Raw genomic sequence first — 72,089 nt, 5'->3', positions numbered from 1 at the left:
GCGACCTTCACGGAGCCTGGACCGACGATGCACCTCTCCTCGCCCAACGGTAGAGGAAACATGGCGAACGCATCAGCGACACGTCGGACAGAGCTCGACACCGGAGAAGTGGCCGACGAAAGCTTCTGCCTCCCGATGACGTCCTGATGGCGATGACAAAACCCCCTTCTATCCGACGGTGGATCGGACAGGGGAATGGGTAAAAACCTGAAAACCCCTTGTTTTTTTTTGTCTGTCTGCCGCCTAACGACGACAGTCGTCGGTGTTGGTGACTAGCTACAGTGTCGCCCCATGGCGACCTGCATTGTTGGACGACCAGAAACACACCCCATGCAGCAGATGCGGAGTGTGGGCCCATAACCCAATGTTAGGATCGTTCGGCGTTGCCTCCTCTGTGACAGGGCAAAACCAAAGAACTGTTATGTAAAACAGTAAAACACAGGGGGTGTTGTTGCGTACCTGAGGCAGCCATTGCTGGTCTGCAGTTGCCGGAGGGCGGAGGTCGCTGGAGCAGAGGAAAGGTGGTTGCCGAAGGGTGATCATCGTTCAGGACAAAGGGGATTCTCTGCTCAGTCGGGCTGCAGCCACCACGAGCGCAGACTTCCTTAGGCAGCCAGTGAGTAGACCTCTTCCCTCTTGATGGAAATCGACTATATAGAGAGGTAAGAACTTGAAAGAAAAGCCTCTTTCTCGATTTCCTTGTATTTTCCTTAATGAGGGTTGCTCATGATACCCTCTTATATAGGGCATAGGGTGGGGAACAATTTGCGTAACCATTCTCCCTTGATCCTATGCAGGTTTATCGGAAAAGATCATCCCTGATGTGGGGATGAATTCACATCGTGAATAACCACCACGTAAATCATGGTGGTTAATCCAACACTAAAATCATAAATATTCTATTTATTCATATATACTTGACAAATTTGCATAAATATATGTGTGAGCACTGAAACCATTAAAATCACAAACATTCTACTTATTCGTATATACTTCACGAATTCACATAAATATATGTATGACTCTAGTTAAACTGAAGCTACTAAAATCATAAATATCCTACCTATACGCATATACTTCACCAATTCGCATAAATATTGTGTGAACCTCCATTTTAATTTAACTTAATATCGAATTATCGTAAATATCAAACTTAAATATTTGCAAATTTATTACATATATACCATATTTATTATTTTTTGCGGAGTTCATGAATCATATATAAACATGTTTCACACCCTAGGGTTATTTTCACATAAACTAAGGTTTTTTTGTGGTTCCAAACCTGTTTTCCTTAGACGACTTGTTCTGACAACTATTCATAGTTGGCATTCCAACAAACTATTCTTTGTGGGCCATTTTAGTATAAAATATTTGCAAAACTTGACATTATGCATAAAATAGTTGCAAAAAGTGGACAAATATTTGTCTCTTTTACATTTGCCCTGTCTCTTCGGTTGCAATGAATCCAACCTGTTGGTGAGTCCTTTGCACCATTGGCGGGAGTTCTTCTAGAACTCTATTTTCTGGGTTAATCTGGTTTGCACTAAACATGCTATATCCCACCGTAAGAAAGTGGCCAATGCTATTCCTCATAGCAAAGGCTATTCTAGCCTGACCCTCCCTTTGATCCATAGCTACTTGTATGTCAGTGATGTTGTCCAGAAGGGGATCCCATTGACATGGTATGATGCTAAATTTGTCCCAACTTAATGTCATCTCATGCCCTTCCTCCTTCCATGGCAGCTTCATGTAGTTCTCTTTACAGGAGGACCATGCTCTATGAAACTCTTTGTTCTCTACAATGTTTTCATCTTCATGGACAACACGACTTCTCATCTTCCAAACATGCCACACGACTATGTGAAAAGTTTGTTTCCAAAAGGTTGACAGCCATTTCTGCTTGAACTTGAACTTGAACCACCACTGCAACATGTGGATCAGTGATGGGGCACTTCGCTTAGATCTCCCAAATTTGCATATGATATTATCCCACAACTTGGCTGTGAAAGAGTACTGAAGAACTATGTGGGTGTTGCTCTCCTCTTGGTTACCACATAGAGATGGCATCTGTTGTCAAGGTGGATGCCCATCTTCTTTAAGCCTGTCTAAAGTTAGGAGCCTATTTTCGCAAGCTAAATACGAGATCCATACTGCTCGTGGAAGGTGTTTGTGTAGGGATGGCAGTGGACAGAGGCAGGGCAGGGGACAAGGTCTCCACCCCCGCCCCATCTCAAAATCCTGCCCTCCATCCCTGCACGGGTTTTGATTTTAACCTTCATCCTTGTTTCATGTCCTCTATCCCCGATCCAAACGGGATGAGGCGGGGCAGGGCCCGTTTCCCCTCAGTCCACTGCCATCCTTAAAGAAGGATCAAGGACGAGACGTGATGGGGCAATGCAAAGATTGGAGACGGGGACAGGGTGGGGCAAGGAAAAGTATAAGTTCATCCCCGGGTTTTGATTTTAGCCTTCATCTCTGCCTCTATCCCCATTTCATATCCTCTATACTAGATCCAAACGGGGTGAGGCGAGGCAGGCTCAGTTTCCCCCCGGTCCACTGCCATCTCTAATTTGTGCCAAATGTGATGCTTCTATTCCTCTCTATTAAATTTAACTTGTGGCCCTTGCCATATGCTCTTCCCAGAAATCTGAGAGCATTAATTTTCGTGGAAAATATAGATGGGGTTGCCTGGGAACCCACGGTGGTAACCAACTACAAATATCCTCACAGTTCAGATAAATGGATGACACTTTAAAAACTGAAAGATGTAAGTCAGAGAATACCTTATCATATTGCTTTGGAGTGATGTGTTACACAATGCGATGTTGGAGCCTAGGGCTCCTCCAGAATTTCGCATAAGCCCCATTTCCAATATGCCATTTCATTTCTGATTCAATAGATTTCCAGCCATAGTGATAAAACGTTAAAAACCACAAAATCTCATTTTTCAAAAAACTTGTGAGAATTTGAAAAAAAAATTATAAATCTTCTCTTATTTTGGCAAAATCTTGGCAATAAAAAATAAATAAAAAAATAAAAAAATTTATTTTTCATAAAAAAAATATTAAGAAAATTATTTAAAAATAAAAATACATGGTTTTTCATAATAAATAACAGTTTAAAATGTAAATATCACATTTAAATCTCAGTATTTATGTTTTTTCATAAATCTCACGATATTTGTAAAATCTAGCAAGAAATTGCCATTTTACACTTTCGAGCAATTTTTTGCAATCTTATCGCTTGATTTTTCATAAATCTCGCAATATTTGCCACTATGTTTCCAACCCCCCTTATGCCTTTCCAGGTGTGGGACCCTCTGCTACTTACTTTAAAGCACTACATACTCTTTTATTTGCGATACTTATTGTGCATGAACCGGGCCCATCTAGATTTAGAAATTATGCATTGTATCCCCAAGAAGGCTAGGTTTGCCTGGTTCACTTCTTTGATTTTTCTGAGGCTTATTCCTCCTAATTTTGGTCGACATATCCGGTTCCACTTCAGGAGATGAAGCTTAGGCATGGGGCTGGTGCCCGACCATAATAAATTGCTGAAAATTCACTCCAGGCCTTTGATAATGGATGAGAGGAGTTTGATGCCAGCAACCAACGAAGAGGGACGCTGGGCGACACATGTTTGATGAGACACTCTTACGCATCCTGCGTAAGAGAGGTTTCTAGATTGCCACCCATCTTTCTAGATTGCCACCCATCTAGCTTTTTGTTTACTTCGATCAAAAGATTTGTGCACCATTCAACTTGGAGATTTCCTGCAAAGAGAGGGAGACCACTATATTTGAAAGGAAGATCACTGGGACTCCATGTCATACTAGCACGCAATTGTTCTCCCGTAGCCTGATCCACATTAAGATAGATGAATTGAGATTTGTTTGGATTCACTTTCATGTCTGCAACCTGCTTAAATTCTGATAGAATGTCTCTGAAGTGGCTCACAAAAGATGTGTTAGCTTTACAAAAAGACAAAGCATCATCGACAAACCTGAGGGAAGTCACCGGATCACGGCATTGGGGAATAGCCTGTCTATGGATGTTTGCATATATATCTGCTTAATTACGTCGATCCAAGCACTCCATCACCACCAGGAAGAGGTACGGGGATAGCGGGTCGCCCTGTCGAAGTCCTCTAGAGCTAGTGAATATATATCTCTCCCGGGGAGCCATTAATGAGAACAACAAAACTTGCTGTTGTAACACGTCATAATCTTATGGATCCAATCATTGTTAAATCTGAAATGGAGCAGCCCATTTTTAAGGAAATCCCAATCAACTCGATCATAGGCCTTGGCCATATCTAGTTTCATACAAATTGTACGAACTTCATAGTGCATAAGAGAGTCAATAGATTCATGGGCATGTAAAATGATCTCATGAATAATCCTACCCTAGAGGAATGGCCCTTGGTTTTGGGATATAATTAGTGTGAGGATAAGCCGCATTAGATTGACCATGACTTTAGAAATGATCTTGTGCAGGACATTGCAAAGTGCAATAGGTTTATATTCACTGAAAGAAGCTGCATTGGGGGATTTTAGAATGAGGACGAAATGGGTGGCATTGATTTTTTGATAGATTCTGCCTTTTATAAAGAAGTTCTGGATCACTTTAATAATGTCCTTGGCCAAAATGCCCCATAATGCATGGTAAAAACAGGTCGAGAACCCATCTAGGCCCCTTGTCCCCTTTCATTTGAAAGATTGCAACTTTTATCTCTTCTTTGGTTACAGGTTGGCCAAGGAGATGATTTTCAAAAGATCTAACCTTAGAACCAGAGAAAAGGCTAGTAAACATACCTCCAAATGGTTGGTCTTTCTAGAGGATATTATGAAGAAAAGCCTTTTTTGCTCACAAATATTTGTCAATTGTTGTAATTAATTGATGTGAACTTTCTCATTCCAGTAAGTTTTTGCATAAAAATGATAAATATTTGTGAGGATGAAGAAGTATGCATAAAATAATTGCGAAAGTTGACAAATTATGCAGACTTCTTCATTTCAGTAAATATTTGCATAAATTTAATAGCATTCAGTTATTGAAAATGAACTTACTCATACATTTGACAATGCATTCATTCATTCATACACATGTGTGCATGTATAAACTATAAAAACAGAATCTAAACAATACAAACAACAACAACATAACAACAACTCATGTGTGTGCATTTCGATCATTAATGTTTGAAGTTTACAATACAAATTTACAATGAACTCACAATTGTCCACAACTTAACTATCAAGACATTGACATCTGACTCTTCACTGACAGATGTCACCTCAACCTTCGCCATTTCATTGGCATTTGTACCCTTGAAAGCCTTCTTCTTCACGTGCTTGTAGAAGTTGATCATATGATTCTTTATATATGCGGCATCTTGTAAAAAAAAAGAGTTATTAGCAAACAACTAACTACAACAAATATCCCAAAGAATTGAACAACTAACATATAAATTGTAATACTCATAATTTTTTTGAATTTTTAGAAATAAATAATTGGAGACTTTTTTGGCATATGTTGGAATTAATTATTATTTTTTAGAGAATTAATTATTCGATGATTATCGATAATATTTCGGCATTTAGTTAAATTATTTGATTAGTGATTTTATAAAAATTAGAAATTTATGATGTTTGAATAAGGTATTTGTATCTAGACCTCAGTGGAGATCCACGATGATCAACCAACACCAACGTAAGTTAAAACTGTCCAAACGAACACATAGGATCCACTGGATCTTAAGTTATTCAAAATTGGATCTCCAAATGATACGGGTCAAACCCGAATAAATCTGGATAGAGTTTAGACCCTATATTGGGGTTTAAATCAAACATAGAAGGAATTTAGATCCATTTGAGACTTAAATGGATCTCCCTCTTAAGTAGAAAGTGTTTTAGATCCATTTGGAGACCCAAATGAGTTTTGGATCCATTTAGAGACCCAAATGGATCTTATTAAGAAAAGGTATTTTGGATTCATTTGAAGACTCAAATGGATCCCTTTGAGTAAATGAGAATATTGGATCCTCTTGGAGTCCCAATTGGATTTCACTAAATAAATAAGACTTTCTATATCTTTGAGACCCAAATGGATCATATTAAAGAAAATTGAATTATTTGGATCCATCTAAGACTCGAATGGATCTCACTAAGTAAAATAGGAATTTCGGATATACTTGGATACCTAATTAAATCTCACTAAGAAAATAAGATTTTTGATTCATTTGAGACCCAAATGGATCCCATTTAAATAAATAGAATTTGAGTCTACTTGGGACCCAAATGAATATATATATATATATATATATATATATTGGATTTGGATTTGATGAAACCCAAATGGGTCTTACCAAATTCAAACCCAAAATGCCCATCACCTTTGCCCCTCACATCCTCATTAAAGCCCTCCCATCAAGCTCCTTACCTACTCCCTACTCCCCTTTTTCCTCACATACCCACTCCATCTCTCTCCTATAAATACTCCCATTCACCCTTCACTCTCACTCACTTATCATCTTCTCCTCTAACTTAACACCCTTACACATGACCTTTCTTTCCCTCTCCCATGGTAGTTAACGGTGGCCACCCTCTCTTCAAGTGAGTAGAAGTCACCGATGTGCCCAACGGGCACCCACTCGACCTCTTATTTTTCTTGACACGGTCTCTCTTTATCATTCCTGCTGCCACCAACACACCACCTTGGTTCACGGACCCACTTAAGCGAAACATCATCACATGTGTGTGCACTCGCAACATGGAACCTGAGGTGAAAGCATGCATACTCATTCGTGTTCAGATCGTCGACAAAGTATGATCCACATTGCATATTTTGGAGAAATTTTTTTAAGGGAAATTTCAGGATTTTTTCGCTTATCATAAGCTTCACACACTACGAGGTAGGTTTAGGATAACTTACTTACATGCATAGTTTTAGGTTATTTGAAATGTGTGGATTTTCATATTTACGTTCTTAAAAAATGTATATATATATATATATATTGTTTAAAAAATTATTCATATTGTATGTTTTACAAGAAAATATATTTTATGAAACCATTGAATTTTATGAACAAAAATATGTATGTGTGCAAAAAGTTTCAAAATCATTCATATATGAATATTTTGAATATGTTTCAATTGGAAATGTGCATATGTTCAAGTTTATGAGCATATTCGTGTAATTTGAATTTTATGAACATATACATATTAAAGCATTTTTTAATAATTTTATGTATGTGACTCATGCTTTTTGAATATGCATGCTTAAGAATGTTTACGAAATTGCAAGCCTGTGTATGAATGGAAAACCAAATTTTTGATGTGTAATCTGGATTTACAATGCATGTTGGCATCATGTATATGCTTATATGATGAAATGCACATTTAATGACGTATGTATGTATTGCATAGTCTTTATGATGAAAATCATATTATGCAATTATTATTTTACGATGACTCAAGCTCAGATGAGTGGCTCTTGACCTTGTGCACAGTTAACTAGATTGATATATGTTAGTACCCCAAATGGGTGGCCAATAACCTTATGATGGGTTAAATGAAATCATATGTGCTTGTGACCTATAGAGGCTATTGAATCTGTAAAAAATTAATTATTGTTTAAAGCATGTATGTCAAGAGAATTAATCAAATGATAAAGAATGTGCATGTTAATTCTCTTATAGCTTAGAGAGTAAGCGGATATACTATGCTTTTTGAGGTTTTATTAAAACATAAAAGGTTGCTTTCTTAGCCACAGATAGAAGGGGATAACTGTCATCAGTGTCGCAGGGTGGTAGTGAGATTGTTTCATCTGAAAGTCATGTTTGATATATCATGATGCAGGTGTTTGGTGTTTCTCTTGTCAAAACACATCTCACTAGAGAATAAAATAAGAGAAGCAAGACCAATGTAAAAAGATACAAATTGATTGAATATACATAATATAAAGAAAGCGACACAAGTATTTTATGCATATAATGAAGCATGACATGCACCATTTAAGAAAGAAAATGTAAATGAAACGAATCATAAGGTATCCATGACTACGATGATTGCTTCACTTGCATTGGTAGGTCATGCATGAATTGAATATATAAAAAGACTGATTTCATGTATGTTTGAATTAGTAAGATTATTGTATATAATATTGAATTATTATTTATATGCACTGATAATTGCTTATTTATATAAAAAGACTGATTTCATGTATGTTTGTTTCTATGCATATATGTTTTGTTATTGTATTCCTGCGGAGAGTTGTTCTGACCCCCTACTAAAATCATTTTAGGTACTGAGTAGCTGAGACAAAGCAGTTGTGGGAAGTTGAGGTGACGTCAAAGAACCAATCATTTTCTTTTCTCAGGAACTAAGTTTTTAGATGAACTTCACTAGTTGTTTTTGAAAACATTATTGTTATTCCATATTTTGTAAATTACTCTGTCTATGGAATAAAATCATTTTAAGAAATCTTAATTGCCTTAAATTCAGTATTATTGTGATTGATCGTTCTCTAACCCACCCGAGATTTTGACCAAAAAGTTAAGAAAGTTTTCGTTGATGATTCGAAAAAAAAAGTTTCAAATTTTATGCGTTTTTCAGGTTTCAACATGAGGCATTACATAAACACGTACTTGCATGAAGTTCAATCTCCAGTTTCTGCCCAATTACTACATATACACTATAACAAATAAACTACAATCATACTTGTAACAATCATATACCAAGTCAAGAATATGTACATATACGAATTGAGTTGACAAACAAATGAAAGTAATTACTTGCTCTCTTATTGAGTAATACCCTCAATGGTTTGCGTCATCCAATCTTTATAACAGTCGAACCCAAATTGCACTAAAAAAATGAATCTGCAACACATATGCAAGAAAACGAGATAACAAACATACCCAACAAAATGAGTATATTATTGAAGAAGTTATGTTATCGTATTATTTGTTTGAGGTTTTTATTTGCTAAATATGTGTTATGTTGTACAATTTTTTCTTTCTCATTGACATGTTCTTAATAACAAAATAAATTATATATGATTCATATACATGTATAATACAATAAATATATGCACACATGACTCAGGATATTGATTATACTCGATGTACCACAATTTGTTCCTTGCTTTTCGAAACTCGGGGCAATTTTATTTTATTTTTGTTCTGAGAACATTTACAGCTATACATCATAAACTACCTAAGATATAAATAGAAGACATAAGACATTGGAGTAATTCATTAAAAAATACTAGATATACACATAAAGAAGCAATTCATTAAACAACGTTCAACAAATCCTATATTTTGCAAAACAAACATACTCTAACATAGTGTTATTTGTGCTTCTGTCTGTTGTGACTAACCATACTGTATACACTGCACTTGTATGGCACAACATTCTTGTATTTTGTTCTCTATCCGTTAACCCTAGGTCTCCCTCTTTATAAACCATATTTGGTGGATATCACTATAAGAGTAGATTGAGCAATGTGTGAGACATTATCCGCTTTAGAAAGAATGAATATTGATTATATGCAGTTCGATATGATTTAACTGTGAAGAACTTATCGTAGTAATCCTCTTGTAGGTTGTCCTCATAAAAAATGTATGTGATCGCATGTTCGCAAGGAATTCTGCAAACCTACAACTCTTCACAGGAGCACAAGTACTTCTGAAGATCAACATTGTAATCGTGTGATCGAGCGCGAGCTTCATACCGATGTCGGAGGTAATGCATTACTTGCACACGTATTTGTTGTATCTTTTTCTTCAATTTCTCTAGCGTTTCTTTTACCTTCGGCACCAAAATGCTTGTCATATGTTGTTCGACATTTTTTCTTTTTTAAAAAAGTTTCATCAACATGAGACCATTTTTTAATAAGAAAAATTAAGAGTTTGTAACGTATGACAAGAATTCACAAATTAAAGCTCTTCACTATATTAAACATCAAGCACCCATATCTTTTTGCTGAAAAGTAATTGTTAGCTCAATGTTTCGGTTGTACGTTAATAGCAACATAATTGTATGCGTCATTATTTTGCTTGTAAATTTTTTTAAAAAAATAAGTGCAATGTTCTCTCCTGGCTTCTCAAATTGCATTCCACCAAAGTGCATTGAGAAGTGAATCAAATTTTTTCGAAAAGTTTTCCTTCAAATATTTCATATAAAATCTAACATGACATGTAAGCCATTTATGAGGGACAATATATTTTAAACCTTTATGCATATCTGAGATAACTGACAACACTTCTCTCTCTCAAAACTCACCAAAGTATATAAATTTATGCTTTAGACACTATAAAAAGTATGCTCATGACTCATTGGACTCTTTATCAACTATAAATGCTACTGAAAACATCTCACTATAAGGATCAATACTATGGGCCGACAACAATATGCCCGTATATCTTCCTTTTAGGAACATACCATCTACCATAAAAATTGGATGACATCCTTTAAAAAACCCACAGATGCTTGGATGGAAAGATAAAAATATGTACGAAAATTGATCTTTTCAATTGGCTTGAATGTACCCTAGCGATCATTGGTTAGCCTTCATCAAATGATCCAAATAGGTGAAAAGCATCTTGAAGGGCTCTTGAAATAAACCATATAGTGCCTCCTTAGTCTGTTCTCGTCCACATCATGCTTGTTTATAGGTAACCTCCATACTTTCCTCACGATTGATGTCATTCATAATTTTTCTTAGTTATTTTCAAGTTATCATGCATGTGTTCGTGAATAACACCCGAAATTCACTTGAAAAATACTTTCTCCACTATAAGGTTGCCCAATGATCTACCACATGTATGCTCGCTTTGATACTTATTCACTTGAAAGAACCCTGCTTTGCGTACCTTTGTACAGTAACTCTTACAGGAGCAATCAATCACCATCTACGAGTTCTTCCTCGTGCATACAATAATGACTTTGTTATTGCAGCTCTTTGAAAATTTTGCTTTATAGTTATTCATGATCACATGATTTTTTAAAAACTCACGACAATGCTGGAGATCATTAAACCTTTTCCCGAAAGCAATTTATCAATCGTTTGAATATGTTGTTAGCCATTGAAATTATTCAGAATCATTAAGTTTATGTCTTTATTTCAATGACTTTTAATTATTCTTCATTGAACGAGAATCCATTAAACGATAACATATTCAGTCACATCTCATTAGTGTAAAAACATAAACAAGTAATGCTACCCAACAAATATTCATATAATTAAACAACATACCAAGGGTTCAAATTTTTAAATGTCATTGGTGCATCGATTTCACTCATCATTATTTATCCAATGTCATCTTTGTCTTCATTCTCTCATATCGACATGGTATACTCATCATCATCGATATCATCTGATTCTTCACTGTCAAGATAATCGTTGTTATCGCTAATTGATTGTTCGATTATACAAACTAAATCAAATTTTATCGCATCTATCACTTCATTTGCTTTCACATGCAATATTCTTGCATTTTTAACATTCAAGATTAACCATAAAAATATCACATTCATCATCATACCTACTTCTCAGCCATAAATTATATCAAAATTACTTGTACCTAGCTTTGTTGTATGCCCAAAAAGGTTGCATGTCATTCAAATTACTGCTATGATAGCTAGCACTTGTTTGCCTACGTGGTTCAACATCTTTTACGGTGATCATTTGATCATGTACAACACCAATATCATTCATTGTTTAGGACAATTGGATGGTCGACAAAGAACTCAACTCAATGAATGCATATTGTTCACTACTTCTTTAGCCTTGTGAGCAACTAAATAAATGTCACCACAAACTAACTATGATTTCGCATCATCATCGTCCAACACAATCCTCCATATATGTTGGATATCTTGGTTCAGAAAAAATGGTATCGAAAGATCATTGACTCTTCCACATATCTGATTTTATGAGACATCAAAGCCATATTTTGTATATAGCTACAATTTTTGTAGACAATTATATATCGCCAAGTAAGGTAATCAGTGCTACGCTAATGTACTCTAACCACTTCAGAGTTGATCATTAACTGACTAGACAAACCACACAACATATCATTCATCTAATAAAAATAACATGTGAGAAAAGATCATTCATATATACTTTATACATTCAATTAACATAACTACCTATAACAATCACTTCGAAAACCAGCTCCCAACAATAAATTTTTAACCCCTATTCAATGGTCGTGGACATTAAACCTTAGCCCACTTACACCAACACACAAATATCGAATGTTAACCAAAGGACAAGAAAACAAACATAAATTATTTACAACATATATATATATATATATATATATATATATATATATATATATGAAAAAAAACCTAAACATAGTAAATCCTAAATGGTAAATCCGGTGGCTGAGAAAGTCGATGACAACACATAAAAACATCCATAGCCACAACCAAACAAACATATACATGGGGATATTAAATGATCATATCTATAAAAAAAAATTGAAGTGAAAATAAACTATATATATTGTTTATATGAAACTCACATTTCAAACCTGTAGATGAAAAAATCGATGACAAGGATGATACCACAACCTCCTCAAAATGCAACGCCAAATTACACGAGAATCACTTCAAGGGGGAGGAACAATGCAGAATAGGAAAGTTCATTGCAAATACAAACAAAAAGAAGAAACCCACATGTATGTAATAAATTTGCAAATATTTATAAATGATATTTGCAATCCCAATGTTGTGATGTTGAGTGGTTCACACATACATTTATGTAAATTTGTGAAGTATTTGTGAATAAGATATTTAGGATTTTAGTGATTTTAGTATAATCGGATCAGCGCAAATATATTTATGTGAATTCGTGAAGTATATGTGAATACATAAGATATTTATGATTTTAGTAATTTCAGTTTCACTAAATTTTTGCAAATAAATTTTTGCAAGTTCGTGAGGTCTGCATGAGAAAAAATGTGTGACCTGAGATTTAAGTGAGAGTTTGCATTAGTCATTGAGCGGTACAATTTTATCGCAATAACCCATCAATTTGCAATTGCGAAAAGTAGGTTAGGTATTTGTAATTTTTGATAAAGGAAGAATAACAAAAATTAGAGTTTTTTAAAAAAACATGTCAAATTAATTTTTTTGTTTTTAAGTGGCTACTCCATCGATGTCAATAATGTCTTATTACACGAGGATTTAGATGCGTTGTTGTCACCAGGATATTCAATTGAGGGAGAGCAACGTGTTTGCAGCTTAAAAAATCCCCTTATAGTTTAAAATATGCTTCCAGACAATGATTTGTCAAATGTTCCCAAGCTCTTAAACAAGCGGGTTTCAAACAATTATGGGCAGATTATTCGCAGTTTTCATATATTTCAAGTGATAAGAGAACCTATGTGGAGGATATCATCGTCACTGGTAATTCCTTGTCTCTGTTATTTTTTTGTATTCCTGTGTTTAAATCAAAGACCAAGGAAAATTAAAATATTTCCTTGGTATTAAAATGGCCGGAGAAAGTCATATTTTTGAATAAGAGAAAATATACTTTGAAACTGTTGAAGGATATTGGATATCTGGGATCTTGATCCGGTGACATTCCGATGGAGTAAAGAGTCAAACTTGATCATACTGGATCCCATCTAATATTACACCCAACCCAATACAGGAGATTAATAGGGCGTCTTATTTATCTTACCATAACTCACCCTGATGTTACTTATTCTAGAGTATGGGTATGGAAAGTGTAGACCCGAATGATATTCGGGTTGACCTGAACTCAATCCGTGCAATATTCCGGCTGGGATTAGGTTATGATTTTTACCAGACAGCCGATCCCGACAAGACTTTTATAAAATTAAAATTTTATATACTTTTATAAAATATTTTTTTTTAAATTATTCAGGTTTAAGATTCTATTTTCTTGACCCGACAAAACCTGAACCTAAATGCCCTCGTGTTACCCTTTTATCAATGATCGCATTACAGTGTCGTGCAATATTAGCTCTCTTATTTTGGCAATTGTATATTTCTTTTTTTTTGTTTGTTTGTTTTTTTTCTCAATGTATATTGATCTTGAAGCACACATAGGACCTCGGATTTCCCTAAAAAAAAGGAGAGAGAGGAGATCAGTATGGGCTCCTGAGTTATTACTACATTCTATTCATTTGGTTCCATGTTCATTGATGGATTCAGTCATCTCTATTATGCTATTAGAATCATTCACTTTTGCCTAGCACTACCGATCTTTTGTTTCATCAATTGATCCCACCCATATATATATATATATATATATATTGTCTAGTAAGTATCGTGATCATCTGTAGCATCTTATTTCTGTTTGCCATCATTTCCTTTTGAATTCCTGTTTGAATCAATTACATTCATCCTTCTTTATAATGGTAGAAGTAATGTTGTCACCATGGAACGTACCTGGATCTTCTTGAATATCCTTGTTCTTGAGGGGAGAATACTTCAAGAATAGTCATTCTCTGATAAACCTAGGAAGGCTTTTTAGGAAGCCCTGGTTATTGGCGGATTATAGTGGCCATGGTCGGTACGAATCAGAGAAGCAAGTAATGAAGAAATTTAAGATAACTCTAAAAGGTCATACTGTATGAGCTCCCATGCTATGGATTCAGAACAAGGAATGTATTTAACCTATTGCAAAATTCTTTATTTCCATTGGAAAGTCTCTTCTTCGATGGTATGCTATGGATTAGATATGCCCTAAAAAAAAAGAAGGGGAGAGTTATGGCCCCATATGTGTCATCTGGGGTCTGGCAGGCCATTGAAGATACCACAATCAATGGTGATGGCGAATCTGAACATCGAATGCCTGGAACTTCTATTGCCAATGCCAGCTGACGGTTGCATATGAAGCCATTTCGCAGAGACTGATCTGTTGTTGATAAAAGTATCTGTCCTCACTGCGTTCATATACCATGTCTGTATATTCAATTCATCATAGATGTTTTTCTGCTAAGATCTGTAATGACTTCTATTGTATTTATGGGTGCATTGGATATCATGCTTTCAATTAGCTATGCTCACAGTTGCTTCTCATTTCAGCATCCTGTTCACATATCCATATCCACCTATCCCCTCACAACCCTACTTCATAGCAGCATGATACACACCATCACATCCCTTCACAACACCCACTGCCATTCACGTCAACCTCCAGTTACCACCAGTCACCAGTTGCACACCTTACATCTGTACAACATCCCCAGCCTTCAGTATCAACTTTTCTACAAGTTACCTATAGTGCATTTTCTCAATGGACACTCCATCCACAACACCTACCCTGCACATTCCCAGCAGCACACCTTGTGCTATCTGCTGCCACACTTTTTCATAACTTCTGCACTAGCATCTCATACTAACATGTTCGTTACCCATCCCTCCAACATAAACAACCGCCATAGTTACCTCCTATATTGTTTATTTCATCTCAAAATTCACTTTGAAAGTTGACTTGCTGAAGATATGTACCCATTACAGGTTGCCCAAACCTGTAACACATATGCCTTTCAGTTTCAAGTGGGTTAAGTATGATAACTTATTCTGCATTTATCTGTGTATTCAGTTATTCAATTTCCGCAGGAATGTAATGTTGGTATAAGCATGAACATCTGTGTACGTGTAGCATCCCCTTCCAATATTTAGTTAGAAACAACTGTGTTAACATTGTCATATAGACATCATTGCACTACCATGCTTCATGTAAGTTAGTATCGCTCTGTTGGACACTGCCTCATTTTCCCCATATTGCAAACCGGCCACAACATTCAACCTGTCCTAGATTTGGCAAAGTATCTTCATCAACACTTCTACTATGATATCATCTAGGCATCATATATGCTTTGTAAACATGCATTTTCGCATTAACCCAACACATTTCATATACACTTTGAATTCATTTCTCTACATTTGCTTAACATATTATATATGCTTCCCTTCATCAATACCTTCATTTTAGTTCCAAGTTGATACTTCAAATTTCTTTCCTTGACCATATTTTGTTTCATGCTAACTCTATCCTCTTGCAGGAGATACATGGAAAATGATATTTCCTCTCTTAACTTAGAAATTGTAATTTCGATCTCAGAGTTGTAATAGCTAGGGCATTAATGAGAATGCTTACATTTCAAGCACTCGATTGGAATATATGAACATGCATATCTTCTAGAATTACTTGTTTTTATAGCATTTTCTCCTTTATTCCAAAATTTCACGAATGAGAACACGAATGGCACGTGCACCATTCTAATAAAAGGTGATTAAGTCTTGACGATTTGCATCAATTGCCATAGTCAGGGTGTGAACAAAACTTATGATTTTTATCTTTTATGGAATAACACTGGATCCACACTGGGTCTCTTTTCAGAAATCATCATATTTTCAAATATTTTCTTCCTTTATCAGAATTTAACTTAAAATTGACTCAAAATATATATCAATGGTCATAGTCAGGATATATTGAGAGTTAATTTCATTTAAAACTCTATAAAGGCACCAAAATATGTTTTATTCTTCACTTGAATTTAAATATGATTATTATATAATACATTCAATGACCATAGTCAAAGATGTATTATACCTTCAATCTTATTTCAATTCATTTAAAAAATGAAATATGCTTTTCAAAATCTAATTTTAAATTCTTTTAATTTATTCATCATTTAGGATAAAATTACATCATATTTTCAAAATCCAAGTGATTTTGAAATGTATTTTCAAATATTTTTTTCATTTCTCAAGTCAATCTTCAATTTCTATTTCAATTCATCTTTTTATCTTATTTCAAAATTCAATTTTAAAGTCCAATTTGACTTTTAAATTTTGAATTCTCTTCTTATATTCATAATTCAATTTTCAATTCAAAATTTCAAAGTTCAATTCAACTTTGAAATTTCAAATTCATTTTCGGGCATCAATTTTAAATTCAATTTAACATCTCAGGTCAAATTTCAAATTTCAATTTAACTTTGAAATTTCTGATTCATCTTCTGATTTCAAATTCAAATTTTAAAATCAAGTTTATTCTTTATCTTCAAAGGGCTATCTAAAGATTGAGTCTTGATCCTCAATTCAAACTCAAGGTTTTGAGATTGATTCTGAATCTCAAAATTTTGATTTTCTCTAAACACACTTTTTGAATTCAAAAATCTGAATTTTCCAAATCCAATTTCATCTTGGATTCCAAACTTCGGATCTAATTTCATTTAGGATTCTAGATTTCGGATTCAACTTCATCTTGGATTCCAGACTTCGGATCCAATTCCACTCAGGATTCCAGACTTCGGATCCAATCCCATTTAGGATTCCGAATTTTGGATTCAACTCCATCTTGGATCCCAGACTTCAGATCCAATTCCATTTAGGATTTAGACTTCGGATTCAAAATCCATCTTGGATTGCAGATTTCAAAATCTAATTCCATTCCAGATTTTAGATCAAAATTTCATTCTAGATTTACAATCCAGTTCCATTTCTAATTCTCATTTCCAAAAAAACCAATTTTAAATTTATTTCTCAAATCTGAATTCAAATTCAACTTATGTTTTAGGTCTTGAATTCAAAATTGATTCTTGAAAATTGACCCAGATTCAAAGTCCATCATGACTTTGAAAATCCATTCTTATTTCAAAAATTTCAAATCTAAAGTCCCTTTCTCTTCATCTGAAGACTTATCTTTCCAAAATTTGATCACTTCAAAACTTGGAATTTCGAATCTCTTCTTCCAGATCTATTTCAAAATATAAGTTAGATTCAAAGTCTAACTTTTTCAAACCAATTTTAAATCTTTGAATCATTTCTTTACTCCATTATCACATTTATTTTAGAATCACTTGAAAAATCTCAAATTTCCAAAAAGTGTTTTATCAAAAGCATACATTTCTGCATTTGCATTGCATAAGCATTATTCTTTGTGCATCTTTAGACTTAGAATAAATTCTTAGATAATATTTAGGCAAAGCAAAAAGCATAAATTCGATTCTTGATTCGATTACCCCTGGTAAAAGCGTCAGGAACGGTCAAACCTCGTACCGACGAGCGAATCTCGTCTCTCCATATTTTTGTAAATATTTCAAAACAGAGAGAAGTAATTTTAAAACGTTTTCAAAATTAAGGTTAAGTGAGACCTTCGCAAAAGAGTTCTTCTCTCTCTTCTTTCTTTTCTCTTCTTCTCTGTCTTCTATTTCCCCTTTTAAAAAAGGAAATAGAGGTTAGAAAAGAAAAAGAGAAAGAAGAGAGAGAAACCAAAAGGAAAATTATTGCGATAATCACAGAGGTGGCGATCGAGATGAGACCCGTCTTCGTTTGATCTAATTTTTGCCTTTCGCTTTGCTTTGATATTGTATAAGTGTTTATTCTTCAAATGTCAGCTTCATTTCCATGCAAACCTTAGGAGCCTAGACTCTGTCCTAGCTGGCATAATACATATAGGATCTAAGTAGGGTTTGGTAGAACCATATTGAGGAGATTATTCTATGCTCACTTAAACTTAGGTATGAAATACAACTCTCCTCAATTCTAGGGATTGAATGTAAATAATGTATGCAAGTATATGCTTCTCTTTATTTAAATTCAATCTCTTTAAGACTTGCATTAGAGCCATCTGATTTCTTGCATGTTGAACATATTTTTAAAAACATGCCTACCTATATTGTCTGTATTTCCTGAATCCAATGTATCTACTGAATATCAAGAGTTGTGACAAACTGTCTGTTCACCTTCTCTTGATAGTTACATGGAAGAGTTCTAGGCATGTCTTCATCTTCTAAACACCTAAAGACAAAAATAACTGATATTTCCAAGCCAACATTAACTTTGATCACATCCGACAGCTGTTTAGGATCCTTTACCAAAGGTAGATGACATGACACATATACTAACACTCATCATGATAAGCTTAAATAATAATTTTTATTTATTTTTATCAATTTTTAATAGTTATCAATGATAATAACATAAATATATATTTCATGTATGCCATTCAAAAATGCATTTTTCAATAAAAAAATGCCCCTCATGCCCTAATTTTAGAGAAAGAAAATGTAAACATCTATTCATATTCATTTTGGATACAAGTCGTTGTGTGTGTCACTCTCTCTCCTGGGTTCAGCTGTTGAATCCTGTGCATGAAGTGCAACATTTTAGACCTGATGCGGTCTTGGGGTATGTCAGATTGCGGCCAAGGGGGAGTTTAGGTAGATTATGAACGTTCATAATTATATTTTTCAAAACAATGCTTGCAAATGAGCTTATGACTTTTCCCTGTGGGAAAGGGCTTCCCCACCTCCCCCGAGAGATTCACAGTAACACAGTAATGACACATCAACACATGATTAATACTATAAACACAATAACGACTCACTGAACAAGTAACCCCCCTTCGAAGATAAAACATTTTTTTTTTAAATGCAAGCTGGGGTTAGGCAGACCCCTACCAGATTTCATTCAATAATTGAAATAAGATTAAAAAAAACTATGCATGTTCCCTTGAGGGAAGCCAATCAAGGGGATGATCCTTCCATGATTTAGTGATCCCCTAGCCAATTTGGCTAATAAAAGTGTGGTATAATTTGAAGAGTGTTGTGATTTTTAAACAGTGAATCTGTCGAAACTGTACATAGTAGATCTGATTTCTTCAGGGATTTCCTGGCCTTGAGATCTCCCTTCAAGGAATTTCAAAATGCCGTTAACTAAATCCACCCTTCCTGATTCCAAAATGACTAATCTGGTTCCACCTGATTGAGAATCTCACTACATCCATCCATTCTCTGTCCTGCATAAAACCACTCATTGAAAAACACGCGTAATGTCTGAAGCCTGAGTTGAAAATATTAAACTTTCAACAAAACAGGATGCCCTCCTCCTCTATCCAGGCTTGGGACTGGCATTAGTAGAGCAAAAAAACCTCAACTAATGGCGGAGTTACATATTCTACCTAATATTTTGATGTTTTTTATAATCTCTGGTTATACTAACAATGCATTTTTATGAAATAATATTTCTAACACCGCCAATAATCAAAATTGAAATAAATATTTTTTAACAGTACTAAGTTACTAACAAGAACGCCTGAAGGAACAGCATTGTCATAAGTATGCAATGTAAGACATAATACTCCAGTTATCCGGATTTGGACGCACACATAAACACTGAGAATGACATCAATGATGAGACACCGACAAAAAGTCTAATAGTCTCCCGCTTTAGGCCAGGGCCTGAGACCAATGTTGTCATGCAGTCAGAATCGGCAAATTCAAAACGACCACGTTATAATATTTTTTTTACATTACGATTGTAAATTCACAAAAGCACCAAGTAATGTTATTATCAATAAGACATAGTACTCAAGAACAATGACCCCCTTGAGTAAGCACGCATCATACAGAAATGAATATATTCATATTTTTCAAATTAAAACACAACACAATGAATATATTCATACTTTTTAAAATTAAAGCACGCAACTTACACAATGAATATATTCATATTTTTTAAATTAGTCATCTACCAGAGTTAGGCTTTACTAGGCACCAAAGTTCCAAAACTAATAAATACCACAAACAAGACATTACCACAAATGAGAATGCAGCAATGCGGCTAAAGCATATCAATAGCTGCTTCCCCAATAAACAGAATTCTTATTCCAGAAAAAGCTAGAAAAACAAAAAGGAACATACAATAAATACCTAAGCAAATAACCATGACCGCTTACAACTATTTGGTGTTTTTAGCTCCCAGTTACATTGGCATGAATTTTTTTCTCTGAATAATGTTAACCCATAAGATTATCATGAAACTTACTCATCCCGTGCTTGGACGAACAGCGAGCTACTCAAAATATAACCAACCGAACCAAGGGCATACCGAATTAACTGACACATTTGTTTCAGCACACAGTATAATCATATGAAACAGAAGACGTTGAAATCTAGACAGTTATTGACCTCTTGCTAGAAACGCCATGCCTTCCATTATTGCTTCCACTATTTATGAGGTCACAAAAAATAGACCACATACAATTTTCCCCCAGTTCCTTTATCTACCATTATAATCTCATACTTCAGATTTTTTTATTAGCAATACTTCAGATTTTTTTATTAGCAATACTTCAGATTCTTCACCTTTATGCACAACACAATATTAATTAGTATGATCACGTCATATGCGTCAAACAGCTAACACAAATGAACTTTCATAAGCTGGTGGAAATCTTGGTAGTTCTTGACATAGTATGTGAGACTCGATAGCTCGAGTATTGATACTCTGCATTGATATTCTACTGGGTATCTCCTACCCTGCCATTTAGACACGGGAAGTACCTTCTAACGAGATTTGCAGAAAAACTGTTTCCATGATTATCACCTACCATTTTATGGATATATTATGCTACTAAATCAAACAGAAATACCTTATGAGATTTGCAGACCGTTTTTACTAGGCAACAGATTTCATATCTATCCTACCATCTAAATTGATAGTTTTCTATGGAATCAGCGTTTCATTATGCATTACAAGCTAATTAAAACTGAAATAAGCAATCTAACCCAAACAAAATTAGCAACCATTTAGAGTAAATTAAACACTTTAACCCAAACAAAAATGACCACCCATCACACAACTATTTGGACTAAAAATTGCTCACTGAGAATCTCCTACTGTCTTTAATGACATTCTGCTATTTAATACGAGAAAAGCACCTTCTAAGATTAAACTCCTTTTTATTAGATATTTATTGGAATGTATAGATTGTTTTTTAAGGAATATTGGAATATAGATTATCACCAACCAATGCAAGTCATTTATTAGGTACCAGACTTCATATCAATATCAATATTATTCAATACCAAAGGGGGCTCAGCTTGTCTGGCAGGAGCAGTTAGTGAATGTCACCTAGTGTTGGGATGTTTCAAGTTTGAATCACAATGGTACGGTTGTATAACCAGTAGGGGTCTGCCTAACCCCAGCTTTCTCTGTCAAAAAAGGCTATTAAATAAATGTAAATTTATCTAGCATTAATGACATGCAGATTATTACCAACACAAAGCAAATTTATTTAATAATACAAGCCGCTTTATTCGGTGGCCAACCTCGTCACATGTCTGCCTAACCCCAGCTTTCTCTGTAAAAAAAACTATTAAATAAATGTAAATTTATCTAGCATTAATGACATGCAGATTATTACCAACACAAAGCAAATTTATTTAATAATACAAGCCGCTTTATTCGGTGGCCAACCTCCTAACCCCAGCTTTCTCCGTCAAAAAACAAAACTATTAAATAAATGTAAATTTATCTAGCATTAATTACATGCAGATTATTACCAACACAAAGCAAATTTATTTAATAACACAACCCACTTTATTACATGTTTATTACCAACCAATCCGGTTTCATCTTTTTCAATTCAGATTCTTATTTTTACCAAATGCAAACGGTGGTTTCCTTAAAAGCTACAATTCTCCTCAAAGTCATGACGTGTGGAAGAACTCCAAGACCAACCACTACAATCCCATTTTACTAGGTAGCAGGCCTCAAATCAATAACAATATTACTCAATAAAAAAGGGTGCAGTTTTATTACCAACCAATCCAAATTTTTCTTGTGTTCGATGAATTTACTTGACTTGCGTGAGGTCTAAATTGTTGTCAGTCTACATGACTTCTATTTTCAACAACTTGCTTATAAACTTCACTGTGCAGTATAACAGCTCATAGCATCAGATCAGTAACTTGCAATATAAGCTTTCACTAGGTAGTATTAACAGCGCATAGCATCAGATCATCAGTCAAAATTGAGTTAAACAATGGCGATAGATTTAATTTTGTTAAAAATTTAACAGCAACACTTGATGATTCATTATATATTTGTCATACCATCTGATCGTCAGTCAAAACTGAGTTGAACGTTTATGATAGATTTGTTAAAATTTTAACAGCAGCATTTAACATCACTATAAACTTGCATCAATGCAAGATGCAAAGATTCTAGGTCATTTGGAAGGACAAAGGCATAAACACTTTACGAAGAAATTCTGTAACCTAGATGTATTTGTGACACCTTGAATCAATTTCTCAAATTTAGTTCTTCCACAATCACCAAAGCACTAGAATTGTTTTCCACCTACATTATATATATTCAAGCAACTAACTTCGCTCAATATCATTAATAAACATCCAGTACTATAACATTAGATTGTTTTTGCTTTAACATTACAAATTTTCAGGTGAGAAACAGATCATATGTCTTTTATATTCACTGGACACTCGTAACGAACTTGGCTCATATTATTATTAAGATATATTTCCACTTGCCCATTTCTCTCACACATATACCTTGCAATACTGTCAGGGTTTTCCACATTCTCAACCTATATTCAATTATATTTTTCATTTACATATTAGCTGCTTTAAAAATGTGATTCTTACATGTGGAACGAGTTGCCTGTCAAGATATTTTACTATCCTCAAATCAGGGTTTTTAAAGGCATGAGGAATAAAGAGGAGTTTTTTTTAATATATGAATGAGGCGTAAGCCTCCATATTTTTTAAAGTTTAAGCTTAAAAAGTATTGATAAATGTACAGTTACTAGAATAACCACAACCAATTTTTATTCTTGAGAGGAATAACCAGAATAAATAAAACAAAGAAAATATATTATCAAATTATACAAAACCAAAAATAAAGTTTAAACATAAATACCTTTAACTAATTTCTCATGTCCCTTTTGCTCTTTTTAAGAAACAAATAACTAATAGCTATTTATTTTGACTCTAACACGAACAAAAAAACATGGCAAATGGGTTAATTTGAGAAAAGAAATATATCAAATGATCAAGATGAAAAGTAACTAAACTTAAATAGGCATCTATGGCTGTGAGAAATACTTCTTATATTACCTACCACTTTAAAACCTAGAAAAGGTACCTAAGGGCCTAAGGCAAGTACCTACAGTAAAAAGTAAGAGAGGTACTAAAAATACGGCTGGAGCAAGTACACACTTTAAAAAGGTAAATGAGGCCTCATGTAAAACGGAAAGCCTCTTTGCCGAGAAGGCGTAAGCCTATGTTGATCAATGGGACGTTACAAGGCTAAAGCAAGTACTACGCCCTGAGGCTTAATGTTCAAAGGTGCGTTACAGGTGTACACCTTTAACGCCCCTTAAAACGCCTACAAAAAAAACTGCCCATGATATGAATGCTATAATCGTCACATCCTTCAAAATCACATTTCACACGCTATAAGCTTTCCATCCATCAAAATCACATTTCACATTATTTACATAATCCATAAAATGAAACTTTATTATTTTTCATAGAATGTAACAATAATATTGCATAGCATGACCACGACATTTTTGAAGTCACATTAACTGTTTTTTCCTCTACGATAATATATAAGAATGTTGGATTTTCCTCTAAGACATAAGAAGCCTGTCTGAATCAATATGTATCATACCGCATCTTATGATACAGTATCATTACTTTTGGGTTTTGTATATGTATATTTGAATATAATATGAACACCATAGTCCTAAACGGGGTTTTGTATATGTATATTTGAATATAATATGAACACCATAGTCCTAAACGGGTTCCAAATATGAAGTGTTATCTATTATGCAATATTTTAATATAACATAACATTTCAAAATCGCAAAGTCGCACATTTATAAAATTTTAGTATGCCACAACATGATGCCCAAAGTTACGTGTATTTTTATGTCAAACCATAATCTTTGTATTTTTCTCTGTGCTTTGATATACAAAAAACTTTTCCAGAAACAAAGGACCATACAACGCATCAACAAAAGACTTTTTCCAGATAGATGAATAACTGCAGCACAACCAGAGCACCAAAGCCCAACACTAAACTAAGTCACTGCTGCTCTCTAACTTCGAACCACAAAGAAGATGAACAAAGGTTTTAAAGTATCAAACCAAAAGGTAAAGGTAGTTCTAACGAGGCCTGCAAAAAAAATTTGCAAGCCATGAGAGTAGGGTGTGAAGAAAGGCACTGGGTATAAGCATTCACGGTAAATGTAGTGGGTATAATATAAGTGTGTGACTGTTTGGAACTCACTTTCTCTACAGTTCCAAGAGGTCAAAATATTAAACAGTTTTCTTCAATTGTACAGTTCCAAAAGGTTAAAAAAAAAAAGGTGGAAAAACAGTACCTCAACAAGCTATTTCCATATTCTGCAGCACCAAAAGCTCAAAATAAATTTATGTATCATTCATATATCAATAAACATCTAGCAAGAATCATCCAATTTAGATTCACATTTACTTCAAACATCTAGTACGAATCATCCAATTAGCATTTATATCATCAAACGCCCACAAACATGATTTAGCATGTGTATCATATCATATGTATCAAAATTATTGCTGCTAATAGTCCATCCCACAATCTCATAACATCTTTTGCTCATTCCAGCAAATAGGCACCTAGACTATTCATTCTTTAAGTGCGACAATGAACTGAAGATATCAAAAATCCCAAAAAATTAAACCAAAAGAACGGACACACTCTAAAGATGTCTTCCAGACACACCCAGATCCCCACTAAATCAAACCATAAAAAAGGGGAATAAATAGCACAACCAGATCCTCAATAAACCAAGCCATAAGAACAGACACTCCAAAGATACTTCTGGACACAGACAACACATCCAGATCCTCAATAAACCAAGCCATAAGAACAGAGACACTCCAAACATACCCAGACCTCAATACACACAAGAGAAAAAGAAACCACAGTATCATAGTGCCGCGCTATCAGCATGCAGTCAAACATTTTCCTATTGATACAAACACCAAAATCCAAGTGCCACGCTACCAGCAAGCAGTTAAAACTCTTATCATGGATTCACCTTAATTTTAGGGGGTTATACGTCTCTTGATGGGTGATATAAATAGGTCCATTGATTTTCTTGTGGTTTACCTTATTGCTTCTTATGGCAGGCCAACTTGGATGTTGATGGTTGTGTCAATAGGAAAATGTTTTAACTGCATACTGGGCAATATTCTATGCATGGCACAATGATACTGTGGTTTATGATCGTCCGTTTAACATTTATTCTTTTTTTTCAGTTCCGCTTTTTTAATCTTTTTGTTTTTTTGTGTGGATTCATCTTTATTTTAGGGGTTATATGTCTCTTTATGGAAGATCCAATAGGTCCATTGGTTTTCTTGCAGGAATCAGGATCGACCATACAACTCTATCAACAGTTAACCTACCAAAAGAGGACGTGAAACTCATACAGCAATACAAAAAGAAAATATCGAGAAAAAACAGTGTAAGATGATCATTGAAACCAACACATCAGAACAAGAGCAGCACCACTAATACATTCATCTTCATTTTAGGGGTTATATGTCTCTTTATGGAAGATCCAATAGGTCCATTGGTTTTCTTGCAGGAACCAGTATCGAACATACAACTCTATCAACAACGAACCTACCAAAAGAAGATGTGAAACTCATACAGCAATACAAAAAGAAAATATCGAGAAAAAACATAGTGTAAGATGATCATTGAAACCAACACATCAGAACAAGAGCAGCAGCACTAATACAGCTGAAACCAAAGAAAGGCAAATAGATAATATAGTCTAACAAGCAAATCCAGAAGACACAAAATGCAACAAAAAAGTAAGACCACCAAGTCATCTGGAACTTCATCACAAAAGGACTTCAGCTCGTTGAAGTTTCACATGGAAAAAAGCTACAAAAGAGTGGAACACAGTAAGAAGTCCAAAGGTTGATGACAGAGGTATCCATGGGACCAATGAAGATGCACTGAGCAGATCCAAACTCATGCCGGCTCTTCCATTCCAATCACCTCAATGACAGCATGATGAATGTATAGCATAACATCGAATGAGAATGAGCAACGCAGGTTGCAAGTCTTTCTTTGTTTTCAGTAGATCACATAATCAACCAAGAAGGCCAGCAGAATGATAATGTCACTATATGTCCCATACGAAAGAATCCCAACGAGTTTCAACACATCAAACTGCTATAAGCAATCCAGGAAGGCCAGAAGTGGATTACCACAGAACAGAAGCAATAGATCTCTTCCACAAAGAATCTTTCCCTTGTGATATATCACTAAAAAGTGAGGACATAATCCCAATAAAAGAGACGACAGACAAAACCTGACAATCAACCATGAAGATGATTAACAATTGAAACTGCTTAGATAATGCAGACCAATAAGATTATCACAAAAAGACCAACCACAGAAAGGTCCGAATGTTTAGTAAGAATAGGTGCAGCATCTCTATGCCCAACGAACAGAGGTCACCTAAAAACTTGCAAGTTATGATATAGAACAGGATGCACGTGATTGGAAGAGAGCCGTAACTGGGGTCACTTAAAACCTGTAGGCTATGATCTAGAGCAGGATGCACATGATTAGAAGAGAGTCTAAACTTCCCCAGGATCAACGTAATGAAAATTTTAACAAATCAAAAGACCAAAATCAGTAGCAAGACAAACCCAGCAGCAACTCAACCCAAAGTGCCCCAAAATTAGCTCCTCAAAAATTCGGTCCACAGAAAAGACGCAAAAGTGCCCGATCAAAAAGCAAACAACTTCCGCTCCCTCGAGTCCTACGACAGTCAACACCCACATGAGGCAGGAATGGCAAATGAAGCAAACGAATGACAAGTGAAGCAATAGATAAGACGGGAGCCTAACAAGAAGATGCAGTTACAAAGCAACCATTCAAGAAAAAATCGCAGACACAAGCATCCGTTGTAAGGTCAAAAATCTCCTTATCAGATCCCTAATACACTCACCCATTACTTCTAATCTCCAGATTAGACACAAAACAGGAGAATAGACCAATTATTTAGGCAACATTTACCAGAAAGCCAGCCAACTAAATGACCATGAAGGCCTCTGAACTTCACAGTTGGAAGCTGGGAAAACACTCCTGAACAGCACAGAATGAACTCATGAATCACTAACTCAATAATCAACCGTCATGTGTACACTGCAATAATACAAACCCCAAAGGCCTCCCAGAAGCATGAGGTCTCCACAAACCCCAAAGGCTTTCCAGCAGCATAAACTAATGAGTGGCACATGACCCGCAAAGTAATCAGATGATGTAAAAGCTGAATCCTACTAAATAAACAATGTAGTATAACCGAACCAAATAAGCAACACTTTCACTTGCAAGGACGGCCACTGAGCTCACATATACCAGATCACCAAAGCAACTGCATCAAGACAAACCATCTATCATGGATGCACTAAAGAAACCCCTTAAAGACAGCTACACAGAGAACGCATCACCCAAGCACACAAGCAAACCCACATTGAAGCCTTGAAATAGAGAGACAAAGATGATGAAAATGAAGCAGAAAGATGGCATGAAGTCCGCACAGAGGCAAAAAAAGATGCAGTAATCTGCAGACTAAACAGAGAGAATAATGTTAAAAGGAGAAAACATTTTATAGCAAGAAGACAACAAATTTGACAACCAAATAGTTTGATATCAACGAACAAAAGATTTAAAGAAAGTTACTTTTCCAGTATTGAGGAGAAATGGTAGAAAGAAAATCCTGGACAGAGAGAGATTGTAAACCACAAAAAAACTTCCATGCTCCATCACAGTTTTATTTATACCACTTCTATACCGCAACAATACAAATACCCAAAATGCTCCAGTTCTATTTACCACTTTTATATGACAACAGTAAGTCCATATACAAGTAATAAGTACAAAAAATGCTTTACATAGATATCTCTAAACTCGCAAAGATATATATAATGCCCATCATTAAGATCTACTATACCAATAGCACAGATCCCATCATTTTCTATCCAACACCACAGCCACCAGAATGACCCTTCAAAGTTTTGAAAAAGGGAATAACAAGAAATTGACACAAACACCAAATGCAGCTGATCACACCCTAGCAAAATTAAAATCTTCCAGTTAGCACAAACAGGCATAGAACAACAGGTATCAGGTAATTAAACAGCAGCAGCTTAACAGCAACAAATGGAAAACAAAACTGAACCACAAATTTCTGGACATTAAGACCCACTCAGCTAAAGGAAGGAAATAATAATTTACAGAACAATGTCATTGTATCCAGTGATCAAGGGAAAATCACACTGTTAACAACAGCAACAGAAGAAAAAATGGGAGCAAAAATATAAGATAGTACAAGAGAGGGGAGGATGTCCTAGCCAAGAAACCAAAAGGATGGAAAAGATTATGTATACCACACGCCCACAGACAGCAGGCATCACCGCCACTGACTACCGACCCACCAACAAAAAAGTCCTAGATAGCAAGAACAAAAGATGCCTAAAAAGCAACACATCAAGAGCACCAAAAAAGAAGAACCATACATTGCCAAGGAGAATTCCTTGAAAATGAAAATAAGAAAAATTGTAAACCTGGAACAAAAGAAAGAAGAGGAAAAAGGAAAGTAAACAAAACAATAAAGTCGAAGACCATCTTACAAAAGATTTTTGCAGTTTATGCATGCCCAGCGACATCTCTTTATAAGACCTTTGTTCCTGGACAAAATGGGCAACACATCACACCCAAAATATTCACTGACTGACAATTACATACTCTGGCATTCCTCTATAAGGGTTTAAGAACGATACAACCAATAGAGTTTCCAACCCACCAACCACGAACCAAAAAGTCCTTCCGTAGCAGCCCATCTCTGGCACAAATAGTAACTCCATTATCAACCACAGATCAAAAGGTAATGAAATCAAACACCCTAGTGAACACCAGGTACCTTAGGAAAAAAGAGAACTTGGAAGAATACAAGATAGTCTTCCCACTGAATCTATACACTTGCACTTGCACGGCATTTAAATGGCAAACCACTAAAGGAAAATAAAACTAGACCAGATGGATCAGTTTAGCTCAGACTCTTAGGCCAGTCAAAAACATCTTAAATCCAAGTTTGCATTTATATGGCAAGCCACTAAAGGAAAATAGAACTACACTGGATGGATCAGTCTAGATCAAACTCTCATGCCACTCGAAAACATCTTAAATACAAGTTCTATTCTCTTGGTCAAGTTGTATGCAGCAAAGATGATCGACAAGAAATCCAGAACATGAACACCCACTATGCAAATATCTGAGGAAGGAAAGTAGAAAATAGTGAAATAAGTGTTTTCAAAAGATTGATGACACTTGAGATTTATAGATACAACCCCAAAAATTCTTGTCTCTGTAGGATGGCAGCCATGCAGAGGAAGTACATAAAGTACATATCCTGTGCCCTGCAATAAATCTTGAAAAGGTAAATACCCGGAAAAGACAGCCACCAGAAAAGCCTTCAAAATTTTGCAAAGAAAAGAGGAAAAAAATGTCATCCTCTATCACCAAATTCGATAATCATTTCCTTGGTCAAGAAAACAATAGTTTCAGACCCCTTCAAAATTGCAATCATCAGTCAGCAATGTCGACTAGAGGAAGGCTCCCCTACTATCAATGAATACCAAGAGATCAGACCTAGGCACCACATGAATATCAACAACATTAATAATTCGGTCACAGGAATACAAGCCACGAAGCATCACTCACAACGCAACCAACAATTCGGTCCTAAGAATCCAAACTGCAAGCATATGAACAATGAAAAGGAAAACCACCTGTGAGAAAGAGTGGAAAAGGAACAGAGGCCCAAGTTAATTTTTCCCAGAAAGCTTTTGTAAAAATAAAAGCCAGAGAAAACATTGTATAACCGAGTATAGTGAGATAGAGATCTGCTTCCAACCACCAGCAATGGGCTATCAGCCGTTTGCCTGACCAAACCAACAACTAAATCATTCCCTCACACACACACACACACACAAACCCAAAACAATAACTCTCTGTACCAACCATGATAGATCAAGCATGCACAACACAACACTATGTTCAAAATCCACTAGACAGCTGCAAATGAATGAACAACATTAAACGCCAAAACTTCAAACCCAAAACCAACAGGAAAAATCAACTTCAAAAGAGAAATAAGAACCAAAAACTCATGCAAACATACGGCCCCAAGATATCATTTTGAGCTGTGTATCCAATAACCATATAGGTGAAAAAACACATGAACCATCCTTAAATCCAAGGATCTGAAACAGGAACCACCAAAATTAGGAAGGAAGATAAACCAAAAACAAAAAAACAAAAGGAAAAGCTGCAAGAAGGGAGGTTCAAAAAGACAAGAAAAATAATTTTACCATCCACTTTTGCTTCCACAACCCTAATACCTTGCTGCATAACATCTTATCCAATACACCCCAGACAAAATAGATGAACATCACACTGCATACTTCCACTTCCAACACTTGAGGATTGATACAACCAACCAACATTACAACCTCAAAGCTACAGCAGCCTATCTATGGTGCACCAGTGCCCACTCCAACCACGAACACACTACATGGGAGAGAAAACAACCATACTAGTAAACAACAAATCAGATTCCAAACACGGAAAGATTAGTTTGGAATAGCATAAGATGATAGGTAGTCCTCAAGCACTGGTGCGAACAACAGATCCAAATAAAAAGTCTCTGAAGATGAAGAAAACTATGACAAAAAAGAAGAAGCCTATCACGCCACATGAAAGCATCTTACAGATTCAACTCCAAAATTGTGTTCTACTCCCAAGTTGAAAAGGTGATTTGCAGCAAATCCAGAGCATCAAGGCCCCATGCAGGGAAACATATCCAAGGAAAAATAAAAAGTCAAGGACGATGGAAATATCGATGACAAAGAAAACAGATGTCACTCAAAGATTTACGACTCCAAATTCCATGTTCTTTGGTCAGCTGGTAGTCAACGACGTAAACATCAGAAGTACCTGTTTCTTGAACCCTGAATTAAAATCCTGTATATCAACACGTGAACAAGGTAGAGACACCAGAAAAAGCTTGCAATGTGAAGTGTGTGAGAAGAATTGGTCATATGCCCAACTGAGATTCCAAGTAAGCAGGAGTAAAAAGCGTCTTACAGACACAATGCCAAATTGTGCTTCTTAGCCCCAAGTTATTTGCCCAAAAGGTGACCTGTAATTGATCCACCAAATCAATGCGCTCTTATGCAGGGACAAATCCAAGGAGAAAAAAGAAAGACAATGCAAATTACAAAGTGATGATAAAGAGATCAGATGATCAGGTCACTCGATTTGCAAATAACCCCAAATTCCATATTCTTTGGTCACCTAGTGGACATCAAAAAGTAGACATTTCTTAATCCCTGCAATAAATCCTCAATATCAAAACAGGAACAAAGTAGCCACCAGAAAAACCTTGAAATTTGCAAGTAGAAGATGAGAAGCAAAATGTTATCTTAAAAACTCAAATTCGATGGAACCATTCTTGGGCAGAAGAAGAATCATTGTGTTCAACTGAGATGGCTTAGCAGCATTCAAAAGATCTTACAGAGGTGACCCCAAGTTATTTGCCCAACTGAGATTCCAAGTAAGCAGGAGTAAAAAGTGTCTTACAGACACAATGCCAAATTGTGCTTCTTAGCCCCAAGTTATTTGCCCAAAAGGTGACCTGTAATTGATCCACCAAATCAATGCTCTCTTATGCAAGGGACAAATCCAAGGAGAAAAAAGAAAGACAATGCAAATTACAAAGTGATGATAAAGAGATCAGATGATCAGGTCACTCGATTTGCAAATAACCCCAAATTCCATATTCTTTGGTCACCTAGTGGACATAAAAAAGTAGACATTTCTTAATCCCTGCAATAAATCCTCAATATCAAAACAGGAACAAAGTAGCCACCAGAAAAACCTTGAAATTTGCAAGTAGAAGATGAGAAGCAAAATGTTATCTTAAAAACTCAAATTCGATGGAACCATTCTTGGGCAGAAGAAGAATCATTGTGTTCAACTGAGATGGCTTAGCAGCATTCAAAAGATCTTACAGAGGCGACCCCAAGTATTTTTTAATCCCAAGTTATTTGAAGCAAAGGTGATCTCTCCTGCAGTATATCTGGAACATCAACGCCCTCTTATGCAGGGAAAAATATCCAAGTAGGAAATAGTAGTCCAAAGAGAATGCAAATAAAATAGTTATAATAAAAAAGATCAGGCCAGATATCATGTCACTCAAAGATTTACAAATCAACTCCAAATTCCATGTTCTTGGTCTGTTGGTTCGCCACACAATGTGAACATCAAAAGCACATGCTTCTGGGCCCCTGAATATCAATATCTGAACAAGGAAGCCACCAGAAAAACATTGAAATTTGTAAAAGCAGAAGGAAAATTTTGATCTTCAAAATTCCAAGTTCATTCATGCCCAACTGAGATTGCAACTTAGCAGCATTGACCATCCATGGATACCAAAAGATCAAACTCAATCTTCACCACATGCAACAGCGAAGCATCAGCACTACATCAACAAATAAGTGTTTAATATCAACCTTAAAATAATACCTGCCAGTAAAAGAAAACCCCCATTAAAAACCCGAAACCCTCATAATAGGAGAGAACAGGCACTATCTGGCAGCAAGACCTAGACTTAACAGAAGTTACAGAACTAGAGTCAACACAAAACTCATCCACAACTAAAGGAACGCAAGGACTCTAAAACTCGTCACTTCACATCTCACCACAAACTAACATTACATGACCAACATACAGCTAGATCAAGATACACAGACAGAAGCAAACAGATCCACATTACTGTGCGGGGAAATGGCAAGGGCAACAATAAAAAGACAGACGTCTGACTATACCAATCACAATCACACCCTAAACAAGAAGCCCACTAATAACATCTTACTAAGAGTGATCACAAGGTCAAAGCAAGACATGCAATTAACCTCCCACAAGATTTTGATAATGTTTCTACATATTTTATAGAAATTTCCTCACAAAATCAATGTTGTAAGTATTGTACTGTATCATACAGTATCGTAACTATGGCCTAACTCAATAAGATACATACTCATATTATATTTGCATCATTTGTATCGTACAATACAGCCCAATATTGTACTGTACTGTACTGTATTGTATTGTATTGTATGATGCGGTACGATACGTATCGTAACTATGGCCTAACTTGATACGATACATACTCGTATTATATCTGTATCGTACAATACAGCCCAATATTGTATTGTATCGTAAGATATGTAATGTACAATATGTGTCTAGCACACTTTAAAAAGGGACGAAACTCTACTTTTTATTTTGGGTTTTAAAAACCTCCACATGGCCGATTCTCTCATTTGTGTAGAGGCTTTTAGAGGAAACCCCACACAATTTAAGAGGCATGAGAGTGATTTCAGTGTCTATTCGTGCGCAAGCCAAAATGTTTTTGTGGATTTCTCACATAAGAGTGCATTCCCATCTTTTTTTTGTGGATTCATGTGTGAAGTTGAGAATCACTATACTTTTGGTGAAGGTGATTCAATTGGTTGACAGTAAAGACAAACCAGCTATGGGTTATCTCAATGAGTTAGAGATAATTTGAAAGTATGAGTCTTGTGGCATGTTCTTAATTGCAAGATAATTAATATTTTGCATTGTTCTTGTGAGATATGCATGAAATATTATCTATATTAGTTGATGTTTGATGACGTTGTTTGCAGCTCATAGAGATCTAAATGCCACGTGTGATTTTATGATTGTATTTTCTGCAATTCATCATTGTTTCATGCGTTATGATTTTTTTAGAATTTTTTTACTACACACTAAGGTACGCTACAATATGTATCCAACTTTGGGCCTGACCGATGTAATGATACTCTATTTACAACCTTACACAAAACAACTCCGGTCTAAAGAACCAAACAACAAGAAAAATCAATGAACAGGAAAACAATCGCGAGGAAATAAAGGAATTTAATGTTACGTAAAAAAAACAGGAAAAAATGCAAAACAATAATAAACCAGGCAGTGTGATTAGATCAGCTTCCAACCATGAACGATGGGCTATAGAGTTATTTTCCTGACCAAACAACAAGTGGCGTAGCTAGGATTCATGTGAGGGTGGGGGGGGGGCAAACAGGGGTGTAGCAAAAAAAAAATTGGTGTGATAGTCGGGGGGTTCGGGGGCCACACCCCCGAAAAAAAAAATTTGAGATAAAATAGAAAATGGCTGCAATTATTAATAAAAATCTATTTCATATGGACAAAACAAACTATTTGCTGCAGTCAGGGCTGGGCTAGGACTGGGCTAAAAAAATGGATAAAAATTTATTTCATATGGAATCAGGGCTGGGCTAGGACTGGGCTTTTAAAAAAATATATTTTTTTAACTGTTTCGGGATCCTGCCCCCCCCCCCCCCATCTCCGCCTCTGCAAACAACCAACCAACTGAAGACATGTCGCACAAACAAGTCCAGAATAAAACACTAGACAAATTAAAATCTTAAAACTTGGTGCAACCATGATCCAATGAAAAATCATCATGACACATCAATAATATCCAAAATCCCCAACATGGCTGCAAATGAATGTATGGGACAACAAAATCTACAAAAAAAGAAAATAGATTTAACAAAAATAAGAAAAAACTCATAAAGCAGGCACCGTATATACATCCCAAGTGCAAGGAAAATTCAAGCTGCATCCACTGACTACATGCAACAAAAAACATAACCGTTAACACCCATAAAATCAAAGAACTAAAACAAAAACCACCAAAAACAGGCAGTGAAAAGAGAAAACCAAGAATTGACACAAGGCAGCAGCAGGATTCAGGGAGAAAGAAAGATCTTCACCATTCTTGTTTGGTTCCACTCTTCCAGCAGCTTGCTGCTTAACATCTCGTCTGATATAGAGAAATTAGATAGAACGTCACACTCAAAGTATTCAATAAGGGGAACTAGATTGCTTCGGTTACAAATGCAAATGAATCTCTCAGAACGAAACAACCTACAGACGATTCCACCTACCAACCACGAACCCCAAAAGCCTCATATAGCAGCCTATCTATGACCAACAGCAACTCCAATGGCCATGCATTTGCCATTCAAACAGAAAAAGAAAAAGGTCATAATATGATACCGATGCTTGCACTACCAAGCAGTCACAATAAGATAGTCTAAAATAATTCAATGAAGTAAAGATGGGAAGATAAGATAACGCAAGAGAACGGACTATGCCACCTAAAAGCATCTTACAAACACGATTCCAAGTTGTGTTTCTTGGTCTCAGGTTGCTAGCAGCAAATAATCTCCTGAAGTAAATCCAGAGCATCAACACCCTCTTCTGTAGGGAAAAATATCCAAGGAAAAAATAGTTGCAAAGATGAAGCCAATAAAATAGCAATGATAAGGAGAGCAGATGATCATGTCTACCCCGCAAATACAACTCAAAAAATGTTTTTTGTAGAATGGTTGTCACCCAGCCTAAGCATCAAAAGTACGCATTTCCTGGCCCCTGAAATGAATCCTGAATATCAATACCTGAACAAGGAGCCACCAGAAGAAGAATATCCATAAACACCAAATACTATTGATCAAAATTCCAGGCAGAAGAAGAATAGTTCATGCCCTACGATCAACAGTGTTGACCAAGTTAAGAAGCTTCCCCTTTTCATAATCAATCTATCGATGAATACAAAAAAAATAAATTTGATCTTTGCCACATGCAATAAATAGCATCCGCACTACATCAACAAAACAAGTGCCCAACATCAACCTCACAATAATACCCACCATTGAAAAAAATAATAATAAACCTCCATTACAAAACGGAAAACCCTCTTCATAGAACATAACAGACACTGCCTCAAATCCAAATGTTTTTGCTCCGACCATGGCAACAAGCCCTAGATTCAACAACAGAACCAGAACCAACATGAGATATATACTCGTCCGACTAAAAGAAGGCAAGGCCAGTAAAACTCGTTTTTCCAACCCATAGTAACACCGCACAGGCACAGCTAATCACGAAGTAACAGTCTGCGGTCAGCATACACCTAGACCAAGACAAACGGATATAAATCATCGAAACCCGATAAGCAAACAGCTCTACATCAGGGTGAAGGGAAAGGGCAAGGTCAACAATCATACCAAAAAGATACACCAATTGCCCCCAAACCGACACTAAAATTTTACCTGTTTGCTTATACTATCATATTACCTAAACCAGAAATCTCAACTCAGCAATCGTATGCAGAAGACCGATATACCAGCAGGAGACTCACCAACAGAAGGCTGCCTTTCCACCAGCTGCCTTCTCTACTACGAATCCTTTAAAGCAAGATCATAGAATCCTTTAAAGCAAGACCATAAATACAACACACAAGATTTGCAAATCAACCTCCCGTAACCTCGGAACCCTTGCTTCTATATTCCAGATAATCAACATCAAATTCTCTCCCTACGATCATACTGGCTATAAACCGACAACACCTCAAGATCATCTTATATCAAATAAAATCGAAACTGGTACCACAATTTGCCGCAAAAATAGATCGCAAACAGCAGAGAAGAGGCATCACAATAAAGAACCCAAATCAAACGAATACACGCTTACTGATCGCTATCCGATCTGGCCCTTTGCTTCGCCCTCCTCCTGAATAGAGAAATCAAGAAAAAACAAAGAGTGAAAACCGAACCCTAGATGGTGGAAGAAAGAAGGAGAACCCTAAATCCTGATCAAGAAAACCAGAAGACACCCAAACACGCAAAGTAGAAGACCACACGGTCACAAACACGTCCTATCCCCGCAGGGGAGGACGAGAAGACAAGGTAAATAGACATGGTTGGGGTATTTATAGGTAGAGAGGGCATGAATCTACGGTCCTGGTGAAGCGACTGGCAACGAAACGTACGGCTAGATCTGGTCTTACTTTCTTGAGGCGGAAAGTGGTTTTCAAAATGTGGACTAGAATAATTTGAAAGAATATGACACGTCAGCGAACGACGTGGGAACCGCCTTTCCCACGCGGAAAATGGGCCACTCCTCGAGATTGGACGGGTCGGATAAGGTCGCATTATAGTAGATCCGGATCAGAATCCGAATTCAAAAATTAGGGGCAATCCTGGTCCGAATCTGGATGCAACCTTATTCGATACAGTAGAGTTGAATCCAGATTATAATTGTAAATGATAATTCTGGATTCAATAAGAAAGGCTGAAATAAAAGCCTGTGGGCTTAGAGAGGACACGGAGTTCCCTGTGGGTGGCCTGACTCTATCCGCATCCAGGCTGGAATTCTTATCTAAACAGATAAAGGTAAAGCAACGGAAAAAGTAGCATAGATGTGAATTGTTTTTCCAAGGATGACGAGGGCTGCACGTTTTGCACAGTGCTGTCAGGAATTGTTTTTTGATATTTCATTTTTATGTTTTTAATAACGTGTACTCAAAGTAATCAAACCTACCATAAGAGAAACCATACCCGAACCAGATAAGAATTACATGAACAAGACTCAGGCCATACTCGGTAAAATATTATTTTTTATCATTTTTGCAATAAAAATTATTGGGTCTTCAAGTCCGAGTCTTGTATAAATTTTCATGAACTATACTCGAATTCATGTATTAATTGAACCTTCGGGTCCAAACCCGAAATCGGGTATTCTTATTTATCATTGTAGTCGGACTCTGTTGGCATTGGTGGAGCCACATTGAGTGCCCACCCTGACCCAAAAACTCACAAATAGGAGGTTCAGGTCACGGTTGGGTAGTGTGCCAGTGCCCACCCTGATAAGGATCAGGTGACAGTGCCCCACCATGATCATTTATGTGCCCCCTCTCCCATTCGAGTCTATCTCTCTCTACCCAAAAATCCCCCATTCGAGTCTATGGGTGGAGCATAGCGGAGCAGCAAGGCAGGACCTGGATCCAAGGAGGGGCCTGCTGGCCCATGTGGGGCCCACCTTTGGGTTGACCTCCAATTGGGAGGAGCCTAGAAGGGCGTGAAGAGGGGAGACTCCAAGGAGTCTCTTGACTTTAGGAGAGCTCTTGGTTTTGTAAAAAGCTCTTAGGTTTTCTAAATTATGTTTAATTTTCTTTAAGTATTTTTTGTTAGAGGTGAAGGTTTTACGATGCCCTTAAGCCTATATATAGTGTTTATTTTGTAAGCTTGAATCACGAATTGAAATATTGGAATTCTCTCTCTCTTATTTTCAAGAGATTGCCCCCCCCTCTCCCTTAGGGACATTTTTCTCTAACTCTCTCTCTCACCTTCTCTTGGCCTCTAGGCCCAAAAGCTCCCTTTCTCATCCTATGTAAAGGGATCCTTCCCCTTTTTGAATAGGCGTCTCATATTCTCTTACTTATGTATGAATCTCTCTTGCTCGCTCTCATAGTGGGTTAGTGGCAAACCTCACCAGGTTCTTCGAGTGACCAGAAGTCACCACCAACAAACCCCCTCTTGAGTTCTCTTTAGTGGAGTTTTTGCCATGATGTTGGAGCTAGGTGGAAATCACAAACCAAGGATGTGCTTAGTTTGGAGTGATTTTCCGGTATGATCTGGTACTCTTCATTTCCCTTGACAATATGCAACATATGGTGATGATTTTGCATGTTTTAGGAATTGTGGTTGGAGTGAATTGAATCATGGAGGAATAGCATGCTTAATATTGTGTTTTCATGCTTTGTTTATGGGGATTTATGCAATTGAAGTGAATGACGTTTTGCCTATTCAATGGGACCTTAATATGATGTGAAATCACTATATAAATTTTGTTTTGGAACAAATTAGGAAGATTTTTGTGTTTTGGTTTGTGACGATAAAATGCAGTTTAGTTCGCCTCTGGGGTCGACCCCCAACCTTTAGAATCGACCCTTGGGTCTTAGTCTTCAGTTACGTGCCTCGAGTGTCGACACTTAGATTTGAAGAGTTGACACCCTCGAGTTTTAACACCTTTATGTTATGTCTCAAATGTCGACACCTAGTTTTGAGAGTCTACACCTCTCTAGTTTTGTGCCTTAGGTTTTGACACTCTATTTGGAGAGTCGACCCCTCTCTGTTCTATATCTCAAGTGTCGACACCCAAATTTGGAGAGTCGACACCCTCGAGTTCTGACCCCTTTCTGTTGAACATGTTTTGTTCGCCCAAGGGTCCACCCTTGTATTTGAAGGGTCGACTCCTGCATGCTTGGGTTGACCACTTTCTTATGAAGGGCCAACCCTTGCAGGAAAGAGTCGACCATTTTAGTGGGTGGGTCGACCCTGCAATGCAAAGTCAATCTTGGTTGATTTAGAGTCAACTTCTGCAGCACCTCAGTCAACCCTTTAGGGGTCTAGGTCGACTCTTTTGCTTCTGAAAGGTTTCTTCATGCATTTTTTAGTATGAATTAAGGTGTTTCAGTTGGGATCAGATGAATCCAATCTAATTGTAATGTGATATGGTTGGTGGGACCTCATCTAATTGGTGCAATCACGGTTTATGCTTGGGTTGGCATTAGAATTAGAGGGTTGGCTCATCTTATTATTATTGATTGAATCTACTCTTATTTATTATTAAATGTATCTCCTCCTATCGCTATTGAGTGAATGTCTTCTTATGATTGAATGAATCTCCTCCTTTTATTATGGAATTATTGGACTCTTCTAAGGGTCAACTCTTCTTTTATGCTTTTGTATATAGAATCAATCATCATTGAATCATGTGATCTCTATGAGATGGATACGTGATGTGTTAGAACCAAAGAACTTGGTTGTGCAATCAATTGCAAGAAGTGTTTTGGTATTGATGAGCATGGTTTCGTATGATCGGGTATTGACCCATATGTGGCTGATTAAGAATTGGATATTGATTTGTTTTATTGAGCAGGCAATTTGGGTTGACCTTTGTATTGGCTACCATTATATACGCTATATTTTGGCCCAGACTCAAGTAATGGTATGGTACTTGGTTGTCTGTACTTGAGAGTATATTGGTGTAATTGTGATTGTGGCTCGTACCTAAGGGGTATTAGAGTTTTGGCCGTGAGAGCTAGTACTATAGGTGCAAAATCTAAGATTTTTTCTTGATAATTAAAATGAATAAATGATGAATTACTGGTACATTCATGACTATAATCATGAATTCTTGATTTTCTTGATTTTTCTAATTTTTTTGTTTTTCTTGATTTTTTAATTTTCCTGATTTTCTTGATTTCTATTAATTATGAACCTTTGTCTCAAGTTATGAAGATTATTTTAAAAATAATTGAAAAAGCTAAAATATGTGGACTAAAAAATGAAAGTAAATGATTTGTATATTTTTAACTTATGAATTTTGGATTCGGATCTAATCTTATTGGATTGAACCCATAATGTAAAATGCTTCAAACAACATCATTATTGCTTCAATAGAAATTTTGGCCGATTAGTGGCTCACCTATTAAATCAGATTTAACCTTGACGTTCTTCATTTTGAGGGCATCGAAATCGACTATCTACATGCCCAAACTGGTGTTGATTTGAGTATTTTATTATCGACTGAAGTTCATGCCTAATTATAAGTTAAAAATTAACATTTTTCGATATCAACTAAATTTTCTTGTCAATCCGTATGCATATGATTAAATCAAAGATCACCATGATGATCTACGTTTCGAAGGCTATCAAATTGACTATTTAAATGTTCAATTTTGATGGGTCTCTGGGTCTATACGCCTCTCAAAAGGTTACCATGTCACTAGAGCCCAAGTTTGGGTAAGAAGTCTCTACTTTTCTTTTATACCTTAAGTAATTTCAAAATTTAATAAATTAGGTCTTATAATTGATTTTTTATTTTATTAATAAAATAAATTAATAAATATTAACTTCTTATATTAGAGATAGGACTTTTGTCTCAGCCCATCTATAAATAGAGACCCTCATGAGAATGATTAAAAATGCTAGTTCTATCCCTTTCTTTCTCTATCTTTCTTCTCATTTATTTTGGGCTTTTTCTCTCTTCCAAAATATGAACCCTTGTGCAACCATTAGACCTGCACTTAGTCATTGGGTGATAGTGGAATAGGAGTCGGATCATCTATTTTCTTTATTCTAACTATGAAAATCTATCGTTGGCAGGTAAGATTTACATAGTCGATGTTCTTTATACACTTGGGAGCATGTATGATTTGATTATTTTAATTTTTAACAACTTCAAATATATTATTGAACTGTTATTTATATTTTCATGGTTAAATAAATTGTTTCTTGAATCGAAAAATATAAATATTGCATTTTTCCCAAAAACGATTTTCAAAAATATGCAAAATTAGGGTTTTATTATTATTTCATATTAAATCTAATCATAATATGATTCTTTATAATGTTATTCATGTACTAACCTGTATTAAGTTAGATCAAACAAAAAAATAATAAGATTTTAAAGGTTTTATAATCTTAAAAAATGTTTTTATAAAATTATTTTCTGAGAAAACTAAAGGTATGATGTCTGATAAATTTTTCTTAACCAATTCCAGAAAAAAATTGATAACTCTATGAATACTTATCCAAAAAATCTAAATAAAATCACTACAACTATCTAAACATCTTGATCTTAAATTTAGAATCTTTTTTTCCTCTTTTTGGACACGTGTTGATGCAGATATGTCTATTTCAATAGAGCCTCAATTTATGGCTCTATTTATAGGATGATTTTGACCCATCTTTGATAAACATTGTAAAATCCTATGAAAAGCGACTCTAAATATTTTATAAAAAAATTGGGTGAATCTTAATACCTAATATCAGACTGAGTAAAAAGGTTTTTGTCAAAAATATTTTGAAAAAAAATTAATAAATACATTAATCTGATAAAGATATTAAAGATTACATATTCTAGATCAAAACTTTGTCAAAAAAGGGTTCAATATTTTTTTTAATTATTTATATACGTATTGTTTTTTAGATCTGTTTATTGGGTTGTGTTCTTGAAAGGTGCAGGTAACCATGGTAAAAATACCATGAATTTATATGAGTTTGGTTATTCTTGACAGAATTTATAAAAAAAGGTCAATAAAGATCTGAATTTCTTTTGAAAACCTATGCTTGTAACATGTTAGGAATTTCGGGGTTTAATATGTTTTTGACTTGTATTGCATATTGTTATTATTTATTAATCATATTGCATCAAAAATAATATATTTGACATGTGAGAAGATCTGAATAAAGGTTTACGTAAATTTTATGTGTAAGATATGACTCAATTCACATTGTCTTGCAAATAAAATATCTTAATTGATTTTAAAGAGATACTTAAATAAAATATAATTGTTTAGACTCGTATGTCTTATTTGCTTGAGAAACATGTGTATAAAATATACGCTGAGATGGTTAATAAGATTTTAACGTACCTTTCTTATGCAATTATATCTAAGGTGATATATTGATTTATGTGTTAAAATAATGTATATATGACTTTCATCTTATGTGCATAACTCGAACTACGTAGAAGTTACATATGTTGAGGTTTAGTTGCTTCATATTATGAAATGTGCATGTTCATGTAAGCATGCATAGAACTTGTGTTTTGTTTACGCATGCTTCGAGGTTCAATTTATGAAAATACAATGTTTTTTGTGGCGATGATTGATGTGTAGGATAATATTCTTCTGTATGATATGATTTAAATGTCATGTGATGTGAAATTATGAATGTATGCGATAAATGTTTAAGTTCAATAGTAAATTATGGTTTATGAAACCTTATTTGGTTAAATGTGTGATTTTAATACCATATAAAGTGATGTATGATGTAATGCTTATTGATTGTATACATGTTTGTGCCTGTGTTGGTGGTTATAGACCCTGAGAGTGGTCAATTATATTGATGCATGTATGACAATAATTTTCACTGGATATGGTACCCGTTGAGGAACTGTTTCCAAAGAATTCTCGGTGAGGGTGTATATGACCAAATCAGGTAATACACTATTGCGGTAAGTCCTTATGAGGAAGTGCATTGTCCAATAGCGAGTAACCCGCGGAGACGGTATATTCTTATGAGGAAGTGCATTATCCAAGACCAGACAAGCCATCTGTCTAGGGCAGTAACTTCTTATGAGGTCATACATTTCCCAAACTAGGTGATCCGATGTAGATCTTGTAAATCTTTATTATGAATAAATGAAATATTATGATAAACGGTGATAATCTTCTGAGTTGATTGAGATAGCTAGTTATGAATCTATAGATTTGACTTTTCTGTTGTAACATGATTATATGTTAAACCCAAATATGATAATCAGTTTCTTATTGATTTTAGATCTTGAAATGAGGTTATGACTTTAATGCTTATATTAGCGTATAAGTGAATGACACATCACACACATAAATAACTAGGTTGACTTATTAGGTGAATGACACATTACTTCTACATAGTTTTGTTACAAATGATTGCATTATGATTATCTGATTCGAATATATCACACTTATGTATCATGATTAATGCATATAATGAATATCTAACTGATTTACTTAGAAAGTATGTGCATGTGTTTCATGCTTGAATGACCAAATATGATTTGACCTATTGTTTATAAGAATTATGAATGCATATAAAAATGATGCAATGATTTGAATATATGAGAGCAGAAGTGAGTGATCATCATTATCGTTGTGACGCAAGTGTCACACCTCCGAGTAGAGTTCTCTGAGAGCGACTGTTTCCTCTCACGATTTTGGGCTTCGTCCTTAGGGGATACGACTCAGAGGGCTACTCGGGCATAATAAAATACATAACATAATAAACACCTGAGCTAGTCAGCCTGTTTTGACTTGTTCTACGTCATACCCAAGTAGACCAAAAAATTAAGATGAAACATAAATTACTTGTTCACATTACTTTACTGCACTTTGCTTTACTTTATTTTATATTACTGTAAATTATTCATGTTCCTTAAAGTTAGTAAATCCATGCTCATTGATATATGTCTTGTTCTTATATAGAGTTTGATATTAGCATATTTAAGATTGTTATTCCATATTTGCTTATGAATTTTGAATTCATGAATAACTTGTAGAAACTTTATTTTTGCCTTGTTGATAGTTGATGCAAATTCTGTGATACTTATATCATGCAAGCTTTATGTGTTGTACATTACATTAGCTGTGTGAATTTTACTAGAACTTTTCAAAGTCTCATTCTTTTAAAATAAAATATTTTTCAAGAAACATGCGATGGCCAGAGCGAGTGCAAGAAGATGGAGGGGGTTGTGCATACTGCCAAGGGCTTCTCAATTTATTGGAATTTTAATACTTTTTGAATTGTTAAAGTACTATTTAATTGGACATTTGATCATTAGTTAAATTCTGAATTTCAATTACTTTATGCATAGTCAAATTCTATAAATATATGCGAGGGTAGTAGTTCTTTTAATGTAATATGTCCGAAGATTTAACTAAGAAACCAGTTTATAAAATTGATTTAAAAAATTAATATATTTTTTCTGTGTTTACTCACCTAATAATAACACAAGGATTTTATCATTTGGATGCTTTAACTTTGAACCTTGTTCTATAAAACTATTAAACGTTGGTGCATGCATAGGCTGACTCCTTAGAGCTTGATTCGATTAAGGTGAAGCCAATGATGAAAAAATTTATATAATGGTTCAATCAGATTCGTTAATGGATGATTCTGTACTGGATCTGGTACTAAGAGGCTAAGACATGCTCGCGCTTGCGCTCAGGTGGACCGTCTATTGCTTGGTATGGTTGGAACAAGTCCGTTGATGAGACCATTGCATTATTACATTTTAGAAAGAAAAAAGAAAACAAAGAAAAAAAAGAATAGATTCAACCTTATAAAAAAAATTCTGGTATTTTTGGTTTGAAATCGTTCAGGCTGTTACAATAGTGTATAATGATTATTGGTTGAATGTCATTTTGTTTCGTGGCGATAGTTGTATCTTGGTGAAGACCCTAGTACCGTGATGGTGCGATATGCGAAGTGTTAACTCAAGTTGTGTTAACTTCGAGATTGAAATGCATTGATGAATGTTACTCAATAGTTATGATCTTTTGATAGTTGTGTTATGCCATTAAATGTTAGTGAACCTGTGTTGGGTGGTTTTGTTTTGCACTGTGATGATTTACACTCGCTTTATGATTGTATAAATCTGAAAGACTATCTTACCGTGATCCTCATAATTGAAGTTTTGGCCATGAGAGGCTTTCTAACTGTGTACTTGTATGCTTGTCTAGTGATGTGTGTTAAGTGTTAGATCATGCTAAGACATTGTTGATTGTCACACCCCATTACTTCAACTATTTTTCAAGTGCTTAGCAGATAGGCGGACGGTGCAACATGGAGGACTCACAGACTTCTACCGATTGGACCCGAGATTGCTTTTGAGTATTGTGTTGGTTTTGATACTTTATTCAAAATAAATGATGTATTTTATAATGAATGAATACATGTATTTTTATGCCAAAACCTGGTGTATTGTAATATTTGTTTACAAATGATGTTTTGCAGAACTTTTGTCTTGAACGTAACTTGAACGAGTTTTTGAACCCTGTTGTAAATGTTTTCGCTGTTGTTTTTAAATATAAAAGAAAAGTTTTGATTTTTACATGTTTTAAAAAGGGTTAAACTTTTGAGGGCGTTACACTCACTCTCTTCTCTCTCTTTTACCCCCTGCAAGTCCCCACTTTCATACTTGTTCACCCTATCCATGGGCTCATCCGGTTCACATAAAGTAGTCCTAAGCCTTTCAAGGATTGAAACTACTTAAGCTCTAAAGACGATCCAAACTCTACGTAGAAGACCACATCTTCTCATCGATGAAATCAACTCAAAGTTTGTACCAAGGTGTTCGCTTGTTGCTTCTAGATAAAGACATTTTTCGATACTTTAAGACATCTACACTAAGTCCCAGTAAGTTCAAACCACCTTTACCTAGGCTCAAACCTAATTATGTACCTTCTTGACCCAAACTGGATATAGTTAACTCGTTTAATTATGTATGTTGAGATTTGCAAAATTTAGCCCAACTTTCGACAAGTATTTTTCTCTAACTTGACCTCAGTTGGACCTCAATTTCTAACTATAGGTGCTCTTAGGTGTCCTCAGCCATCCCACAATATCTTAGCCCCTAACTTGATCCTAGTTAGGAGAACCAGCCACTGCACCAGAACCGATCAAACTTGAAACCCATTTTAAGCAATTTTTTTTGTCTAATCCTGAGTTCGTAAATCCCCAATCGAGTAGAGTTTGTCTCTTTGGTTTGTTGTAATGTCTTATTCCATGTGTCTCCAAGCTACCTTCAAAATTTCAGCCATTTATGTTCAGCCAATTAGGAGAAATGACATTTTTCCTAAAGTCTATCATAAATTACAAAATATGTTTTGAACTTGAAACTGTCTTCGACCTACCCGACCTAACTTAGCCTAGGTTTGAACTAAGTTTCACCCCGAGCCTACTTGAAACACATCAACCTAGTATCAGAGCAGACTCGGTCTACTCTCATGCCTCCGGAGATGAACTTCGAGTTCATTCAAAAGCTCATCGAAGAAATTCTTGCAAGAATGAACGATTTTGAAACAAGGCAACAACTATCAAAACCAATATACAAACCATTCAAGAGCAATTGTAGGAAATATGTAGACTTCTCTTAACAAATCAATTTTAGAACCAAGACGGTGGTGGTGAAGCCCATGAGGAGGAGCACAATGATCAGGAAGAGGAAGAGGCGCAAGCTTTCATTCTTGGGTGGTACTGAGAGGAGCAACAAGGTAGTTTGCGAACCAAAAACTCCAACAATTATCTATCTTGCCAACTCAAGATTTTATTCTCTACATTTTTAGAAAAATAATCACAAGAATCACATGAATGATTGTATAAAGTCAAGCAATTGTTTATAACTCAAAATGTATTAGTGAAAAATAGACTAGGGTGTGCAGTTGCCCACCTCATTGTTGAGGATATTCGTCGGTACCGTTGGTGTGAACAACACCACATAATCCTAACTTGGTTTGAATTTGAGCAAGAAATGCTCAAGCACTTTAGACCATCACCCTACGTTAACCACAACATAGATATGAAGAACCTCATGCAAAAGGAGTTAGTCTCGGATTATCAATCAAAATTTAAGGACCTTTGTACCATGTGTTATGATTGGTCTGAATTCGCATTGATATACACTTTTATGAGAGGACTTTGGGATGAAATCCTGATTGAATTAATGGCATTGGACCCACAAACTATTGAGTTGTGTTATGTCAAGGCTAGGGTAATAGAGGAACACATCAAGAAGTTGACTAGTGTGAAGACGCTCAATCAAGCCCCCGACGGGTACAATAATAAAAAATTGGGTAAAAATATTAGCCCCAAATTCAAATTGGGTCATAATGTCCGAACTGAGTTTATCTCTGAGGCCTAAATGGCAGATCGTACAAGGGCCTTTGTTATACTTGCAAGAAAAAATGCACACTGGGTCATAAGTGCAAGACCGTAAAGATGTTTGTAGTTTGTGAAAGCAAAGGAGAGCAAGAATCGAAAGATTCAGAGGAAGAAATCGATCAAGTTCATGGAATCTGATACCATGCCTTGACCAATATGTCTGTCATAAACTCCATGCAGGTTAGGGGGACATTGCAAAAAGGAAGACGTGAAGGTGTTGATCAATACAAGATCGACCCATAATTTTGTTAGAGAAAATTTCATAAAAACCTTGGGATGCCTGACTAAGGATCAACCAAGATTCGATGTTATGGTTGGAGATGGAAGACACCTCAAGTGTTTGTTTGTTTGCTCAGATGTTGAATTGGATCATCAAGGATCCAAGTTCACGGTGGACCTCTATGTGTTGCTCATGAAAAGGATATATATAATCCTTAGGATGTGTTGGTTGAAGACTTTTGGTAAGGTCCAATGAAACGCCTAAGAAAGTGGATGAAGTGGGTTCCAAGAAAGCACTTAAGTTTTTTAAAGCGACTCGTGATGCTCTACTTTGTACCATCATGATAAATGAACCACAAGAGGAGGAAGGATTGGTAGAAGTGCACCTCAAAATGCAAGAGATCCTTAATTAATTCAAGGAGGATTTTTTTGAGACCATCGGCCTACCCTCCAAAATCTCCTAAGACCATTGACTCACTCTCAATCCGAGGGCTGAACCCGTGAGTGTTGATCCTTATCGTTATACGCATTCTCAAAGGGACAGAATAAAAAAACTTGTCCGGGATATGCTCAATAGCGGGGTGATCAGGCCTAGCTCAAGTCCTTATTCCTCATCGGTTCTCTTAAATCAGAAAAAAAGACAACACTTTGTGATTTTATGTAGACTATCGGACCTTGTACGCCATCACATCCAAGGGCAAGCATCCCATGCTCGTCATTGATGAGTTATTAAATGAGTTAAATACAACCCAAGTCTTCACTAAGATGGATCTCTAGTCTGGCTACCACCAAATTCGGATGGTGAAGGAAGACATTATGAAAACAAAATTTAGGACTCACAGTGGTCAATATGAGTTCCTTATAATGCCTTTTTTTGTTGACCAATGCCCGCCACATTCCAATGGGTCATAAACAATGTGTTCTGACCAATGCTTCACAAATATGTTCTCATAGTTTTTGACAAAATATTAATCCATAGCCGGTCATGGGAGGAGCATTTGGAACATGTAAAGGTTGTACTTCACACCTTGAACGAGAATCAACCAAAGGCCAAGAGATCCAAGTGCAGTTTCAGGCCCTCACGAGTGTCCTAACTTGGCCATATTGTCGACAAGCAAGGTGTGAGTGTGGACCCCAAAAAAATTGCAGCAATGCTTTCCTGGCCCAAACTGATGTCTCTTAAAGCCTTAAGAGGATTTATTGGACTTACGAGCTACTATCAAATGTTCGTAAAGAATTACAGAATCATTGTTGCCACCATGATTTTCATGTTGAAGAAGAATGCCTTTGCTTGGACGTAGAAGTTTGAGCTTGCCTTCGAAAAACTCAAACAAACTATGTGTGAGGCATTGATGCTAACACTTTTGAATTTTTCCAAAAGTTCATCTTTGAGACCAATGTGTGTGATAGTGAAACCAGAGCGATGTTAATGCAAGACAATCACCCATTGACTTTCATAAGTAATAACATTTCAAACTGTGTCAAAGCTCTATCAACTTATGAAAAGGAGATGCTCGCTCTCGAGAAATGGAGGTTATACTTACTTGGGAGACACTTCATGGTCGGCACCGACAACAAGAGTCTTAAGTACCTCATGGAACAACATATATTGACCCCTCTCTAATAAAAATGGATTGCCAAGATGATGGGATAAGACTTCGAGCAGCAATATAAGAAGGGACAAGAGAACTGTGCAGTCGACACTCTATCCCAACGATTTGAGGAAGAAAGGTTAGAATCTCTCATGGCTACCTCATAAGGTGTATTGGTAGAAAGACTCAATTTAGAAGATTTTTTTCCTAGTAGACTAGGCAATTTTCACGGAGAAGGGGATGATATAGATCCATTGGTGACCCAATTCGTATAGGCCATAGGTGGAGTAGAGCAAGCATGGATTCAACCCAATTCGACATTAGGTGGAGCAGAGCGTGATGTGAAACGAAGCAGCAAGGCAAGACCCATATCCAAGGAGGGGCCGGATGGCCCATGTAGGGTCTACCTTGGAGGAGCCTAGAAGGGCGTGAAGAGGGGAGACTCCAAGGAGTCTCTTGGCTTTATGAGAGCTCTTGGTTTTGTAAAAAGCTCGTAGATTTTCCAAATTATGTTTAATTTTCTTTAAGTATTTCTTGTTAGAGGTGAAGGCTTTATGAGCTCCTTGAGCATATATATAGTGCTCATTTTGTAAGTTTGAATCATTAATTGAAATACTGAAATTGTCTCTCTCTCTCTCTCATTTTCAAGAAATCACCCCCTACAGAGACGTTTTTCTCTAATTTTCTCTCTCTCTCACCTTTCCTTGGCGCCTAGGCCCTTACTCTCTTATCTCTCTTCTATACCTTATAAGTCCCCACCTCCAGACTTGTTCACCCTATTCCAGGGCTCATCCGGTTCACATAAAGTCAGGGGCGTAGCTAGGATTCATGCGAGGGGAGGGCAAACAGGGGTGTAAAAAAAATTTGTGTGATAGTCGGGGGTTCGAGGGCAGCGCCCCCGGAATTTTTTTTTTTTGAGATAAAAAAAAATGGCTACAATTATTAATAAAAATCTATTTCATATGGACAAATCAAACTATTTGCTGCAGTCAGGGCTGGGCTAAAAAATGGATAAAAATCTATTTCATATGGAATCAGGGCTGGGCTAGGACTGGGCTTTTAAAAAAAAAAAAATTAACTGTTTCGGGAGGCAGGACTGGGCTACAGCCCAGTCCTGCCCCCCCCTAGCTACGCCTCTGCATAAAGTAGTCCTAAGCCTTCCAAGGTTTGAAACTACGTAAGCTCTAAAGAATATCCAACTCTACGTAGAAGACCACATCTTCTCATCGGCAAAATCAACCCAAAGCTCATACCAAGGTGCTTGTGTGCTGCTTCTGGACAAATCAGACCTTGCCTAATACTCTAAGACATATTCCGTAAGTCCCAGTAAGTCAAAACCACTCTCATTAGGCTCAAACCCACTTATATACCTTCTTGACCTAAACCAGATATGGTTAACTTATCCAATTCTATATGCTGAGATTTTTAGAATTTAGCCTGAATTTCGATGATGGTTTCTTCCTAACCCGACCTCAGTTAGACCTTCAATTTCAACTGTAGGTGCTCTTTGGTGTTCCCAGCTATCCCACAAAACCTTAGCCCCTAACACAATCTCAGCTAGGAGAACCAACCTCTACACTAGAACCGGTCAAACTTGAAACCCAATCTAGGACAAAATTCCTGTAGTCTGATCTCAAGCTCATAAATCCCCAACCGAGTGGAGTTTGACCATGCGGTTTATTGCAGTGTTTCTCCAAGTGTCTTCGAGCTACCCTTCAAATTTTAACCATTTATGTTGAGCCAATTAGGTGACATCACATTTTTCTGAAGTATGTTAGAAATTACATAACCTGTTTTTGAACTTGAAACTATCTTTGACCTAACTCAGCCTAGGTTCGAACTCAGTTTCACTCAGGCCTTCTTGGAACACAACACATATGCAAGTACATGATGACAACATTGATATATTGAAATAATTCCAGACCGATGCTAATACAAAGCTTTAGAAACATGCAGAAGCCATGAGTAGCTGGCCTGAATTTTCCTCTCTCTTATCGCATCAAGGAGCACTAAATTTCTTGAGGTATGCCAAAAGGTTAAGCATCACCTCCAATTGAGGTAAAGATAGAGTTGAGAAACATTCTTCACATAATTGAGGACTTTTGGCAGATACCATTAGAAGTGGTTTTTTAATCTAAAAGCATCAAAGATCACTTGCCAAAAAAACACAAGATAAACGAAAAAATAAACCATATAGAGAAATTAAAAGCATCTGAATACTAATTCGTAGGCAAGATATTTTCCAAAAACTTAAACCAAAATCGAATTATTTAGGAAAAAATGATTTATTTCATGCTCAATCAGTTGTTTACAAAGAAAACCTTCACAAGTTTTCAAACAATTTCAATCGATTCTTTCATGATTTTCTCACTTTTTTCTGAGAAAACAAACACATTTTCATTAAATAGCGAGAAATGGTGATTTTCAGTGGCAGATTCATCAACTGACTTGCCGCTCAAATGATTCATCCATAAAATGGCTGGTTTACCTTGGTTATAGGGCACATTTGGAAGAGAGAAAAACTTTCATAAGAAAAGAAAGTTTTTGATATGAGAAGTCTTTTGCTTGTTTATATAGCATGAGAAAATGTGAAAGGATGAGAGAGAGGGTGGTGGTGGTGGTAGTGAGCTCTGTAACAAATATCGTGAGGTTTATAAATATCTCGCGATAATATCGTGAGAAATTGCCTGAAACTTTAAAACGGCAATTTCTCATGAGATTTTCAAACCGTGACAAATATCACGATATTTACCATTTTAGCATATATTTATTGTGAGATTTTTATTTTTAAATATGTTTTATTTATATTTTCTTATAAAAATATTTTTTTATATTTTATAATTTATTTTTTATTGCAGAGATTTTGTCAAAAAAAAATGCAAGATTTAAAAAAAAATTCAAAATCTCCCGAGCTTTTGACTCTCGAGATTTTGCCGTTTTTAACTTTTGTCACTATGGTGGTGAGATGGGTGGTGGGGAGTGTAAAAATAAATTCTCTCTTTGTTAATAAACATTCGGCCACAGAGGAATGTTTCCTATTAAAAAGTGTACTTTTTAATAAAACTCTCTCCGTGAAAAAGTCTCTCTCGTTTGGAAGAGTCGAAAACTTTGTACCAATTTTTCCATCTTGCATCATTTTTCTTACATCTTTCTGGCTTCCGAAGGTACCCATACAGACTAATCACAAACACCATAGGAAATAACCACTACTTTTTCTTCACAGGAAAATTACTAGGGGTCGGTTGTGATTGGGCGATGGACAAGTAGCGGTGAAAGTGTTAGGGTAAACCTCAATAAAACCAAACTGAAGTAATCTTAATAGTCCTGTGGGTCAGCTCACTACAAAACTCGGGCCAGTGGCCCAAATTCAAACACCATTTTCTGTTTGCTGCCCTACTGGATGCTGCACCCGAGTCCACGCACATGGGCAGCAGATTCAGTGATCGGGCCGAGTACTTGGCCTGCCTTTTATGGCTGGCTCAACCATGGCCATGCGTCCCATGGAGCTTGTGTTTGTGAAAGGATACAAAGCAAAGTGAATCGATCTTGAATCGGCCTTTCTTTACCATCAGATGACACGTGTTAAACAAAAAAGTTCAAAAAATACAAAAAATATAACACCTTTAAAAAAATAAAACCAGTAAAAATCATTAAAAACTCTTTTAAAAATATTTAAAAATTTAAAAATATTAAACCGAACCAACCCTTCCTTTTGTAAAATCGATTTTGTGCCGATTCTGTACGATTCTTACAAACAATTAGGATTTTATCCAATATACGACTGAATTTGATTATGTTTAGTTGCATTTTGGTAAGCTAAAACCGATTATAATTGGATGCTGATATGATTTTAATTTTTTGTTGACGAATTCAACAAATATCCGAATTTAACCGTTTACATGTAACTGTGCAGATCTGGTATGAGGTTTTCACTATCCGAATTCCAGCCCTATTAGCCAACATCCGGTTAGTCATTTATCGAATATGGTATTGGCCACATCCAATCCGAATCCCAACCGTTTACATCCCTACTTGGGCTGGGCGGTGTGGAGAAAACCAGACCAGCGCAGTAGGGACCGACAGACCATCCTGGTGTTCAGCAACGTCAATCTCTGAGATGAACGGCCCTAAGTTAACCAAGCGCAGAAAAGGAGCTCTTGTTCCTCTATAGATTGAAACAGCCGTGATGTACACACCAAACACTTGGGAGCTCAGTATCTGTTCACTCTTTCCTCGTACATGGTGATTATCTGTGCATGGGACCTTTCAGAAGCGTTAATTCGCTCTTAAAAGGCCTTTATACGCAATGCCCATCTTTTGTTCACGCTAGATTCATCCAAACCTTTACTAAATTTGGTGGGGAGAAGACCAGGGCTATACTTAATTTGATGAGCCAAGGCAACTTCTCCCCAACACCAAACGCCTATTCTAAACTCTTGCTTGAGTGCAACAGTTCCAGATGCAAGTACGGATGCACCCAGATCCAAGCCCATATCATAAAATCAGGATTTAGTGAGAATAACACATTGGGCAATCATCTGATCAATGTTTACTTCAAATTTAGGAGTTTTGGAGATGCCTACCAAGTGTTTGCTGAAATGCGTGAACCGGATCTTGTATCTTGGACTGTTCTTATCACTGGGTATGCTCAGAATGGATTTGAAAAAGATGCAATCTTAGCATTCGCAAAGATGCATAATTTGGGTGTGAAGTCTAATGAGTTCACGTTTCCGAGTGTGCTCAAAGCTTGCTCTAATATGGCAGTTCTATACGAAGGAATGCAGATTCATGGTGTGGTGGTTGTCACTGGGTACGAGTGCGATGTGTTCGTCGCCAACACGTTGGTTGTCATGTATGCGAAATGTGGGAAGCTTCCGGAAGCACGCCGGCTCTTCAACAGAATGAGTGAAAGAAATGTGGTGTCATGGAATGCTTTATTTTCTGCTTATGTGAAGAATGATTGTAGTGAGAAATCCATCTTTTTGTTTGATGACATGATTTGTTGTGGTGTAAAGCCTGATGAATTTAGTTTGTCCAACTTAGTGAATGCTTGTACTGCTTGTGAGGATTTGAGTCAAGGAAGGAGAATTCACGGTTATTTGATACGACTGGGATATGACATTGATATATTTTCAGCTAACGCACTTGTTGATATGTATGCAAAGCTCGGTGATATTGAGGATGCATTGCAAGTTTTTGATGGGATATTACAGCCAGATGTTATTTCTTGGAATGCTTGCATTGCGGGTTGTGTTCTTCATGGATGCCATGAAGAAGCTTTGGAGCTCTTGGAGGAAATGCAAGGGTTGGGAGTTGTACCAAATATGTTCACATTGTCCAGTGCACTTAAGGCTTCTGCTAATCTGGGGTTGCTGAATTTAGGGAAGCAGATCCATTCACATGTGATCAAGACTAGTTTCAAGTCTGACATTATTGTAGGTGTTGGCCTTCTTGATATGTACTCAAAGTGTAGATCTTTGGCGGATGCAAGAGAAGTGTTCGGTTCCTTGCCTGAGCAAGATTTGATTACATGGAATGCACTGATTGGAGGCTGTGTGCAAAATGGAAAGGAGAAGGAAGCTCTGTCTCTAGTTTCTTGTATGAGGAAGGAGGGAGTTAATTGGAATCAGACTACTCTATTTACATTGCTCAATGCTGCTTCTAGCCTACAGGATGAATTAACTTGTAAACAGATCCATGCGCATGTTCTGAACTCTGGATTTCAAGAAGATATTTATGTCACAAACAGCCTTATTAATGCCTATGGTAAATGTGGTTTGATAGAAGATGCTAGGCAAGCTTTTGAGGAATGCATAGATAGAGATGTTGCATCCTTCACCTCTATGATGACAGGTTATGCTCACTGCGGACAAGGTGAGGAAGCATTGAAGCTATTTCCTGCAATGCTCTGTGAAGGTCTCAGGCCGGACCGATTCATATGCAGTACACTCCTCAATGCATGTGCTTATTTATCTGCATTTGAACAAGGTAAACAAGTGCACACCCATGTTGTGAAATTAGGGTTTGACTTGGATGTGTTTTCTGGAAATGCTCTAGTCAATATGTACGCAAAGTGTGGATGCGCTGAGGATGCAAACCTTGCTTTCCTTGAGATGCCAGAGCGAGGAATTGTTTCATGGTCTGCTATGATTGCAGGACTTGCACAGCATGGGCATGGAGTTAAGGCTCTTGACTTGTTTGATCAAATGCTTAGAGAAGGTGTCTATCCCAATCATATAACTTTAGTTAGCCTTATATCTGCGTGTAATCATGCAGGACTTGTTAAGGAGGCTATTTGGTATTTTGAGTCAATGAGAGAAATGTTCAATATAGAACCAACACAAGAGCATTATTCATGTATGATTGATCTTCTTGGCCGTTCAGGTAAGCTGGAAGAGGCAATGGAGCTTCTGAATCGAATGCCATTTGAGCCTAATGCTACAGTATGGGGTGCTCTTCTAGCTGCTTCAAGGATTCATGGCAATCTAGAGTTGGGCCAGCGAGCAGCACAAATGCTTATCAGACTTGAACCTGAAAAGTCAGGGACTCACGTGCTTCTTGCAAATATGTATGCTGCAAAGGGCATGTGGGACAGTGTGGCTCAGGTGAGAAGAATGCTGAAAGATAGCAAAGTGAAGAAGGAGCCTGGTGTTAGCTGGGTTGAGGTCAAAGACAAAGTTCATACCTTTATAGTAGGAGATAGAAGTCATTCTCAGACAAATGAGATATATGCAAAGCTAGATGAGCTAAATGATCTTATGAATCAAGCTGGGTACGTGCCTAAGGTTGAATATGATCTGCATGATGTGGAGCAAAGTGAGAAGGAGATACTTCTCTTCCACCACAGTGAGAAGTTAGCTGTTGCTTTTGGACTGATAAGTACTCCTCTTGGGGCTCCTATCCGAGTGAAGAAAAACCTTCGAATTTGTGGTGATTGCCATACTGCTTTCAAGTTCATATGTAAGATTGTTTCACGGCAGATTATCATTAGAGATATCAATCGCTTCCATCACTTTAGGGATGGTTCATGTTCCTGTGGTGATTATTGGTAATTAACAAGACAGGCAAGGGAAACTTCCTAAATTGATTATTTTATTGGCATTGGTTTTGATGTTCAGTGACTACCTTCTGTGGCCAAATTTTTGTATCAATGGCCGTGTAGTATCTATTATACAAAGCATCATCTTTCCTGGTTGTTGATAATGAAGAGGTGAAAAGGAGGCTTAAAATGGATATGATGAGATGCTTGGTTCTGGTCTTTGGAAAAAGATTAAGGTATTGGCATGGTGATCAGTTCATTCGTTATCATCTCCCCCTTTTCTTGGTTCTTGTTCCCTTTCTCTTTGCTGCAAGAGTATGTGTGCATGCATGCATGTTGTTGTATGCATCTGCGTTTGTAGGGGTTGACTATTATAAAGACTATATGTAGAATTTCAAGAGATCACCACCTCATAATGATTAGGATAATGAAATGCATGAGATTCTGTTTTTGCAGGATACAGGTATAAAGTTAAAAGCCAAAAGGACTGCTTTTTGGAGTTTCTCCAGGTGCTTGGTTGAAAATGAAAAGACAGGTCTCAAGCCGTAGGATTTAAACAGACATCAAGAAATGATTACTATGTTATCTTGCCACATTTTGCTAGTTAATGACCATTAAAATGCTGATTACTTTCACTGCATTCCCTTGCTAGAGTCTAAATGGATAGCACGATGTAGTTCCTTAGAGACCATGAAATTGCTATCATGATGTAGCTCTTGAATGAAGAACTGGAAGGGGAGAGGAGTGATACATTTGGTAGCCAAAAGGATTGCTGATACTGGATCAAACAAGGTGTGTGAATCACTGTGGTTCTTTTCTCTTTGTAGCCAATTTGTGGATGGCCCTAGAGTAATTTGAATCTGATACATCTCAGTTGAGACATTGAATACTATTGTGCAATGTGTGCTATTAGCTTTCTAAATCACTCATGCTGTACATATCTTTTAGGAAAGTGATGTTCTTAAAAAAAAATTCTGAACATGGGCTCTATATTTTTTCTAATATTCTGTTGAGCAATTAGTATTGGTTGATATGATGCATTTGTTAAAGACAAAATTTAAACTGTATTTGTCATTGAGTGTCTTGACTCTTGACTTTATATGTTTTCTTTTTTGTGCCTTATTCTGTCCTTTTAGTTTTATCTGTGCATTTGACTTGTTTCATCTGTGCATTTATCTTTCGGTTCATAATTTTTCAAGTTGTCTGCTGTGCTTGATGCATCAATCTAGATGTGCTTGCTGATCAAAGGTCTTACCCTTATTGTGCTTAGATGGAAATGGTTCCAAAACAAGTACCATGAGGCTTGGAGCAGATGTAATTTTTTCTCTCTTGTTGTACTGGGAAAGATGGAAAGATGTCTGGATTCTAGCATGTAATAGAAGCTCTATATATAGTGCTCCTTTTAGTTGGTTTTTTCCTATTTAATGATAATGACGAAAACACTTATGAGGATGCTATTTGACAATGTTACATTCGTCATTTGCTGAGAGTTTTTATGAATAAATATTAAAATGTAAAAATGTTAAAATGTAAACAGCACATATATAATAATAATATTATTATTATTATATTATTATATATTTTTGTATTTATACTTTTTTATTTTTTTGTAATTTTTCTTTTTGTTTTTGGTCTAGTTTGTTAAAGTTCCGGTTGGAACTTGACCAACTTTCTAGCTGTTGGAACTAGTCCAACGGCTAGAATTCTAGCCGTTGGACTAGTTCCAACAGCTAGAAGGGGAGAGCTCCTTATGAGCTCTCCTTAATACTCTTGTATAAATAGGGGTGCATCCCTTTGTGTAATTTATTCCTCTAAATGCTTTTTAAGCATTTTGCTCTCATAAATAAAGTGTTATTTATTTTTATACTTTTCTATTTATACCCTTTTATGGGTCTTGTCTAAAGTATCTTTTAGATACTTCCTTTTGAGTAGATTCAAGTGCATTCATGGATCCTACCATTTCATTACATGGTATCAGAGTTACGAAACTCTTAGATCTTGAAAAACTTCTGCCTCGATTTCTGTGCCTCTTGTGCAAAGGTGTGTTATCACCTTGTTCTTACAAAAAGTGTTTCGTCACTTGCAAAGGAGTGTTTTATCACTTGCCAAAAGAGTGTTTTATCACTCTTCTATCGACTACAAGAGGATCCATTTGGAGAAAAGGACTTGAGCAACAACATTGTATTGTATTCCTTTCTCCCTTTTTCTCTATTTTCCTTTTTTTTCTTCTACTTACTATCTTCTTCACACCCTTGTAAGTTGTAAATGATGGATGACCATGATAAGGTCACCATCATACCCATGAAGTTGAATGATACTAATTATGTGATGTGGGTTTCAATTATGAAGCACCACGTATGGGGAAAAGGCTTATGGAGAATAGTGGATGGTTCCGATTCGAAACCTAAGCTATCTCTCACCAAAAAAGAGGGTGATAAGAAAATCCCTCTAACGGAAGAGGAGAAGACTAAGGCTCTAGCCTCTTATGAAAAAAAATGGAAAGAGTGGAGGATGGGGCATGCAAAGATAATGTCATGACTTATTAATAGCGTAGACATTAAAAAATGTTCTAGCCTCGCTAAATTTGAACATGCCGATAAGGCATTGGAATATCTCAAAAATATGTATTCCCTTAAAGATATTGCCCATGTGTGCAATCTTCAAGAACAAGTTCGAACATTAACTCAAAATGACAAAACTATTCATGAATATTATAATGAGTTGTCCGAACTTTGGGAAAAGTTGGTTATTTTAGAGCCAAAATGGCATTACGCCAAAGATATCAAGCTTCGTAAAAAACAACTCGATATGAAACACTTTTACCAATTTGTGAATGGATTAAGGTCGGAATTTGAATCCACCAAATCGGTTCTACTTCATTGTGGTAAAATCCTTACTATTGTGGATACTATCGAAGAACTAACTATGGAGGAAAATCGTCTTAGAAAGAGTACTCCAAAAGTTGATGATGATTCACTTCTAGATGTGTCTAGACCAGGGAATCATACTCACACTTATAGGTCGCCTCATTTTGGGAGACAGAGTGGTGAGTTTGACAAAAGAAAAGTTATTTGTCACCACTGTCATTAACCGGGGCACTATAGGCCTCAATATCCGAAGCTAAAAAGGAGAGACGAAAAAAGGGTTGCATCTGTTGAAACTGAGCCAAAAGATCAAGATGCACCTGTTTCCATGGCTCAGCTGATGAAGATTCTTTAACCTCTTCTCAAAGGGGTGTCCTCTTCGACTGAAGCCTCAACTGGAGCGGTAGTTACATCTGTATCCGGTTCAGGTAACTTCCCTTGGCTCTTAGATTCTGGTGCTTTATTTCATATGACCCCAAATGCTAAATGTTTCCGAATGTCTTAAAAATAACTCAAGTATATCAAAAGTTTTTACAACAGATGAAACATCTCTTGAAATAAAATGAATAAGATGTTTTGAAAGTTATCAAAAATCCAAAACTTTTTGTATTACAGAAGTTAGATATATCTCAAAATTAAATTTGAACCTTTTATCTGTTTCACAAATTTCTGATTATGGATGTAATATATCCTTCTCTTCTGATGGTTGCTGGATACATGATCGCCAATCAAGGAAGCTGATTAAGGAAGGCCATAGAGAAGGAGGACTATATTACATAGACTTTTTGGAACTACCAAAGAATGTATTTTGTTTAAATGTTTAGAAATTAGAAGCAGAATTATGGCATAAAAGACTTGGCCATCCTCATATGTCAAAAAATCCAATACTTTTCAAGTTTGGAAAAATTTTGTAAATCTGAAAATTTTGCTTGTAAAGACTGCATTCTTGGTAAAATGAAAAGATTACCTTTTTCTAGTAGAACTTTTGTCTCTACAAAACCTTTTGAGTTAATACATTCAGACATTTGGGGACCCACACCAGTTATCTCTAAAGGTGGTTATGCGTATTATGTCATCTTTGTTGATGACTTTTCTAGACACACTTGGATTTATTTTCTTAAACATAAATCCGAAGTTTTTGCTCACTTTCAAATATTTCATAAAATGGTCACAAACAAATTTCAAAGTAATATTTCTATTTTTCACACAGATTCAGAGAGAGAATTTATGTCTGAAGAATTTAAAAACTATCTTAATCTATATGACATTACTCATCAACGATCATGCCCCCACACACCTCAACAAAATGGTCTTGCGGAACGCAAGTATCGCCACATTATGAAAACCACTTGGACTTTGCTAATTGCAAGTCAAGTTCCAAAAGGTTTTTAGGCTGAATCCGCTCTAACTGCCACCTATCTCATCAATAGAATGCCATCTTCTTCATTAAAAAATACATCTTCAATTGAAAAACTTTATGATTTAGCTCCAGACTAATCTAGATTAAGAGTTTTTTGTTGCAAATGTTTTGTATTTACAAACAAAAATGATACATTCTCCCCTCGTGCAATCCCATGTGCCTTTTTAGGATATGCTGAATATAAAAAAGGCTACAGGTGCTATGATCTTCAAAATAACAAATTATATGTATCAAGAAATGTGTCTTTTCTAGAAAAAGAAAGTTCTTTTGAAAGTGAAAAATCCAAAGATATTACTGCATATTCCTTTTTAATCGATTTAACTTCAAAATTCAATGAAGAGGATTTTGAATATAACTTTGACAATTATCAAAGTCCTATTATTTTTTAAAATGATAGCGAAGACCAAACCAGTAGGGATGTTGGTCTGCAATATTTAAGACGAGGAGTTGGAGAGCAACACCCACCATGTGCATTAGAAAGGTTTTATGAAGTTCCTCCTTGTAGGACTTCTAGAATTTCTCGACCTCCAAAAAAATTTGTCTCTTACGAATCTTTTTCACCCTTGTATAGGGCAACTCTTGCATTAATTCAATCATATGTTGAACCTTCCTCATATTCTGAAGCCAAAAACCATGAAGAATGGGTTGGAGCTATGAAAACATAATTGGATGCATTAGAGAAGGGCAACACTTGGTCCATTCAAGACCTTCCTCTCGGAAAGAAACTTATAGGCTGAAATGGGTCTATAAAGTCAAAACCAAAAGTGATGGGACCCTAGAAAGATATAAGACACGACTCGTAGCCAAAGGTTATGCTCACGAGGATGGCATTGAGTACGAAAAAACCTTTACCCCTGTGACCCATATGACTACTGTTAGAACTTTGATTGCTTTGGCTTCTATCAAAAAATGGTTTATATTTCAAATGGATGTAAAAAATGCTTTCTTAAATGGGAGTCTTGTTGAAAAAGTCTACGTGGAAGCTCCGCATGGTATTAGTATTCCTAAGGGTAAAACACTTCGTCTTGAGAAGGCCCTTTATGGCCTCAAACAGGCACCAAAAGCCTGGTATGACAGATTTGGTCATGGCGTGACTAATATTGGATTTCATTCTTGAATCAATCTGATACAGGTATCATCATCCTTCTTCTTTAGGTGGATGATATGATCATCACTGGAATCGACAAACAGGGAGTTACCAATATCAAAACTCTTCTTAAAACTCATTTTAAAATGTTTGATTTAGGATTATTGAGATACTTTTTAGGAATAAAAGTTGCTTATTCCCCTCGTGGGTATTTGATATCTCAATCTAAATTTGCTTTTGATATTGTTTCCAGGTCTGACATTACAAATGATAAGAAGGTGGACACTCCAGAAGTGGTCAATGTTAAAATGAAAATTGATGATGAAGCGCGTCTTGATGATCCCACTCCGTTCAGACAACTTGTTGGAGCACTTTCCTATCTCTCCATAACTCGGCCAGACATAACACATGTTGTACACACAACTAGCCAGTTTCAACATGCTCCCACTTCTGTTCATATGGGAGCGGTTTTACCTATTATTAGATATTTAAAGAGTTTTCTCTCACGACGACTCTTCTTGTCTGCATCGTCACCATTAGATTTAATTGCTTATACTGATGCTGACTGGGTAGATGATCCTAATAATAGACACTCAACCACTGGTTTCTATGTATTTTAGGTGAATCTCTAATATTATAGAGGTGCAAGAAGTAGCAGAAGGTTTCTCTTTCCTCCATTGAAGCTAAATATAGTCATGGAAACCGCCACAATTAAAGTTGTTTGGCTCAGGCGACTGCTCGTTGATATGGGAGCTGAAGCAACACAGGCCTCACGAATGTGTTGTGACAACAAGAGTGTAATCTACATCGCAAGCAACCGGACTTTCCATGAGTGCACCAAACACATTGAGATGGATTGTCACTATGTCAGAGAGGAGTACTTGCATGAAACCATTGATCTGCCATATGTTACGTCAGAATACCAATTAGCAGACTTCTTTACCAAGCCTCTCGCGGCTCCCAGATTTCACTTCCTCTTAGACAAACTTTCGCTCATTGTACCGTAAATTTGAGAGGGAGTGTTAAAATGTAAACAACACATATATAATAATAATATTATTATATATTTTTATATTTATACTTTTTTATTTTGTTGTAATTTTTCTTTTTGTTTTTGGTATCTAGTTCTATTAGAACTAGATACATCTAGTTTGGTCAAGTTCCTTTTATGGGTCTTGTCTAAAGTATCTTTTAGATACTTCCTTTTGAGTAGATTCAAGTGCATTCGTGGAGCCTACCATTTCATTACAGAATAAACCACCAAATTAGTTCTTGGAGTCTTGCTTAGCAGAGTGGTAGTCTTTGCGACAAGATGGTGCAACCGAAAACTAACCTTGTCACTCCTTACAACCAATGCAGGCTCATGGTCACTATGTTGGCTGCTGAAGGGAAATGGTAAGCTACCAATCTTAAAAGTTCAACCTCCCTGTCATGGCACATCTGCATTCTTGGCTGTTGATTATACAATGAAGAGGTCAAAAGGGAGACTTCAAACGGATGTGATCAGATGCCTGGCTCTGGTCTTTGAGAAGATTAAGGTACTGATCAGTTCATTCCTTGTATAATTTGTTCCTGTGAAAGTTGCAAGCAGAACTCTTTCTCAGTAATCTTTTTGTTAATGATCTCCTTATTTTGTTGCAGGTCCCAAGCCAAAGGATTTAAACAGAAGACAAAAAATGATGACTTCATTATCTTGCCACCTTTTGCTAGTTAATGCCCATTAAAATGCTGATTGCTTTCTCTGCATTCCCTTACTAGAGATCATAAAATGAATAGCACGATGTAGTTCTTTAGAACTATCACATATGATCTGAGTTGGTTTAGTACTTAAGGTAGGTATGCAATATAATGTGCAAAATAATTAGAACTCATTGTTGTTCCCATTCTTTGCAAATGCACATACATCCATTAAATTCAGAATGTCAGTAACTTCTATTGGTGAAACATGAACCATGAAAAATCAATTTAACAGCGGAAGTGCAAGTACAACAAAATCCTTCTTTGTAGAACTCTGAATTCTATCTTTTATATTAAGATTTATACCATGTATTTGTAGTGCTCTAGAAAGATTGTTTGATTAGAACCTTCAGGATCCTTTCTTCAATATGAGATAGCGAAATTTTAATCAAACTACAGGTTTCCGCTCTTTAAAAGAGTTCTCATGCTAATATAATAAAGTTAGTAAGTGGTTCATCCCGACCTGAATCCAAATCCTATTAGTCAGAATCGGTAGCCAAAACTGGATCAGATTAAAAATCGGATTTGGATTTGGTATTAATTTTTTTATTGAAATCCAAATCCGAATCCGATTAAGTGTAAATATCAGGTTTTGGACTAGTCGGAGCTGGATGCGGTTGTATCTTTTTCCATCCGACTTCGAATCCAAATCTGATCAAGTCGGATTCGGTAATGCCTATATCCAACCCATTGACATCCCTTGTGAATGCTATCCACCATTATACTTAGTGCCTACCATATTCTCTTCCTTCCTCTCTTTGTGCCAATTTCAATATATTATCATATTTTATCACTGTTTTGTTTCTGCCATTTTATGCCTCATAAAACTTGCAGTCCCTGTTCTATCTGTTTAAGCACAAACATTTGTACTTACAGTCTTGATCATGGATTTGACAAACAGTCATGCATTTTGCAGCATCCTGTGGCATCCAACTGTAGACATGCTAAAGATGGCCTTTTGACTGTATATTAGTTGAGTCAACTGATCCTGAAAGTGTAGCTTTGTCTTAGTCCAAGTTGGTTAAATCTTTTATTCTACCATTTCCTTTTATTATCATATGACAAGGTGCACCTTATTTTTGAACATAAGATCTTCACTGATTCTAAGAGAAAATAAATACCTTTTCTTGGCTGTTGCAGGCAGTGTGGTTAAACCCACTCTTTTCTATTCTTGTCTTCTGTGTTTTAGCTATGATCCTATATTTGACATTTTGACGGTAATTTGTTTTTTTTGTTCCTAAAGGAAAATTTTGGTTTAGACCGTAGTGAATAATTAGTCCATACAGGCCCAAAGGGAAAATTAGCATTTCCTTACCATTTTTTCCTAGATAAACCTAGGTCTTGCTCTATGGGCAAGGCCCTTTGGACCCAACAAGATAAACGTAGGCCTTGCTCTATGGGCAAGGCCCTTTGAACATTTTGTTAATTGCTGTATAGCTTAAAATTATAGTCATTAATTTAGTTCTCGGCAATTTCTCGGTGATGGAATATCTTGGGATTCTTTCCTTTAAATGAAGTTTTTTTATCATTTTGATTGTTACATTTTGAAAATCTCGCAAAATATCAGGATTATCACTTTTGGTGATTATATCGCTAGATTTTCAACATCTTGGTGATATTTGTGACTATGCTTAAGATTGGTCATGAGTGGCTATGTCGCCAACAGTTTGGTTTAGTCTTTGCTGTATACTAGTTTGATTTAGTTTTGAGGACTCTCTTGTGGACACGAGGCTTTCTTGCCGGAAAATGACCGTACTCTATGACAAAAATAATGTGTTTTAAAAAATGCCCTGCAATTTATCAAATCCGCCAAAATGAACAATTCTGAGGTTATCGATTTTTAGGACCTTTTTACCTTTCTCATGTGCGAACTGATTTTTACAACCCCTATGCGAATTTCTTCAAAAATCTACATAACAATCTCTGTTCTTAAATCTATATCTCAGTTATCCAACATTACATTTTTAGTCATTGAAAAGTTGAGACACAAATATCAAACTTTTTTGTTTTGAGTATGAATCGAAAACCCTTTCCAAAATCGGAATAAAAAACTATTCTAGACTGTTACAAGCGAACAATCTGCATTTCAAAAGACGCTTCTTTTTTATTGTTCATCAGATCAGTGTGATCTTGGTGACGTTGAAAAGTTAATGTCTTGATCTTTTTATGTTATTTTTTCTGTTTTCTCAAATTTTTGGCATAGGTGGTCAGAAAATAACATATAATCACCTTAATAGGCGCAACTGTTCATCTTCTATTTTAAAAATGTTCTAGATGTTGTATCTTAGTGCCCATTTATTGTTTTTCAATGAATAAAATATTATTGAAAAGATATTTTTGTCTAGAATTTCTATTATTTTTTGTTTTTTTAGATTCATTCATTTTCTGAGTAAAAAAACAGCAACAAGATTAAGTATCGTTGATGAAATGTTTGTCAATTTGTGCTTTGCCAAAAATGAAAGGTCGCATTTAATGCAAGATTAATTTCGCACGTTGAATTTTTTTTTTTGCATCACCGCATTTGAAACATCATGAATTTCACAAACATTTCAGGAATTTCACAATCAACAATATCAAACTCTTGACGAACCTCATAAGTAGTGTCATGATTTTTGTACTATAGATTCTAAAATTGTGAAAACTTTTTGCAACCTTGTGCAAAATTACTAAAATCTTGCAAAATTTTCATGGAGTATTGTACGGAAGGTTGTCAAATTCCTCATGAATTTTGCATGGGGGTTGCAAAATTCATTTTTCTTGCAAAATTTCTTATTCGCCTCCACCATTCCCAGGAGCTTTGTTGAAAAACTCGTTGGAGGGGGGCCAAAATTTAGGGTTCGCAAAAATAAGGCATCGAGATGCAAAAAAGGGTTTGAGAAACAAAGTGTCATTCTTTTACAAAATAAAATGGTTCATACATTGCATGGAGAAAAAGCATCATCATCATCTAACATATCTTGGGAGCTTTTACAGTTCATTAGAGTGGTGCCCCCATCGATTCTATATCATCATCCTTCACTTTCTTTACGATGAGAACAAGTTTTCAACTCAAACTTTTGCACTCATGAACAACTCACGTACTTTTGATTTCATATCCCACTCATACCATAAGATCTCATCGTTGATGCTTTTACTGAAAAAACTCATCGTTGATGAAGTACTACTGATGTTTTTATCGAAAAAACTAACCGCCGATGAAGTGCCATCGATCTTTGCTTTTACCAGAAAAACTCACTATCGGTGAAGTGCCGGTCATGCTTTTACAGGAAAAACTCACTGTCGATAAAGTGTTGCCCTTGCTTTTAGGGTTTTTCATCGTTGCTGATGAACCACCGTCGATGAGAGATTTTTGCAAAGCCGAAATGTTGCTTGAATGTTCGTCGAAAGGATTTAGGACTACTGGTCAAGGACCAAAAGAACCTTAGGGTTACAAAAATAGGGCATTCGTATTCAAATAAGAGTTTGAAAAACAAAACATTATTTATATAGATAAAAATTTTGCAAGAAAAAAGAATTTCACGACGACAATCACTCCTAAGCTGACGAGGATGAAGATGAGGAGAGCGGCCTTGTTTTTCACCACCATTTGCATCTTCTCACATTCTTGTAGCACCATTCCCACGTACATTTGTCTCTTTAGGAATCACCTCATCAACGATGTCCCTCTGTATATAAAATTAATACTGATGTTTGTTAAGAAGGATTTAAGTTTTTTTATTTACATTTTCTTAAATAGTTGCATATCAATAATTAGGTTTTAGGGCTTTTTATTTTTTATTTTTTTCAATTAGAATTTAGGTTTTTTAATAAAATGATATTTATTAGTTATTTCACATTTTTCTTCGATCAACATTAGCCATTATACCACATGTTTGATTTTAGTGAAAATTTGTGGGGTTTTGTTTTTTTTTGTTTCAATTAACCTTGCATGAAACTATGAATGATATTTGTTAGGCTTGTGGGTTTTTATTTAGTTTTTTTGAATAGCATGAATATTTAATTAAGTTTTAGGATTTTTTTTCCAAATAGCGCGCACACACACACCGTTCCATTTTTTTAGGATTTAGGCTTTTTATTTACTTTTATTTTTTTTAAATAGCATGAAACACAAATATTTCATTAGGTTTTAAAGTTTTTTGTGATTTTCTCTTTCTAATTAGCATTTAGGTATCTCTTTGTTTTTTCATTTTAATCAATATTAAACTTGATTTTACATGTTTGGTTTAGTTATAAACTTAAAATTTTAGGAGTTTTATTTTTTTAATTATTATATATATGAATAATGTCTGGTAGGATTTAGGTTTTATATTTAATTTTTTTAAATGACATGAATATTTAATTAGATTTTAGGCTATTTGTGTTTTTTTTCCAATTAGCATTTAGGTATTTGATTTTGGTTTTTTAAATGAGATAAATATTTAGTTAAGTATTTTTGTGTTTTAATTTATAATCAACATTAAGCATGATTCTACGTGCTTATTTTAGTTAGAAACTTAGAATTTTAGTTTTTTTAAAATTAGCTATACATGATATTTGTTTAAGATTTAGGGTTTTATTTAGTTTTTTTTTAAATAGCACGAACCATGAATATTTCATTAGGTTTTAGGGTTTTTTGCATTTTTTTAATTAACAGTTAGGTACTTATTTGTTTTTTTTCTTTTCAATCAACATTAAACTTGTTTTCACATGCTTGATTTTGCTTGATTTTAGTTATACTTAGAATTTTAGGTTCTTTAATTATTATATACCGCCGTTCCATGAATTCCTCAATGGCGGGCTTGGTTCTGGTGAAACCGGTGGTCAAGCCAATGCCTGTGGTAAATGGTGCGTTGGGGTCACGGAGGTACCCCACAATTGTCTGGGCCTCCAGGGGCCATGACGAGGAGGCGAACCCAGTCAGGGTCATCACTTCCTAAGAATCTGTAAATCACCTCTCGTTTCCTAGGGTTCTCAAGGAATAACCACAAGGCAATGATAAAAATTGCCCCTATGTGGTCCACGTTATACACCTGAACCAAGAGAAGGAAGAGTTGTCTCTCATTGGCATAAAACATCCTGAGGTCATGGTCAGTGAGGTTGTAGTCCATGGTTCAGGTCTGGGTTCGGTGGTGGGCTCAGTCTGGTCCTCTTTGATAGATAGGTGTGTTGGTGGAGGACCCCAGCGGTTTGGAGACCCTGGCATTTGAAGGCCTGAACCGCTAGCGGTCTATGACCCTTCATGGAGGCAGTTAGGGTTAGGGCAGATGTGATGCCTCACTTTGGTGGGGGATGACCCCCCCTTCCCAAGCCATACCGGCTAGTCCCATAGGGATGGCAGTGGAGCGGGAAGAAACGCGGCCCCACCCCACCTCTCCCCGTTTGGATCAGGGATGGAGGACATGAAACATGGATGAAGGTTAAAATCAAGACCAGTGCGGGGATGAACTTATGCTTTCCCCTGCCCCATCCCCGTCCTGATCCCTGCCTTGCCCTGCTCAGCCCCATCCTCAATTCTTCTAAGGATGGCAATGGACCGAGGGAAAATGGGCCCCACCCTGCCTCGTCCCATTTGGACCGGGGATGGAGTACATGAAACGGGGATGGAGGTTAAAATCCAAACCCGTGTGGGGATGGAGGTCCGAATTTTGAGACGGGGTGGGGGTAGAGACCTTGTCCCCTGTCCCACCCTGCTCCACTGCCATCCCTAGGGACATAACTTTTAGAGATTTGAATATTTTGGAAGGTACCCTTAATGGGTCTGCAAAACGGTTTGGACCCAGGTTTGTGGGATCCATTTGTGAGTGCAAAGTAGTGAAAACTTTGAAGGCCTTATTGGGTCCCCATATCTTCACGTTGTTCCAAGTCTGGGTCCGAAGTCCAAATAGGTAGTGGACCTAGGCCACATCGAAGTAGGCTATATGTTCCCCCTAGAAGATGCACTGTAACAAATGTTTCATGTTTGGGGGTCCGAATGAGCGCCAAGTATATAAGCATGTGGGGCTCATATCCCTGTGTGTGTCGACATCAGTTAGCATCGAAGTTTGGTGCGATTGTAAAGACTTAAGTACCCTTTCTCACCATGAAACAATGATTCTAGAAAAGGACAAAAATATGCTACATCCAGAAAAGGGAGGATGATCTTAACTCTTTAAAGTCTAAACGTTCTGTTTTCGCCTTAAACAATAAACTCCTCTTCCGTAACAAGAGTTTCTCACAATATTTCACCCTAAACGTTTCAGATCACCCTTTGACAATGCACCATCTGCTGTAACATGAGCTTCCTTTGATGATGCACCCTTTGCCGTCATTTGCTGCCACTGGAGCACCCTTTATCGTCGTCTATTGCCATCAGAGTACTCTTTGTCATCGTTTGCTCGTGAGAAATAGTTGAACTACCAAAGGAATCAACATTTTGTCTATTGTTCATCATGATACCATGGTGCAAGCGTCGAACTGAGTAGACAGAGATAATGGTGGCAGCATCAAATTGAGTATATAGAGAGCAACAATTTACAACAAAGATCAAATTAAAAAGTAGTGATTTATAGTAGAAATCAGATCAGAGAGTAACAATTTATAATAGAGATTAGATAAAAGAGTAGCGATTTACAGTAAAAATCTGATCAGAGAGTAGCGATTTACAATAGAGATCAGATCAGAGAGTAGCGATTTACAACAAAGATCAGATCTGATTTCTACTGTAAATCGTTACTCTCTGATCTAAACTCTACTATAAATTGCTACTCTCTGATCTGATTTCTACTATAAATCGCTATTATCTTATATGACCTTTACTGTAAATCGCTACTCTATAATCTGATTTCTACTATAAATCGCTACTCTTTGATCTGATTTCTACTGTAAATTGCTACTCTTTGATCTGATTTTTATTGTAAATTGCTACTCTCTGATCCAATTTCTACTGTAAATCACTACTCTTTGATCTGATTTTTACTGTAAATCGTTACTTTCTGATCTGATCTTTATTGTAAATTATCGCTCTTTGTCTATTTAGTTCGACGCTGCCACTATTATTTCTGTTGTAAATCGCTATTCTTTGTCTATTCAGTTCGACGCTTACACCATGGTATCATGATGAACAATAGACAAAATGTCAAATTTTCTGATAGTTCAACTATTTCTCATGAGCAATCAACGACAAAAGGTGCTCCGACAACAATAGACAACGACAAAGGGTGCTTCAACGACAACAAACGATGACAAAGGATGCTCCGACGATGGTAAATGGTGCATCATCAAATGAAGCTTCTATTACAGCAGATGGTGCGTTGTCAAAGGGTGATTTGCTGGCAGCATAGGAGTTTACTGCTTAGAGCGAAAATGAAATGTTTGGACTTTTTGAAGAGTTAAGATCATCCTCCCTATTCTGGATGGAGGACATTTTTATCCTTTTCTCGAATCATTGTTTCATGACAGGAATGATGACAAATGGTACTTAAGTCTTTACAACCGCACCAGACTCTGACGCTAAGTGATGCCGACACACACGGTGATACAAGCCCTACGTGCTTATATACATGGCGCTCATTCGGACCCCCGAACATGCACTGTAGCAAACCCTGTGTCTTCGGGGGAGAACACACAACACCCTCTCAGGCCACACAATCAGTCAGTGCCCCTGCCTTAGGGCATGTGACCCATTAAGGCGTCCTTTCATTCATTCATTGCTCAAAGATCATCATGCAGCAGTAATGGTTAGAATTTTAAATTTCGAGGATAGTAATAAGGGATTACCCTTATGGGTCTGAATGGATCAGATTGTATTCCATATCTGACCGAATCCAACCCCATTTAGTAC

The 72,089-nt window shown here is 36.2% G+C and overlaps 2 long non-coding RNA genes and 1 pseudogene across 12 annotated transcripts; 2 read left to right on the top strand and 1 right to left on the bottom strand.

Moving 5' to 3' along the window:
- Positions 1 to 21,997: 21,997 nt before the first annotated feature.
- Positions 21,998 to 37,740, bottom strand: LOC149836901 (uncharacterized). 11 transcript variants are annotated; one of them, XR_016431858.1, is made up of 4 exons: positions 35,773 to 37,740; positions 28,050 to 33,475; positions 27,905 to 27,973; positions 21,998 to 27,647 (listed from the first exon to the last, which is right to left on the bottom strand). It is a non-coding gene; the product is annotated as an uncharacterized LOC149836901 (long non-coding RNA). The 11 variants fall into 11 exon arrangements; XR_016431850.1 differs by having other exon boundaries at positions 21,998 to 27,191; positions 27,274 to 33,475; XR_016431856.1 differs by having other exon boundaries at positions 21,998 to 27,973.
- Positions 37,741 to 54,835: 17,095 nt separating this feature from the next.
- LOC149836900 (pentatricopeptide repeat-containing protein At3g57430, chloroplastic pseudogene) lies at positions 54,836 to 57,196 on the top strand (annotated as a pseudogene).
- A 346-nt stretch (positions 57,197 to 57,542) lies between these two features.
- Positions 57,543 to 64,475, top strand: LOC149836899 (uncharacterized). The gene is made up of 3 exons (XR_016432071.1): positions 57,543 to 57,975; positions 63,914 to 64,092; positions 64,196 to 64,475. It is a non-coding gene; the product is annotated as an uncharacterized LOC149836899 (long non-coding RNA).
- Positions 64,476 to 72,089: the final 7,614 nt, after the last annotated feature.

Source organism: Nuphar pumila, chromosome 5 (assembly GCF_984573655.1).
Source record: "Nuphar pumila chromosome 5, dmNupPumi1.hap1.1, whole genome shotgun sequence".
NCBI classification, from domain to species: domain Eukaryota; kingdom Viridiplantae; phylum Streptophyta; class Magnoliopsida; order Nymphaeales; family Nymphaeaceae; genus Nuphar; species Nuphar pumila.
Note: the sequence above shows the minus strand (reverse complement) of the source record. Positions and strands in the feature narration are given on the sequence as shown.